General features: G+C 33.9%; 2 protein-coding genes across 2 annotated transcripts; one reads left to right on the plus strand and one right to left on the minus strand.

Annotated features, from left to right (window-relative positions):
* Window positions 1-16,566: 16,566 nt before the first annotated feature.
* Window positions 16,567-24,400, minus strand: LOC128996130 (uncharacterized protein K02A2.6-like). Its single transcript, XM_054421257.1, has 3 exons — window positions 24,319-24,400; window positions 20,334-21,017; window positions 16,567-16,634 (listed from the first exon to the last, which is right to left on the minus strand). Exons 1-3 carry the CDS (start codon window positions 24,398-24,400, stop codon window positions 16,567-16,569), a joined length of 834 nt encoding a protein of 277 aa, XP_054277232.1.
* A 9,135-nt stretch (window positions 24,401-33,535) lies between these two features.
* On the plus strand, window positions 33,536-34,750 carry LOC128996139 (ATP-dependent DNA helicase pif1-like). Its single transcript, XM_054421269.1, has one exon. The coding sequence runs from the start codon at window positions 33,536-33,538 to the stop codon at window positions 34,748-34,750; it is 1,215 nt and encodes a 404-aa protein (XP_054277244.1).
* The last annotated feature ends 37,339 nt before the right edge of the window (window positions 34,751-72,089 follow it).

Consider the following 72,089-nt stretch of genomic DNA (forward strand, 5'->3'; position numbering starts at 1 on the left):
CTCGCTTCGCAATGAATCAAACGATACTTTCTATTATGATAACCCAACCTAACATAACCGCCGCAGCGCGCTGACAAAATGTGGCCTCCGTTTAATACTGAAGTACCAACAAAAGTGCAAACAGTAATAGCAATAGCGTGCTTTGAGTAATATACTGCATCCACATATAGAAGATTATAACAAATTCGACTCTTCAGGCATCTACAAAATAAATTGTAACGATTGTGATAATGTTTATATTGGACAAACTGTAAACTTTATTAAACGATTCAAAAACCCCACATCTGCACGGAGAAACAACAAACCGGAAAGATCAAGTCGCACAGCACTTGTTACAAAATGGTTACTCATTAGGAAAAATTGAAGACAATGTATGTATTTTAAAGAATTTTAAGAAAGGAAATGTGATGATTGCTTGGGAAAAATTGTATATTCATAAGGAAAAATGTAAAAATAGAACATCAATGAACAAGTAAATTTAGACTCCAGTTGTACTTATAGAAACTTATTGGCCGGTACTTCCGGTAACCAATAGTATATAAGGGAACGCCATTTTGATTCTTGTCATTCGCCTATTGGGTTTGATGAGGATTGGAGTGTCCAATCGAAATCGATCACCACTTACCAACTTTTACATGTATTTACCGTCTTGTAAGTCAACAGTATAAGTGTAAATATATTCTTGCAAGTGTTATTAGACGTATATATTTTCTGTATTTTCAGATTTTTTTTTAATCCCACATTTAGAAAAGTGTGATATATTCTGTTAAAATCTACTGATTTCCTCTTAATCAATGTTTATAACACAGCATTATTTACGCATCGTACAAATACCGTATTTATGATTACTCATAAGTCCATACGTTAATTATATATCAGTAATTTCGAATACGTAATAATATTTCAATCACTTATTCGAACAAGTATATTAATTTATTACAATGTAATACTATAGAATACTGTACTAACGTAAACACATGAAATAAACAATGAATATTATTATGTTTCATCAAAACAACATTTATATCTACATATAATTAAAAAGTATACAAAACATTCTTACTTAAAAGAGCGTAGGGGTTATCCCAATAGCATTTCTGTTAAGTATTAACGTTGGTTGGTTGAGTGATCGTTTATGTTATCTAAACATGTGAGTTATCTATCTATCCATACACGTAATACTCGTACAATAAGGCTTTTCATTGTAACATCTCTTTTTTAGCCGTCCTGATTAACTGAATTACATGTTGAGACGTCATTTACCAGTTTATGATCTAGTGGAGGAATGAATATCAATTAAAAAGGTAATTACCTTTAATTTGTGCAATTTAAAAAACCTATCTGGGACTGCAGTAAATTATTAGTAAGATAACTTAAACTGAAAACTTTAACTCTATGTGCCACCTTAGCCAAATTACCCTGTGCGAGAAGTGCGAAAATCACTAACCAATACCACAATGCTTATGATGTACTTATATAATACTTTGCTTAATTTTTTCACGTTCAGATAAAATTAGATTTATGATACAAAAACAAATATTTTGTATACTTAGATTGGCTATGTAACAATCTATGCTTGTTTTGTTTCTCATATTTGATCTATTTAAGATATAATTGATTTTTACAATCTAACATTGTCACCTTAAGTTATACGATGAGTCAATTACTTTTAAAGGAAACTAGCCCTACTAGAGTGGACAGTCTTTGAACTAACTTTGTTAAGAGACTATTGCCGTCATTGGTATGGTCCTTATCTATCTCTCGGGCCAACATAGCCCTATATACTGCTATACTATACGTTACATCACTAGACTATATGGTTTTATGTGCAATAACGTTTACTATTAGCACTTGTGATCAAACGACAGGTATTTGTTTACAGCTATAATTGAACAATAATTCATATACAACAGTGTAACTAAAGTTGAACAATACGTTTCATTTGTAGTATTACGTTCAATTAGTCACATTGTATGAAGTAGAAGTTATGAAGTTATTCTTAATCTACATGCCAATCTTAAAATGAAATGTAATAGTAACTAGTTACATCTACTTTTAGTCACACCTGCAGAAGTCATATTATATAATTTTTTAACTTGTAAAACATGTGTCTTAAGTAAAACAAGTAGAGATAAATTGGTACATTCAATACTAATGTGAGCTTTTTATGTAATTTAATAATGGAACGATAGATTAATCTTTTGTGGTGAGTAAGGGTGAATTGGTGCTTTGAAACCTAATGTAAGTGTTTGTTATTTAAATAAAAAAAACATAGATTATTATTATTCTTATGAATTATCCCCTTCTACTTTTTCCCCCTTTAACCATAATATATGAAGAAAGAATGGTTTTCGTCAAAACTCTAGACTTTGGGTTTTGGGTGGATCTATCTAGTGTTACTCAGACCATTAATTATTTCGTCTATTTTTCCATAGCAGGAAACATTTACCTGCTATTCCAGTAGTAATCCACTTGCTAGGGGGGTTCCTGTGTGCATTTTATGTATAGAAAAACACCCTAAGGGATCATGTAGGTACTATGTGGGTTATCATTTTTCACGTGGGTGCCAGCTTGGCAGAGTGGGCATAACCTCAGAATCCGCCATTTTAAAAATGGCGGCGGCATTTATTACATGAAACTCATTAGGAGCTTATATCTCGAAAACGGTAATATATAGCGAGTTACTTTTATAACAATAAATGTTGCTTACACAATAAGGAAAAACTTTTGTATTTACAAAAATGCCCTAAATATAACTATTTAGGAGTAGTTGAGCAATTTATGTTAATTCAACCTATAAATATTTACTTTGTTTGACAAAAAATTCTAATATCTTTAAAAAACTGTTCCTTTTTAATTTTGCACATAGCACTTATTTCTCTTTATATTTAAGGTCAAAATACCCCCACCGAAGCAAACCTGCAGACTAAGCAAACATTTACCTGGCTGCATTTCTACTAAAATATTAAAATTGTCATATTCATAGTATTTAACCTATACATTTTATCTCTGTTGCCAAAAAAATCAAATAATTATAAAAAAAGCTGTTATTTTGTAATTTGGCACATAGCAAAAATTATTTCTTCGCATTTAGGGTAAAAAACCTGCAAAAAGCATTCGAGAAGCTTCTGGCAGATATATAAGCTATTAAAATAATATAACATATTTTTAAATTAATTTTTGTTATTAAATGACGCATACAAATATAAAAATAAATATAAACCTTTCTATATACTGAATTTTTATTATTACAAATAATAATAAATCTACGGATGTAATAGAAATTATTATTATAATTCATAACATTTATTATTAAAACGGCGATGGAGCGGGAACGGGACCGGCGGCTAAGTTGGTGCATCGGCCAAGCATTGACGTCGCGTTAACACAACCAGTACCTTGACATTGTCCTTGGTGGTAGGCTGCTTTGGACTGATTGTATTGATATTGAACTAGTTTCGTGGATCATAAAATTTGAGCGCAGTTATTGGATCTAAATTATAAGCCTTTTGGGTTAAGAGGAATTATATCTGTTCCCTTTTATAGTCATCAGAAAAATTAAACTGTTCACAATATACTTGTGAGCATTGCGGCTTAGAGTAACCACCATCACTGTGTCCAAAACTCAAAGGATCGAGTTGAAAAACGTGTTCTTCCATGCAATGGATTTGGATGTATGTAGGCTACAATAAAAAGCACGTAAGATATGCTGTATAGTAGCTCTACCAGACAGAAAATCTTTACGAGCTAAGGATATTCTTTGTACAGTGACAGTGTAAGTATATCCAGTGTCTTAGATCAATCATAGTTTCACACTGAGTATCCTTTTTTTTAATGTGAACTAGATACTTCACTGTGTTTTTCAAACTTTATTCTATCTCTTCCTCCTCATCATTAGCAAAGTACTGTACTTGGATTACATTTTAGGGTAGCACGCTTTGTTCCAAATTTGCTGGCCAAGTCACAGCCCGTTAAAATATGGAGTGCTGAGAGAACTGAGCAAAGGTTACTTCCAAGCCTGTTTGCTATAATGTATATCATGAAGTTCTGGCTGTACCAAGTCGCATCCACAAATCCTGCAAACCTTCCGAAGTGAATCCATTCATAAAGTGTAAAGCCAACACTACGACATCTGTATCCGAAGACAGAACTACGACTTAATTTGATAACTCGAGCAAAAATGATCCAATTTCGATTAAATTTATCACAAACGTGTAAACCTACGTTTTCAGACGAATTCGGACTATTATACCAGCACGATCGGACTATGGGAACGGGGGTTTATGGGGAGTTTAATGGGGTAAAAATGGATTTTTCCGATTTTCGACCCTAAAAACACGACATTTTATAATGAACGAAAACATTTTGTAGAGCTCAAAAAATAAATAACTTTGTATATTGAAGCGTTGTATGCCCAAAAGTTACGGAAATAATTGTAAAAAAATTTTAAGTTTAAAATTCCCATGTTATTCTTATGGAGAATAAATAAACTGTTTTAGTTTGCTTGTTTATGGATATATTATAGTCAAATTTCAAAAATTTTGTTTCATTCATACTAAGGTATCAACATTTCAATAAAAATATATAAAAAAACACCTAAATACCTTCCCTGAAGCAGCAAACGTAAGTACTCATTACAAATCAATGTCATTTAAATAGGAAATCAATCGATCAATTTTAATATTTTAGTAGAAATGCAGCCAGGTAAATGTTTGCTGATTCTGCAGGTTTGCTGCGACGGGGGTATTTAGACCTTAGATGTAAAGAGCAATTAGTGCTATGTGCCAAATTTAAAAAACAGTTTTTTTATTTTTTTAAAGATATTAGAATTTTTTTTCAAACAGAGTAAAAATGTATAGATCAAATTAACATAAATTGCTCAATTACTCCTAAATAGTTATATTTAGGGCATTTTTGTAAATACAAAAGTTTTTCCTTATTGTGTAAGCTACATTTATTGTTATAAAAGTAACTCGCTATATATTACCGTTTTCGAGATATAAGCTCCTAATGAGTTTCATGTAATAAATGCCGCCGCCATTTTTAAAATGGCGGATTCTGAGGTTATGCCCACTCTGCCAAGCTGGCACCCACGTGAAAAATGATAACCCACATAGTACCTACATGATCCCTTAGGGTGTTTTTCTATACATAAAATGCACACAGGAACCCCCCTAGCAAGTGGATTATAGATCTGTATGTATGTAAACTTTCCAACTTTTTCATGACGTTTCACAAAATTGTCAAATTCTAAATAAGAATTATTAGCTCTGATGTTTTCTGTTGGTTCTGTAAATTTAATGAATTTGATACATTTTTTTGCATTGAAATAGTGTGTCCATAATGTGGTTCAGTAGGAAATATAGTCCGGTAATTGAAGAGCAATATATAGCGGAGGTTCAACAAAATTGATTCAAAAGGTTTTTCAACGGATTTCATTAGTTTTATACCTCCACACAACACAAAAAAAAAAGTCTACCAAAATCTGACTTGGGGAAGTACCTGAATTATGGTATCTATAATATTAAAACGAAACAGTGTTTTTTATTTCACGATTCTGAATCAACCACTCGACGGATTTTCATGATTTTTGTGTTGAAAGAAAGATAATTTTGAGAACTAGGGAATGGCGAAGCCATAAATTTAGTTTAGGGTCCCAGTTTTTTAGAAATTAAGTTTTAATTTTTAAAAAGTCTAGCAGCCGACGCTAAGATTCTAAACTAGCTTTTGGCATAAAATAATTTGCTTAACATAACAGCTGTAAACATTCAGGTTTTGTGTAACAAATTCAGCATTTGAATAAAAATGAAAAGACATACTTAGGGTTGACGTATTTATACTATGTGTAATGCTAATCATTGATACGTTCCATTCTTCTGTAAGAGGATGACAGATTAATTAAATTATACATAGTAAAATACTAGGATGTTCAAATGATTTTTTAAAGCAATCTTTGTAATCTTCGATTTGTTTTAGAGCAATATAATTTGTTTTAACTAACAGCTGATTAAATATAAACTATGGAACTATGAGGTTATTTTATTTACTCTTATTTTGTCATTGATTATAGGAAATAAGTAAGATTAGTAGAGATAATTAGACCACAGTTTAAAATAGTTTAGACCAAAATTAATTAAACCACAGTACAAATCGAGGCTCTGTACACGAGTCTTAATAAAAAAGGATAAATGCAAATTATTTTACTACTCCACTTTTCAATGAAAGAATAGAAAAATAACAATGTTTACATGTTTTAATTCTTCATGGTAGCTTTTTGTTTACAATTAATGTTTGTCTGCTTTAACTTTGTTTGGATTATTCCCGGAAATATTAATGTCATTAAAAGAAGATCAAGAATAATCAGGAATCGTGATTTTAAATTACCACCACAACCTCAGCCGGGTTTTATACAAAGATAAACAGATGGATGACATAGATTGAACACAACGTCAACATTGACCTAGGATACTGCAATTAGACAAATCATCCTTTTATGAAATTATGTTCAGTTGTGGTAACGTTTGGGGGTGCCTATATCAGCGCCCCCAAACGTGAAAATATCACTTTTATTTCAACTATGAATATATTGTAGTGTAAATTAACTAATATGGGAAATTACGATGTACATTTATTCAATGAGGGTGGGTAATTATCAAGGATAGAACTGATAACGGTATGGATAATAAACATTGACAATTACGTCATTAGCTTTACTAGCGTGTTTATTTTGTATATTCCTGCTACATGTGACCAGTTCTTTTTTTTCAAATATTTTGTGTTATTTGAACCAAACAGCTGTTTCAAAACAAACTGTTATTGTTTTTACTTTTCTTTGTTTACACTTATTTATTTAGCAATTAATGCAGTGAAATTGATATAAAGGATAGGTGTGACGATTAGTTTTGATGTTAGGACACCAAAGTTAAATTATGTGTACTGTGAATTTTATTGGATATTATCGTTTTATTTTAGGTCGTTTCTATTCAGACCTACTGGAAATTGTGTATAGTAGTTGTATTGTGGTGATAATAGTTATGGACGAGGCAGGTATGCTATGGAAGGTGGTATCGTTGACTAGGTCTATACACTTCTCAATTGACTATTACCATAGACTAAGCAACGTTTTATCTATGCTATTACTCTCTCTACTGTAGGCTACTTATAATCAGTGTGCGAATCGGCTGCAAATCTCACTTCAACGCTTTTCACATCGTAAAAATTGCGGAATTTTGCTGTTTTATTGTAAAATTATCGGATTTAAAATGCATATCGTATAGGCCTATGGTGGAATAAAAACATATTTGGTCACACAACATTTGTTTACAAGGGATGATTTTTCACATTAAAACTGCAAGAAACTTTGTCTCTATATGTGTAAACTAGCTGATCTGAATTGTACACGGTTTTAACTGACTACTGAATTCCCGTACGTAGGACGGGCTAACACCTCGTTTAAATTAAAATAATAACTAGTGTACCTGTTGCTCGAATTCGAGCAATTGCGAAGCATTACAGGCGGCTCAAAGATTATGGAAATACTCACGATCTACTCAACAGTTAGATATAATCAAAATCTTTTGTAAATATCTTTTTTTTTTCAAAAGGCTGATCTTGTTTTTTAGTGTTTCTACAAAATTTTCCCTCTCATAGCAGCATTAGGTTGTCTATAATAACGATTATAAATGAAAAAAAAAAAAACATTACTGTATTTCTTTTCTTCTACTTAGTTGTGTTCTATGACTTTTTCTATGTTTCCATTGTTTGCAAATCGGTTATTTCAATGATTGCTCAAGAATTGTAGCATATTGTTAATTCAGTTTTATTTTTAACCTATATCAAATTGTCCAGGATTTCTCGCTTGTTTCCATTGTAATAATTTCACCAACCCAAGTTTCGTCTACAGATGCAATACGCCAAAGAATATCACCTACGTACAATCTCCAAGAAGTGGTACAAAAAGGCAGAAACCAAGCCATACAATAGATATAAGTTAACTCCATAAGAAATAATTTTAAGAGTTACTATGATATTAGGATTTTCCACTGATTTGGTAATAGAACATTATATTGCAAAACATGACATGATGCAGAATAAAATCGAGTTTGAAATCAGAAAAACCCATTGCAAATTCTGTACTTCATATTGAAAAATTCAATAAATCACAATTTAAATATTAACAGCTGTTTCATTAAAAAGTAGTGTAGAATTATGCATATGGTAAACAAATTTGAAGAGGCAACTTTAAAGGCTTCTGGGGCAGAGCCCCAAGGGAATTTACCTCGTTCCTCTTTTGATGGCTCATCTATAGACCAAGACCTTTCTTTAGAGACCCCTACCAAGTTTCTACGCCCAGCCGTTCTCTCAAATTAGCTGGGACAAAAACCCAGTTTTTTCCTCCCTAAGAATAACATGGGATGGGAATTCAGGCCACTGGGGCAGAGCCCCAAGGGAATTTACCACGTTTCTCTTTTGATGGCTCATCTACAGACAAAGACCTTTCTTTAGACACCTCTACCGAGTTTCTACACCCAGCCGTTCTCTCAAAATAGCTATGACAAAGAAAAACAGTTTCAAATTAATATATAGATTGCTCCGTGAAAAAAAAAACAGATAAAAATATAATTACTATTTTATATATATTATATTGTATATATAGTGTAGTATATCGTTTTTAATGTTTTGAAGAGGGGGAAACTAAATATGCAACTTAAAATGTGATTTGACGTCATTTGACACCACAATATGGCTGCCAAAATATTTTCCAAGGAGGAAAAACTAAAATAAAACTCACATTTAGATATAGGGTGCAGTATATCGAATTCAATGTTCACAAGGGTGGCAAAACCAAATATACAACTTAAAATATGATTGTATCCAATTTAAAAGCCTAAGATGGAAGTCACAAAAATACGCTCCATGGAGGAGTTGAAAAACTTACCTTAAGAAATAAATAACTTCTTGATCAGCATTGTATGTGTTATTAAATTTACGGAAAGTAAATAAAAGAAACGTCTTTAGAAATAGCCCATCTTTATAACTAGGTATCAGTTTTCAATCTTAACTTTTATAAAATACCACTAAGCTATTATGCAACTTAAAATGAGATTTTACATTATGAGACGGTAAGACGGGGTACCGGGGCACATGGATTATTTTTACATAGGATACTGTATTAAAATAATGGTATAATAGTGTAGAAATAATTTGATTTCAATGAACGCACTTAATATAGATACAGCCGAAAATTCATACTGCTAATAAAATACTGTTAAAATTGACTGAAGTGTTAAAAAATCATTTGTCACCTTTTTAGAAATTGTTACTCTGAAATAAATTACTCTGTTACTTCAATATTTTCACTCAAATCAAGGGTTTGCTCATTTGTGCACGTGACCCCTTTACACTCAAGGAAAAGAATTCAATGAATTCCTTGAGATCATGGTATTTGATCATAACAAATAGTTTTCCTATTCCATAGGGTCTCCATTTGGTATTACATCCGCAAAGAGCGTGTATAAAGAGTAGGAGCGTCTAAGGTTAGGACCAAGTATCCTTTTCCCTTTTCAAACGTGTGTTCATTGAATTCAATTTATTAATATTTTAAAATACCATTATTATTCCCTATGTAAAAATAATCCATGTGCCCCAATATCACATCTTACGCCACCGTCTAATGATGTAAAATCTTATTTTAAGTTGCATATTTAGTTTACTGGCATTTGTAAAAGTTAAAATCGCCTTACTACAAAATATTTCTAAAGGTAAGTTTTTTTTTTATTTTCCTCAATGGAGCGTATTTTGGTGATTTTCATCTTATGACCTTACATTTTATACAATCATATTTAAAGTTGCATTTTTGGTTTGGCCACCCTTGTAATCATTGAATTCGATATACTACACCCTATATCTAAAAGTAAGTTTTATTTTAGTCTTTTTTTTTCTCCATGAATCTATTTTGGCGGCCATATTGTGGCGTCAAATTACGTCAAATCACATTTTAAGTTGCATTTTTAGTTTCCCCACCCTTCAAAACATTAAAAACGATATACTACACCCTATATATAGCAATTATATTTTTATCTGTTTTTTTTCACGGAGCCATCATTATTTTAATTTAAATGTCATAATTCAGGTACTTCCCCAAGTCAGATTTTGGTAGACTTTTTTTTGTGTTGTGTGGAGGTATAAAACTAATGAAATCCATTGAAAAACCTTTTGAATCAATTTTGTTGAACCTCCACTACTCAATGACTGGACTAATAATTGTATAAAATCACCAAACACCAATTCACGTATTCCACCAAACACTGATATCTTAAAATATTGTAGTCTTTAGTAAACGGACTTTCGATTTCAAACGTTAATATCCTTTCAACAGTTAGTTTTGTAGTATTGTTTAGGCGGGTTTCCCCATTACTGATCACTTATATACCTGATACTGAACACTCATTCATTCTGATGGCTTACCTTTTACACTGTGTCATGTCCAAACAAAAAAAAGATGAAAGTAAACTAATTCGATAAAAAAACTTTGCAACTTGTATCCTTGCGTTCATAATATTACTGTTTAACCTAGTTGATGTTTGATGAATCAGTATAAAAATACCAAGTAAATCAACAAATGAGAATTATACTTATTACATGTTAATGTTAAAATACGTCAAATTAAAAACAAATAAATTAACAGCTGATTTCAATATGACTAGTGTACATGTTGCTTGAATTCGAGCAGTCGCTAAGTATTACAGGCGTTATTAAAAATGAAAAACAGTCATAATGTCTGATGACTTTAAAAGATTTGGCTGAAAGACAAAATACTTAAGATGTATATAACAGATCGATATAATCTACATTTTTTGTAAATATCTCATAACTTTTTCAAAAGCTGACCTTGTTTTTAGTGTTTCCTACAAATAGTCTTACTCTCAGCCACATTAAAATTAGGTTGCTCGGGGAGCGAGCTGGGTAGTAGTTAGAGCACGGGACTTCAGTCCCTGAGGTCCCGGGTTCGATCCCCGCCAAGTCACAAATGGATAAAAAAAAACATTAGGTTGTCCATTCCATTACAACCTATAACTTCCTCGCTTTTTTCCATTGCAATATTTACGCCAACCCAAATTCAAATAGTAAATATTTCATTTCAACCAAGTTAGTAAATGTTTGTAGCAAACTGTTAAATTAGCAAGCTTATTGACTGTTTACAATTAACTTATGTTCTTCTTCTCACTTTTAATTTCTGACAACATTTGGAGTTTCATAACAATGTTTGTTTCCCATGTTAATCTTATGGAGTAATACGAAGCTTTAAAGGGCCCCAGGGCCACACTCTCTAATTATTTCCCTAAAAATTAAGTTTTACTCACAACTCCACGTTACGCTCTTCCCAATGACACCAAAAACTTGTCAATCGGTTCAGTAGTTTCGGAGGAGTAATTGTCGCAAAAAACCTGCTTGCGTATTAAATAAGAATAGATAGATTATTCGACAAGGTTAACATGGCAACTTTCAGGGCCACCTAAAGCCCTTATCATACATTCAGCTCATTTTTTGGTTAACACAACTTCAAAATTAATTCTTAAAAATGACACAAAAAACTTTAAAATCAATTTAAAACTTTAAGAGGAGTTCTGTTCCCAAAATCTCCTTTCAAATCAATAATATACAGAGTGTTTTTTTTTAAACATGCTTCTTTATTTATGTAAAAACTTCAATAGATAGAAATATGCAGTTTACGGGAACCAGCTATTGACCTAGGGGCCACAATTGTTGTGAATTAAATGTAAAGTACCCATTCACCCCCTTTCTCCCTTACCTTTACCTAAAAATATTTGATCACTGATCATTTCAGTTTCATTCTTGCATGTAGATGGTATACTATACATAACTATGTCAACAGTTTTATTAAATACTATAATTAGTATTATAATACTATAATTTTTTTAACTATCCCACCACCATGTAAAATAATAATGATTAAAAATGCTAAATTGCATATATTTTTTAAGGATTTACAACATGGGTATAGCACAGACTAGAGATAAAAAGTGTTGTTCCCTATAGTGACCAATATTGAAATAAGTTATTTACTACTAACAACTTGAGACAGATTTTTACCTATTTTCAACCCCATACAACACGTTTACTGTATATTATTTATCTTAAATCATGAATAGTTTATAGATAATACAGTTTCAAAGGCTTGTACCAAACTCGGTCTAAATTGGAGGCTCAGAAGAAAATTTACAGGGAAAATAGTAAGGTTTATTATTTTTTCAAATTTTTGGACGCCATATTGGAAAAATCCAATTTCCGAGACTCCGATTTTATTAGACTTTTAGTATGTAATTTAACATACTTTTTGGAAATGAAAACCATCAAAAAACCTTTTAGAGCATTTTTTTTAAGGTTAAGGGGTGTTTTTTCATATCTTGACTAGACTAAATTCCATCATAGAAGACTGTCATTTTTCTTTTGTTCTAACTATTTCCTTTTTTTATTACTCTTGTAAACATTATTTTTCATGCTTAATGATACAATGTAAATGGCGTGTGCTGTTTTGTAGCATTGAAAAGTAAAATAAAACTAAAAAATATAATAAATAATCAGCTGTTTTAAGTATTTGTGTAAATTTCAGAGTATTCATCTGTTCAAATGTAAACAAACATTTTCTCACCAAGAATAACATTGAAACTTGGAAGGTCACTGGGGCAGAGGCCTTATTCTTTATTCTTTGTCTTGAGAGCCGAAGCCCCCTGACTGCGTACCCGGTACCTATCCTTGAGGACATACCCGGGCCCCATGATGTAGGCCGAAGCTTACGCATCAACCTTTAGCACGTCATGGGCGGATGACTTAAGGTCATCAGGCTCGCCGGCTGCCGAAGCAGACCCTTCGGAAAGAGGGTTGCCCCTCAATCCTAACCAGGGATTCCGGCTGCTTGTTTAAGCGTCACTCCACCTGGGTTCCACCAGGTACAAGCCCTAGAGGACCATAATGGAGCGCCCCGACGCATTTAGTGCAAGCAACACTCGGGACCTATCTAATCCCTGACAGGCAGAACCCGCCATCATAGCCAGAAGGAAGGGGACCGTCAGCACGCTGACGGGGGGAACCCCAACCTCCCATTTACACCACTACCCGATCGAGGCCTTACCCATTGCTGGGAAACCAGAGATAACCAGAGCGATAGATCCCCAGATACCCCTGGCGGGCTCGGACCCAGCACCCGATCTACTTCGTTTGCCCGTCAGACCCAACATCACTGCCAGGCCATCAGGGTTTCCCAAAAGGAGGCAGGTATAGAAGTGGGACCCACCCGGACGAACCTATCCACCAGAGGTGGCGACACCCTTGACTTCCGGGAAAAACCCCCCACACTCAAGATAACCATACCGTCCGTGCTCAGAGACAGGGATTGGTTTGCATAAGTGCCTACAAACCGTTACCCTCACACTGCGGAAAGTTACGTTGCCCTTGAGTGTCCCCGTGAGCTACGGGTACTTGCCCGTTTTCACCTCCAGGAAAGGCTACTTCCAAAGTCGAGGATTTGCCACACTGAATGCTGGTCGCACACAACAAGCAGGCCGAAGCCCAAAGAACCACAGACACAGGTAGGTTAGAGAATATGATGCACTTCCATCTCTCCTAGAGCTAAACACCCCTCCATCCTGGATAAAGGAATGTCACTGGGACCCAATGCCCAGTCGTCCATGTCTGTGGCCTACTTGAAAATGCCGATACCAACACCGAGCAGTTACCTCCCCTTTGGGGGCTAGGTTTTTCACCTCCCAGGACGAGGCTACTTCCAAAGTCGAGGATATGCCTCACAAAATGTCAGTCGAACACAACAGGTAGGACAGTGTCACAACCACAGTTACAGGTAGATGAGGAGAGGCGGAATTAACGGCGTCACTGAGAGCTAAACACCCCCCCACCCTGAATGGAGGGAATGTCACTGGAGGCTCCCCCTAAGGGGCTGGCGCTTACCAGTCGTCCATAACTGTGGTCTACCTGAAGTGCCGGGTCTGACACCGGGCAGTTACCTCCCCTCTGGGAGAGCTAGGGTCCGCGTGGTCGCCAGGCCACGTACCCACGTAAGCATGGGCCCCCTGCGGGTACATGGGCGGGGGGGGGGGAAGAGGCCTGATTGAATTTCAAATATGTTTTGTTTGATGGCAAATCTAAGTACACCTATCCAACGGCACCTTAAACATGATGATCGGATGCGTGGCAACTTCAAAGAATAATCACAAAATTCATGTTTTCATATTATTAATATATAGAAAATAGTGGCCAAACCAAACAAAGTCAATACGATATAACTTTTTTCAAGTTATTACCTCAACTTAATCATATGTTAAAAGTTCCTATGACATAATCTTGCTGGTTTATTCAAGTTTCTCTAGCTGTACACATTAATAACAGTTATGTTAGCATTGCCCATAGAAGGGACTGTTCATGTCAATTCCCATGATAGAAAAAGAACATATAACAATGGAAAAGTCAATTTGAAACATATTTGACAAAAAGCGTTCGTCCAAACGTAAAAGTGATTGTAATGTTTGCGTAAGAGATTTCTCCGCAGATAATTTGATATTGTATATAACACATGCTGGCTTCACTTTGTATCAAATAAAAAGGGAAATTATTTTGATTGCTACAATTTCCAGAATTGGTTTGAAAGACTTAGAATGTTCATTGGATTTTTAAATCGTTATTTAAAAATAAACAAACGCCATACTAATAATATTAATTGTTAACAATTGTTAGGAGTTAAATAAAAGCTTCCTTACGATATTCCTTTCCATAGTTCTCAGAAATTTGAAGTTTATATTGAGTTATGCAGTAAATAGATTTCTAAATCTCCTTCATACTAATGTATTAAGTGAACGACTTACAAAGCGTCTCTTGCTAACTACTTCTCTGATATTTACGACAGTTTAACGTACTTCAGTAGTTTCTTTATAGTACTACTTTCACTTTGACAACGCTCTTCCTTTAATGTATCCGGGAACACATAAATCCCATTGCTTTGTAACAACTTAAAATTGAAAACCATTGTATTAGTTTTTAATTCAATTTAGTTTTTGAACCTAGGCTAGGTTTAAATGACATAGCCTAGCATGCACGGTAGTAAAGGGAGCACCCATATATAACAGTAAAACCTAGAAGTAGTTTCCGTTTCTTAATACTAACCAAAAATATGCATGTCAAAGATGCTGATGAAAAGTAATTTCGTGATTGGTTTCGTTAACTGGGTAATGTGAACCCTAACCAGTCGCAAAATAGTTTGTAATCAGGTAATAGAATATGTAAAGTCAATCGCACCTTTAGGAGGATTACCACCACATAAACTTGCACTAGGCTAATAGTAGTTTTTTAATGTTGATCAGAAACAAACCTAGGGTTAATTTTTGGTCAATAGGATGCCTTTACTTTACAAAAGGAGCATAAACTTAGAAATAATAACTGGGTCTGGGTGCTAATTTAGCGGTTTTGACCAAGAACTAAGCTTATCTTAACACACCTTTATTTGCCTTTTCATATTTGACGAAGATAATTTCCAATAAGCCTTTCATGCTAATAAGCCTTTTTTATCATAACTAAGCAAAAGACCAAAGCTACCTTAGTAAACCAATATTTATTCACAAACATGTTTGCTGCCTTTAACAGAGTTAAACCTCTGGAGTAATTCAAATCATTTATTAAAAATAACAGCAAAGCAAACACAGACAAACAGCAAACTGTTTTTTACACAAAATATTTGTTGTTCTGGGATATCTATCCTGACACATTGATAATTTGATTCTGAGTTCGTTTAAATATTTCAATAATTTGTTTTATATTTGAGCTTTTAGGGACTTATGTCCCTACAAGCCACTAGTTATATATTAAAATTGGTTTAAATACCCAATTTAATACGTAATCCAATAGTCGCAATTAATGTCACGAAACTAGTTTTGACTTCATGAAGAAGTCATCTTCTTTTCGCCTGAAGATGACTTCTTTAATTGAAATTAAATTATAAAGAATATTATTTGACTGATCTTTTGATATTGACATTTTCCACATTTTATGATTTTATAGCATAATATTCATAGCTTTTGAAGGTATCAGAATTTCCTGTGCTCTTGATGTACTTATTTATATTTGGGAGTGGGGTCTTGCTTTGGAGGACCTAGCCGGTGAAGTTTCTGTGATGTAGCTTCTAAAGTTGACTCAAGGTTTGGTACTAGTAGTGGTTTTGGATTTCTGGAATCTATAAAGTTCCCACGACTGCTATTGAATTAAATTTGATACTAGGCAGAGCCCCACATGGTAAGAAGGTTTGCTACTACAGAAGGTCACATAGTATTTTGGAGGCATTGTGCTCACCACCGCTAGAGAGCCAAGTGGCATTCACCTATTCGGCACGCTTGACACCCCTGAGGTTTGGCTGAAACAGAAGCGGAAGGAATAGAGATAGGTAGAAGAGCTCTTCAGTATGGAAGCGAAGAAGAAAGAAGGTCCAGCAAAAGAAGGAATATGATGGTAAGGAAAGAAGATAAGGATGAATCCGTGGAATGGTTAGGGCGCCTCGGAGTCGCCAACCCACAAGAGGTCTCCCGTGTGGTTGACACAAGTGCGTCTGAGGCCTGAGGGTTAAAGTTATATTACTTTTAGTTACATTAAAACTACACTGACAAAAGAGTGTTTGGAGAGTCATCGTCGTCAAGCCAGCAACCCTCCAAAGGACAATTTAAACAACTCAGCAAGAGTTCAGTACCAATTAAAACATCTTTGTTTTACTAGGATGTAATGTCTCATCGACTCTAAGTAACTCTAAAAGCCAGAATTAAGGTACTCCCATTTATATTTTTTAGTTTATTTATTCTTTCTCCGTTGAAACTTTGTAAATTAAACACCCATACAAATCTAAAGAAATGTTTTGAATGAAACATGAATGAATATTTGAACACAAATGAACATTTGTGATGATTTTAAAAGTACTTGATGAATCTGATTGGCTATTGTTTCAATTTAGAGTGTATGTTAATATAATATTACATTAGATCATCTAATATTAGTTTCTTATGGCAACACAACTTGTAAGTTGTTGTAATAATATGTATATTATCACACCATGCTCATACGATGAAATTTTAATTGTTTAGCGCTATTTAAGGATAACTCAACGATTTTGATAACAATCCTCAGTTCATGGGACTGTAAGACGAATTCCTTAGAATGGGTAAATCGAATGAATCTGTGGTAGCTATTGCGATGAGGGTGACCAAGAGTACTATTGTAATAAATATATAATTAGAAACTAGATCTTTACCTGAAAACAATGGTGCAAAAATTTTTCTTCTGTCACAAAAACTAAATTGAATTAAAAACTAATACAATGGTTTTCAATTTTTTTTGTTACAAAGCAATGGGATTTATGTGTTCCTGGATACATTAAAGGAAGGGCGTTGTCAAAGTGAAAGTAGTACTATAAAGAAACTACTGAAGTACGTTAAACTGTCGTAAATATCAGAGAAGTAGTTAGCAAGAGACGCTTTGTAAGTCGTTCACTTAATAAATTAGTATGAAGGAGATTTAGAAATCTATTTACTGCATAATTCAATATAAACTTCAAATTTTTTGAGAACTATGGAAAGGAATATCATAAGGAAGCTTTTATTTAACTCCTAACAATTGTTAACAATTAATATTACTACTTGGCGTTTGTTTATTTTTAAATAACGATTTAAAAATCCAATGAACATTCTAAGTCTTTCAAACCAATTCTGGAAATTGTAGCAATCAAAATAATTTCCCTTTTCATTTGATACAAAGTGAAGCCAACATGTGTTACATACAATATCAAATTATCTGCGGAGAAATCTCTTACGCAAACATTACAATCACTTTTACGTCTGGACGAACGCTTTTTGTCAAATATGTTTCAAATTGACTTTTCCATTGTTATATGTTCTTTTTCTATCATGGGAATTGACATGAACAGTCCCTTCTATGGGCAAACTAACATAACTGTTATTAATGTGTACAGCTAGAGAAACTTGAATAAACCAGCAAGATTATGTCATAGGAACTTTTAACATATGATTAAGTTAAGGTAATAACTTGAAAAAAGTTATATCGTATTGACTTTGTTTGGTTTGGCCACTATTTTCTATATATTAATAATATGAAAACATGAATTTTGTGATTATTCTTTGAAGTTGCCACGCATCCGATCATCATGTTTAAGGTGCCGTTGGATAGGTGTACTTAGATTTGCCATCAAACAAAACATATTTGAAATTCAATCAGGCCTCTGCCCCAGTGACCTTCCAAGTTTCAAGGTTACTAGTGTACACGTTGCTCGAAATCGAGCAATTGCAAAGAAGTAAAGTAGTGGAGTAGTGTTTTAAAAGCAAATAAAAGTAATCATAATTTCCGATGAGTTTAAAAGACTCAACTCATTGATTACGTACCTAACAGTTCCATATAATCAAAATTTCTTGTAAATATTTTATCATTTTTCAAAAGGTGATCTGGTTTTTTTAAATGTTTCCCACTTATAGCCGTAATAGGTTGTCCGTGTTGATCTTCTTCAATGATAATGTAGTCTGCATGGTACCACCCATTGTCGCCAGTACGTTTACAAATTTCAGTCAATTTTTTATAGCGATAACATTTTGTTTAGATGACTAAGAACCACCTGATTTTCTGCATAACCTCTCTGATGCAATTTTATAGTTACTGTTATATCGTAAATTATATTTACCTGAAAAAATGGAGAATTGAAATGCCTGATGTCGTTCAGAGGGTTTTTTGTTTACCTTAAATGGGAATAATAATGTGAATGATACGAATCCTTCAATGAAAGTTTTATTAAGATTTCTTGGATGTAGTCACATTCTTAAAAGTCACTTGACTTGGATGAAAACATATATTTAATGATTTATGTCCTTGCCGTACCAGTTTAATTCAGACTTAGAGGGGTTTCCTTTGCCAATCATCATAAAGTTAAGTCCCATGTTTCGTACAAAATAGTAGCACTTCGGCTAACATCCTTGTTCATTGTTTGTGGGAATCTTCATATTGTAGCTGTAAGTGTTCTTCATTATATAGGTTAGTAACCATAGTAAATCTTGTTTAAATCTCTATTTATTCTACTTGGTGGCGTTCCTATGGCTTTGCTATGTTTCTATGGTTAACAAATCGGTTCTTTCAATGATTTCTCAAGAAATACAGTACTATGTCAATTAATTTTTCTTATTTGGTAAAATATATAAAATTGTCCACGTTTTCTTGATTTTTACATTGTAATGTACGAATGTAAATTTAAATAGTAAATATTTAATTTCAGCAAAATCAGTAAATGTACTCAATGCGTTTCATTGAATTGAAAAATAAATAACGACAATTAAATTATACAGCTGATCAAAATGTAAACAATTATGTTCTTCATAAGGATAACATGGGAACTTTAACAGCCACTGGGGAAGAGCCCAAGGGACGTTTTCAAAAATGTAAGGCCAGTTTGCAAATCTACACGACACGCTCTTTCCAATGAGACGTCAATGGATAAAATCGGATAAGAAATGGTGGAGGAGTTCAACCGACAAAGTTTCATGTAGCGTATTAATTATATAGATTCTTGGTGAGAAAATGTTTGTTTACATTTGAACAGATGAATACTCTGAAATTTACACAAATACTTAAAACAGCTGATTATTTATTATATTTTTTAGTTTTATTTTACTTTTCAATGCTACAAAACCAACTGGACAAATGGATCCATCTGGAAACTGATGACTTAGGACCGCGCCTAAACCTTTGTCACTAGCATCAGAGTCAACAATGATGGGTAAATTCGGATCAAAATGTACTACGGTATCCGAGGATGTAAAAATTCCTTTAAGCTGCTCGTAGATGTCATTGTCAGCAGTAGTCCAATTCCATGTCTCACCCTTTTTCAACAGGCGATGGAGGGGTGAAGCTATGCATTGCAATTTCTGGATAAACCTTTGGTAATAATTAATTGCTCCCAAAAAAGCTCTTAAATCCCGAACATCTGATGGAGCTGGCATACGTTTTATTGCTTTCAGATTTCTGAAAGCAGTTTTCTGAATCAGTTGGATGAATGCCAGTCGAGTCGATCACATGCCCCAAGTACGTAACAGAATTTTTCAAAAACTTGCATTTAGACTCTTGGATGTGAATTCCAAGTGTCTGGAAACGTTGCATGACTCGATCAAGATTTTGTAAATGCTCTACCCGGTTACGACCTGTAATTATGCAATCGTCTAAATATACAGCAACGCCATCTAAACCAGTCAAAACCTGTTCAATCTTACTTTGAAACAATCCTGGAGCGGATTTAACCCCAAAGGTTAAACGAGTGTATCTAAAGTAGCCGAATGGAGTAGCTATAACCAACAAATCTCTAGAAGACTCAGCCACCTCTAACTGTAGATATGCGCCCTTCAGGTCCAGTACAGTAAACTCATTTCCATCTTGTAATTGCATCATGATATCTTCAAAACGTGGAAGGGGATGTTGCACAGAACTAATGAATGGGTTTATAGTACATTTGAAGTCCCAACAGATTCTGACTTTCCCATTCGGTTTTATCGCTACAACAATGGGAGAGGCCCAAGAAATATTCTTCAATGTCGGATCAATTTTTTCAAGTACACCATCTTGCATAAGCCTATCTATTTCTTCTTTTACAGCAGGACGTAAAACATAAGGTATGGGTCGAGGTTTAAAGGCCTTTGGGATAGCCTCAGGAGCCAAAGTAATTACAACTTTTTCCCCTGCAAAGATTCCTAGTTTATCTGAGAAAATCTCTGGATATTTACCTAGCAGCTTTTTAACAGCCGTTGTGTCTTTTTGTCCCTTTGACTCAGTTGTTACTGTGCACACCCGAGCACCTGGTGGTAGAGCTAAATCGAAAGACAGAACCCAGCTTAGACCAAAAAGTGGAACATCATCGTAATCAACTACTATGATCGGCAGTGATAGTCTTCGAACAAACGCTTTAACATTAACAATGGCCTTACCCAACGTTTCTATATGTACTCTGGTGTAGGCTACCAAATTTGAAGTGCTCTCAAGGGTTCCAATATGTTGCCAAACTTCTTTGCAAATAACCGATTCGGCTGCACCAGGATCATATAACATATCCACTGCAATGCCATTGATCATTACATTTAACATTACCTTGTATCCACTGTTTATAGCTCTTACAGATACTGGCTCACTGTAGTTACCCCTTCACTCACTGTATTATTTAATACATAATAAATTATCCTCGGCATTTTATGGACTTAAAAGAATAAAAAGAATATCTGGGAAAAATACCGCACTTGTGGTTTACCACGCTCTAATTTCTTCCCACATAAGTTTTGGTATTATAGCCTGGGGAGCGGCACCGCAAATCTACCTAGACCAAATACTAACTGTCCAGAAGAAGTCTATAAGAGCAATTAATGATCTGCAGGATGAAGAACACTGCAAACCATACTTTATCAACAATAAAATTTTAACAGTCATATCCATCTATATCTACGAAACCATCATCCATTCCCTAACATCAAACAGCAAAGAGAAGACATACATGACCACAACACAAGAAGAAAACAACAATTTGACTTACCATACAACAGACTTAAAAAATCTCAAAACCATCCAAACTACATAGGACTAAAATTGTTCAACCACCTCCCAGATCAATTAAAAAATATTCAAAATACAAACGGCTTTAAAAATAAACTTAAAGACTTCTTCTCAACAAGACCCTACTACAAGATAAAAGAGTTCTTTGAAGCTATTAATGCCTAAAGATGAAGAATAAACCCGGACGAGCCCCCTTTCTTAAGGACAGCGGAGGCGAACACCCACAAGTAACAAGTAAGTAAGTAACAAGTAAGTTACTCCCTGATGAAATAGATCTTGCATCTCCAGTATTTCCTGATCTCACATTGTTCGTGCGGCGACGGTATTCAAATTTTTGCTTTACCAAACTTAAAGCAGACTTTAGAAATGTGGTTATTTCCTTTACATAAATGACATGTTTTTCCATCAGCCGGGCATCTTTTTTCAGGTTTGTGTTGATTTCCACCACATCGGAAACAATGTAGTCCTCTGACTAACCTCATTACAGACTGGTTTTGTCATCTATAACCATCAAAAGTTTGTTGTCTTCCATCTGAAGGCTGTCTCTGTTTTACATGTAATATGTGCTCATGAGCACGGGTCGTTGCTATACTTTTCTGAGTTTTGTCAGCTCTTTCAAGAACAAGTGCTGAGGTTTCGACTTCTTTTAACGTGCATTTAACGTCAGTGTGCTGTCTAAGGAGTTCTTTCTGCCAGTCCTTGTCATTGATTCCTAATAGAAGTTGGTCACGCAGACGTTCGTCTAGTGATATCCCAAATTGACATCGACCTGCAAGTGCTCTTAGTGCCGTCACATATTGGCTTACTGTCTCACCTTCCTGCCTGTAACGCCTTCCAAATGCAACTCGCTCACCAAGTGTACAATATGCTTCGCTGTAGTAAGAAAACAGGACCTGTGTAATCTCCTCATATGATTGGGCGTTAACTAGTTCAGGTCTAAAATGGTCTGCTAGCATTTTAAAAGGTTTTGCTCCAATTTTTGATAGCAATAGGTTTTTGCACAACTCTTTGGACGTGATGTTGTGTAATGACAGCTCAATCTCAAATCTTTGGAAGTAGTACTCCCATTCTTCCTCGTCATGATTAAAGTTATTGAAATTAAAACTTTGTACAGAATTGCAGCTACTTTCTGTATTGTCTACAGATTCAAAATTGTCACTTTGCTATTCCGTGGCATGTCCGCAGCGCCACAATGTAAAATCACTAATAAAATATAAAAGCTCAGGAACATTAAAAAACCATTGTATTTAGCTCAGCATCATAAAAACAATACAAACAAAAATAGTAAACACACTTATTTTAAAGTCAGCTGATAAATAAAATTTACAAAGAGTAATCCCGACAGAGACCAGCCGACAAGAGGCATTATATTGGAATAAAAAAAAAATCTTAGTTAATTCAGTTTTCGTGACAGCAGAAAAAATTTTGCAATTTGTTTTAAAGTAAAAATCTAGTTTCTAATGATATACAGGGTTAGGCAAAAGTCTGGAACCCCCCCCCCCCCCCCCCCCAGTTAACTTTTGAACGTGTTGCAGTGGGAAACCCAAACTCATATTAAAGGGGTTATATATTTTTTGGCCTATTAGATACAACATGTAACATACCATATATTCTCTGTAAAATGGTGTAACCGTTGAGAGGAAATAAATAAATAAATAAATAAATCAAGAAAAATGAATGGCGCAAGCCAGAGGTCAATATCGCATCCCTTATCAAAATGGCAGCCATTTTAATTTAAGATGAACAAGCAAGATAAAGTCTGGACACCCCCAGTTAACTTTAAAAATTTAATATTTTGATACTGGCCAAAAGGTGAATTCTCTTTTTTTTATAAGGGCATGATAAGTTTAGTTTTCCTGCTATAACCCGTTAAAAAGTTAATAAGGGATATTTCAAAATCATTGCCATTTTGATTAGGGCTGCGATATTGACCTCTAGTTTGCGCCATTTACTTTGTCTTGAGAAACCCAATGAGGGGTCACATGATAGGTGTTTACATTTAAAAATTTAGGGCTGCCCCCAAAATACCCCATTTTTGGGGCCGGGTAAAAGTTCCAACTTTAATGAAAAAGTGATTTTTTTTGTTAGAAACATGTGTCGAATTAGTTTTTCACACTGCCACACGTTATAAAGGTAACTGGGGGTGTCCAGACTTTATCTTGCTTGCTCATCTTAAATTAAAATGGCTGCCATTTTGATAAGGGATGCGATATTGACCCCTGGCCTGCGCCATTAAATTTTTCTTGATAAACTCCTTAAAATGAGGGGTCATATGATAGGTGTTTACTTTTGAAAATTTGGAACTGCCCCCAAAATACCCCATTTTGGAGGCTGGGGCAAAGTTGTAAGTTTGATGAAAAAGCGCAATTTCTAATGTTGTAAATATGTGCCGAGTTTGGTTTTCCTACTGCTACGCGTTACGAAATTAACTGGGGGGTTCCAGACTTTAGCCTAACCCTGTATAAATTACTATAGTGGGCCTACTCTTGGTCACCCTTGTCTTTCCGAATCTATCATTACTGTTCAACGAAACTTTCGTAGAGGGTTTAATGTCAAGCGTAACTGTTCGATTCCTGATCGCAACACGATAATTCGTTGGGTGAACTAATTTCGTACAACAGGATCAGTTATGAAAAATAAATCGACTGGCTGTCCTCGTACCGCGCGTACTCCGCAAAATGTTGACACTGTCAGAGCCTCGGTTCTTCAAAGCCCTCACTGTTCGACTAGGCGGCTCCAACATTAGGTATGTCACGTCGATCGCTCCAGCGTATCTTTACATGCGAGTTGAAATTCAATCCTTATGAGATTATGATAGTTCAGAAGCTCCACGAAGGGATTTTGATCGAAGAAGAATTTTTTGTGAGAATATGCATAATATTGATGTAGATGAAAACGCTATTAAGCATACTATAAAAAAAAAACTAAACACATATTAACAACAGATTCTAACTTTATTTTATTTCATGAACTGAACAGAATTGTGTATACATAACCTAAACCATAACATTGGCAGATGACTGATTTAAATCATTTAAATAATCAGCTGATATAAGCAAGTAAAGACGATTTGAAAACAAGTAATTTTACCAACAAGGATGAGGCTCGCTTCCATTTGAATGGCTCTGTAAACAAGCAGAACTGCCTCTATTGGGCAGCCAACAACCCACAAGAAATGAATCAAAAACCAATGCACATTCCTGAAGTTACTGTGTGGTGCGGGGTCTCAAAAGTTGGTATCGTCGGACCTTATTTTTTTGAAGAGGGTGATGCAACTGTCACAGTTAATTTAACGCTACGCACATTTATTTTTTCAGCCACAACTTGAAGCTTTGGGGATCGATATGGCAAACATATGGTTTCAACAGGATGGAGCCACAGCCCACGCGAGTAATGCCTATATGGAAGTCAAAGAGAAATATTTCCCAATCACGTGATTTCACGTTTTGACGATCTGCAATTCTTGTGGGGTCACCTCATATTCAAAGTGTACAGTCGAAAACCTCGTTCCATCGAAGAGTTAAAGGCTGATATGCGTGAAGAAATTGCTGCTGTACCATAGGACACATTTACAACGGTTATAGAGAACTTTGAAGAGAGCGTTTTAATGTGTATTAATGCAGAAAGACTCTCCGATGTCATTAAAAAAATTAACTGAGGGGATTTGGAATTCACAGTTACCAATTCTTAAATTGAGTTAGTTGCTGATTGTTTTGGTATAAAAAACAATTCTGTATGGTTATAATTAACAAACTTAATAAAAATAACATTTTAAACTTTATGCGTTTGCTTTTTGCATTGAATAAGGTTACAATGGCATCCAGTAATGACATTAAATACAAAAAAGAAATTCAATCGTAAATTCAAATTCAATAATATTGTTTGAATTGTAGCTTTCAATAATGCAAAATTATAATGCATTTGTATTGATTCAGGTAAATAAATATATCATAATAAATGTCGGGAGGCAGTACAATCTGGGATCAGTCAATAATAACTAATCATATTGGTCTCATGCGGCTCACTAACAGTTCATTGATTAAAGCAGGCCATTATCCTCTCTCTATTATTATATTATCTTGTCGGATGATATTAATTTCATAACATAATGTTAGTTTACTCTAATTTAAATTTGTTAGCACTTGTACTTAAATCACACTTAAAAAAACAATCGATTGGAGTTTTTGAAAGCACGACCATTTTAGTTATCCCGAAAATAAAAACACATGCTTCTATAATCAGCCATACGCCAAAAAATATTTAAAAGAGGGGCGATCCGATTTTAAACGTAACATGTTATTGTTATCTCTATCCTGAGCATGTTAGTCTGACTAGCGAGAGAAGGACACTGTTTGTAGAGTAGATATTGCTATAGCCTTGTCTTGTATAGTCATCGGTCAAAGTCAACATTCGGGCAAGGATTAATTAACCATGACCTATTGTGCTTTTGTCATTTAGGTTAAAATGTGCCCTCAAATATCCTGTAAACCGTTTACCTATGTACTTTTTTAGGATGCTAAAGTAATGTAGATCTATGTGATATTTTTAAGCTTTTATTCCTAGCAGAGAGGTACACTTATGTCAATTTTACTTCAAGCACTTATATTATATCATGGAAAGACAACTATCAACGGGAAACACCATCTTAATACCAGTGACCAATAAAAATATGAATTCCATTTTTTTACATTCCATTTTCCTATATGTCTATGGCAGCCGAATTCGAGGTCTTCAACACAAGCACTAATTTTGTATGGAACTTTATATTGATTTACAATATTTAAGTTTTACTCTGAGGCTTACTTTCTTAAACATATTATCCTTGGGAACACCCCAAATTTAATAGGAATATGTATGATATGAATAAGAGTATAACATCGTATGAGTCTTGCGTTCAATATGTTGACTTTAAAATATCATATAACAACACATTTATTTGAGGCCTTCAATGAAAGGATATATTTAAGTAGGTACGAGACTCGTATCTTAATTCTTACCAACAAATCTGTATTTCAAAACCTGAAACATGCAACTCGCATGAATTCATTCACTTACTATGAACAAAAACTAACCGTGTAATTTATGTATAATCACAACTATAAAATAAATTTCAAATTTAAAAAGAAAGGGTTTCTTATAAAGAAAAAAAAAACATTAGGTAAATTTAAATATTAAAAACATTTCATTTACATTAAATTGTAAAAGATAGTACAGCATACTTTCGCGGCTTATTGACTGTAAATGATTAGAACTATCGATTACTAGTATTTATAGTCAATGGTAGAAAAATGATAATGTTTTCCCCAAACGTCAACGTATATATACTAGCTGTCTCTTAGCCACGTTTGGCTATAGCGAAAATCTATCATAATTTATGCCATAACATTACTGACAGCAAAATATAATTCATGCTCGGGTCACAAAAAAGTTTTACCTCTATAGTCGAAGGTCACTTGAATATAATTTGTAAGTGATTCAAAGTCGGTAAAACTAGTAAAAACTTTCATTGTAAGAGTATAAGTTTGTTTTAAAATATTTACAAAAATACTTTTAGTTAATAATGCATTAGTTATTATGTTTTACTAAGAGCTAATAGTAATGTTTTTAATACTTTTTTACTTTTATATTTTGAAATTATTTTTTGACTTATTCTCAAAATTATGCTTCGTTCAACAGAAGAACCGTGAAAGTCTATCCGAAGTATTAAATAACTCAGGATCCTAGATAAAAAAAGACTCAACATATACATTGAATTTACAGTGTAAGACCATTGAAACTATTATTATTGGTTTATACCTACATCAAGTTGAAAAATAGAGGTGCAAAGGAAATTATCGTCGAAAAGGGTACAAACACCGATGCTCCAGCACAATTACAAACAGGAGCAAGCTTTGAACAAAGAGCTTAAGCAGACAAGTGGGTCTAAGTATTTAACTGATGCAGCACAATCAAAACTCGGCTGAGAAATAAATTGGGAAAGTTTTCGTTGGCTCGGAATTAGTTCAAGTAATATCTCTCTATCTTTATGTATTAATAAATCTGCAATCCGTTTATCACGAGTATCTGTAGTCCTAATGTTTAGAAATTTTCATTATTTTATACGATAATTTATTGTTATATTTCACGAGTCAGGTTAATTCAGATTCAACATAATTAAAAAAAATTCACTTCTAATAAATAGCAATTTCATCTAAACAAAGTGATTTGTAACTAATCTGTTGCTAATTTAATATGTATATGATACTGATCTTATAAGAAAAACTGCAAGTAATTGTTATTTGGTCAGTACCGTTAGCAATGCCCATGATTTAATTAATATACTTAGAAATAAAGCCTGTGTTAGGGCCTCCTGCAGTAAGTTTACTTTACGATCCACTTGACTTGAGGATATCATTTTTTTACGGTATGGGTAGACATTCATCGTCTTAATAAAACGTGTTGTCATTAGCAATTTACTGAAGGTAAGTTTTAAAATACTCTTAGAAAGATGCTTTATTCCATGCAATCAATAAAAAAAAAACACATGTATAAAAAGTCCTATTTTTTGTTTGCTGCTTATTACTATTGATCTAACAACTGCCTTTAAGTGTCACTAAACTACTAATATCTTTAAGCCTGTGATTCCATGGAAATAGTACTTAAAATAAATATATTATATGCATTTTTAGTTGAATGCAATTTTTATTCAGTTAAAGTTTAATACACTTTATTAGTTGAATGCAATTTTTATTCGAATTAGGCAGAGAACTACTCGTCTACGGTGAGAACCAACAGAAATCACTTGTAGATGAGTGGGAACCAAAATTGTCAAATGATCAGAGGGCAGTCTTAAATCACGTTCGTTCGTTATTACAAGGAGATCGCCGGACAAACAGACTAATCTTCCTAGACGGACCAGGTGGCTACGGGAAAACGTTGTTAATTAGCGTGCTTCTCGCCTACGTTCGAAGCCAAAGTCACGTTGCTATTGCTGTTGCTAGCTCTGGTATCGCCTCTTAGTCCGGTAATTGAAGAGCAATATATAGCGGAGGTTCAACAAAATTGATTCAAAAGGTTTTTCAACGGATTTCATTAGTTTTATACCTCCACACAACACAAAAAAAAAGTCTACCAAAATCTGACTTGGGGAAGTACCTGAATTATGGTATCTATAATATTAAAACGAAACAGTGTTTTTTATTTCACGATTCTGAATCAACCACTCGACGGATTTTCATGATTTTTGTGTTGAAAGAAAGATAATTTTGAGAACTAGGGAATGGCGAAGCCATAAATTTAGTTTAGGGTCCCAGTTTTTTAGAAATTAAGTTTTAATTTTTAAAAAGTCTAGCAGCCGACGCTAAGATTCTAAACTAGCTTTTGGCATAAAATAATTTGCTTAACATAACAGCTGTAAACATTCAGGTTTTGTGTAACAAATTCAGCATTTGAATAAAAATGAAAAGACATACTTAGGGTTGACGTATTTATACTATGTGTAATGCTAATCATTGATACGTTCCATTCTTCTGTAAGAGGATGACAGATTAATTAAATTATACATAGTAAAATACTAGGATGTTCAAATGATTTTTTAAAGCAATCTTTGTAATCTTCGATTTGTTTTAGAGCAATATAATTTGTTTTAACTAACAGCTGATTAAATATAAACTATGGAACTATGAGGTTATTTTATTTACTCTTATTTTGTCATTGATTATAGGAAATAAGTAAGATTAGTAGAGATAATTAGACCACAGTTTAAAATAGTTTAGACCAAAATTAATTAAACCACAGTACAAATCGAGGCTCTGTACACGAGTCTTAATAAAAAAGGATAAATGCAAATTATTTTACTACTCCACTTTTCAATGAAAGAATAGAAAAATAACAATGTTTACATGTTTTAATTCTTCATGGTAGCTTTTTGTTTACAATTAATGTTTGTCTGCTTTAACTTTGTTTGGATTATTCCCGGAAATATTAATGTCATTAAAAGAAGATCAAGAATAATCAGGAATCGTGATTTTAAATTACCACCACAACCTCAGCCGGGTTTTATACAAAGATAAACAGATGGATGACATAGATTGAACACAACGTCAACATTGACCTAGGATACTGCAATTAGACAAATCATCCTTTTATGAAATTATGTTCAGTAGTGGTAACGTTTGGGGGTGCCTATATCAGCGCCCCCAAACGTGAAAATATCACTTTTATTTCAACTATGAATATATTGTAGTGTAAATTAACTAATATGGGAAATTACGATGTACATTTATTCAATGAGGGTGGGTAATTATCAAGGATAGAACTGATAACGGTATGGATAATAAACATTGACAATTACGTCATTAGCTTTACTAGCGTGTTTATTTTGTATATTCCTGCTACATGTGACCAGTTCTTTTTTTTCAAATATTTTGTGTTATTTGAACCAAACAGCTGTTTCAAAACAAACTGTTATTGTTTTTACTTTTCTTTGTTTACACTTATTTATTTAGCAATTAATGCAGTGAAATTGATATAAAGGATAGGTGTGACGATTAGTTTTGATGTTAGGACACCAAAGTTAAATTATGTGTACTGTGAATTTTATTGGATATTATCGTTTTATTTTAGGTCGTTTCTATTCAGACCTACTGGAAATTGTGTATAGTAGTTGTATTGTGGTGATAATAGTTATGGACGAGGCAGGTATGCTATGGAAGGTGGTATCGTTGACTAGGTCTATACACTTCTCAATTGACTATTACCATAGACTAAGCAACGTTTTATCTATGCTATTACTCTCTCTACTGTAGGCTACTTATAATCAGTGTGCGAATCGGCTGCAAATCTCACTTCAACGCTTTTCACATCGTAAAAATTGCGGAATTTTGCTGTTTTATTGTAAAATTATCGGATTTAAAATGCATATCGTATAGGCCTATGGTGGAATAAAAACATATTTGGTCACACAACATTTGTTTACAAGGGATGATTTTTCACATTAAAACTGCAAGAAACTTTGTCTCTATATGTGTAAACTAGCTGATCTGAATTGTACACGGTTTTAACTGACTACTGAATTCCCGTACGTAGGACGGGCTAACACCTCGTTTAAATTAAAATAATAACTAGTGTACCTGTTGCTCGAATTCGAGCAATTGCGAAGCATTACAGGCGGCTCAAAGATTATGGAAATACTCACGATCTACTCAACAGTTAGATATAATCAAAATCTTTTGTAAATATCTTTTTTTTTTCAAAAGGCTGATCTTGTTTTTTAGTGTTTCTACAAAATTTTCCCTCTCATAGCAGCATTAGGTTGTCTATAATAACGATTATAAATGAAAAAAAAAAAACATTACTGTATTTCTTTTCTTCTACTTAGTTGTGTTCTATGACTTTTTCTATGTTTCCATTGTTTGCAAATCGGTTATTTCAATGATTGCTCAAGAATTGTAGCATATTGTTAATTCAGTTTTATTTTTAACCTATATCAAATTGTCCAGGATTTCTCGCTTTTTTCCATTGTAATAATTTCACCAACCCAAGTTTCGTCTACAGATGCAATACGCCAAAGAATATCACCTACGTACAATCTCCAAGAAGTGGTACAAAAAGGCAGAAACCAAGCCATACAATAGATATAAGTTAACTCCATAAGAAATAATTTTAAGAGTTACTATGATATTAGGATTTTCCACTGATTTGGTAATAGAACATTATATTGCAAAACATGACATGATGCAGAATAAAATCGAGTTTGAAATCAGAAAAACCCATTGCAAATTCTGTACTTCATATTGAAAAATTCAATAAATCACAATTTAAATATTAACAGCTGTTTCATTAAAAAGTAGTGTAGAATTATGCATATGGTAAACAAATTTGAAGAGGCAACTTTAAAGGCTTCTGGGGCAGAGCCCCAAGGGAATTTACCTCGTTCCTCTTTTGATGGCTCATCTATAGACCAAGACCTTTCTTTAGAGACCCCTACCAAGTTTCTACGCCCAGCCGTTCTCTCAAATTAGCTGGGACAAAAACCCAGTTTTTTCCTCCCTAAGAATAACATGGGATGGGAATTCAGGCCACTGGGGCAGAGCCCCAAGGGAATTTACCACGTTTCTCTTTTGATGGCTCATCTACAGACAAAGACCTTTCTTTAGACACCTCTACCGAGTTTCTACACCCAGCCGTTCTCTCAAAATAGCTATGACAAAGAAAAACAGTTTCAAATTAATATATAGATTGCTCCGTGAAAAAAAAAAACAGATAAAAATATAATTACTATTTTATATATATTATATTGTATATATAGTGTAGTATATCGTTTTTAATGTTTTGAAGAGGGGGAAACTAAATATGCAACTTAAAATGTGATTTGACGTCATTTGACACCACAATATGGCTGCCAAAATATTTTCCAAGGAGGAAAAACTAAAATAAAACTCACATTTAGATATAGGGTGCAGTATATCGAATTCAATGTTCACAAGGGTGGCAAAACCAAATATACAACTTAAAATATGATTGTATCCAATTTAAAAGCCTAAGATGGAAGTCACAAAAATACGCTCCATGGAGGAGTTGAAAAACTTACCTTAAGAAATAAATAACTTCTTGATCAGCATTGTATGTGTTATTAAATTTACGGAAAGTAAATAAAAGAAACGTCTTTAGAAATAGCCCATCTTTATAACTAGGTATCAGTTTTCAATCTTAACTTTTATAAAATACCACTAAGCTATTATGCAACTTAAAATGAGATTTTACATTATGAGACGGTAAGACGGGGTACCGGGGCACATGGATTATTTTTACATAGGATACTGTATTAAAATAATGGTATAATAGTGTAGAAATAATTTGATTTCAATGAACGCACTTAATATAGATACAGCCGAAAATTCATACTGCTAATAAAATACTGTTAAAATTGACTGAAGTGTTAAAAAATCATTTGTCACCTTTTTAGAAATTGTTACTCTGAAATAAATTACTCTGTTACTTCAATATTTTCACTCAAATCAAGGGTTTGCTCATTTGTGCACGTGACCCCTTTACACTCAAGGAAAAGAATTCAATGAATTCCTTGAGATCATGGTATTTGATCATAACAAATAGTTTTCCTATTCCATAGGGTCTCCATTTGGTATTACATCCGCAAAGAGCGTGTATAAAGAGTAGGAGCGTCTAAGGTTAGGACCAAGTATCCTTTTCCCTTTTCAAACGTGTGTTCATTGAATTCAATTTATTAATATTTTAAAATACCATTATTATTCCCTATGTAAAAATAATCCATGTGCCCCAATATCACATCTTACGCCACCGTCTAATGATGTAAAATCTTATTTTAAGTTGCATATTTAGTTTACTGGCATTTGTAAAAGTTAAAATCGCCTTACTACAAAATATTTCTAAAGGTAAGTTTTTTTTTTATTTTCCTCAATGGAGCGTATTTTGGTGATTTTCATCTTATGACCTTACATTTTATACAATCATATTTAAAGTTGCATTTTTGGTTTGGCCACCCTTGTAATCATTGAATTCGATATACTACACCCTATATCTAAAAGTAAGTTTTATTTTAGTCTTTTTTTTCTCCATGAATCTATTTTGGCGGCCATATTGTGGCGTCAAATTACGTCAAATCACATTTTAAGTTGCATTTTTAGTTTCCCCACCCTTCAAAACATTAAAAACGATATACTACACCCTATATATAGCAATTATATTTTTATCTGTTTTTTTTCACGGAGCCATCATTATTTTAATTTAAATGTCATAATTCAGGTACTTCCCCAAGTCAGATTTTGGTAGACTTTTTTTTGTGTTGTGTGGAGGTATAAAACTAATGAAATCCATTGAAAAACCTTTTGAATCAATTTTGTTGAACCTCCACTACTCAATGACTGGACTATCTGGCAACATGCCAGGTGGTACGACAGCTCATAGCATGTTCAGACTGCCACTTGACCTCGGCGACGGTACAGGCTATTGGAACTTGACCAACGGGTCTCAGCGGGCAGAACTAATCAGAGCCGCACAGCTCATAGTTTTTGATGAGGCACCGATGGCTCATCGCTACATTTTTGAGATTCTCGACAGATCTCTGCGGGATCTCATGAATTCACGTGAACCATTCGGTAACAAGATCTTTATCTGCTCGGGAGATTTCCGTCAGATCGCGCCCGTTGTTGCCAGAGCTCGAACGCCCGCTGATATCGCTTGTGTATCGCTCCGTGCGTCTCATCTTTGGTCAAGTTTCAAGGTGTTCTCTCTTTCTACACCTCACAGGACTAGTAATTCCAATGCATACTCCAAATTCTTGCTTGAAGTAGGCAATGGAACTATCAATACTGTTGTGTTTGGCGAGGGAAAGGACAGTTGCAGCTTGATACCACTGTCTGGCATTAGATATGTGACTTCCCTGTCTGATCTCATCGCTTATGTTTTCCCCGATTGTGACCTGAATGACCCTGAACTTACGGCTAGACGAGCTATTCTTTCAACAATGAACGTTAACGTACGAAATATTAATGACATTGTTCTTAATACTTCAAGCGGGGTCGTACATGTGTTGAGAAGCGCCGATACTGTGGACAAGGAAAATGATGACGGCATGGACGTCGATGTACACTTGCTGAACCAGGCCACCGGCAAGGGTGTGCCAGACCATGTCCTGCGAATCAAGATCGGCTCCGTTTGCCTCATTATGAGGAATTTGAATATCGACAACGGACTTGTGAACGGTACAAAAGTAATTGTTACGGCGATTAGTCCTCGCTTGATTACTGCTAGACTTCCCGGCAAAACTGATCCAATTTGTATCCCTAGGATTCAATTTGTGTTTCCGTTTGTCGAAGGGTCGCCACTTCGCATCCGCCGTGTTCAATTCCCTCTAATGTTGGCTTATTGTATGACTGGTCACAAAAGCCAAGGCCAGACGATCGATCGCGTTGGAGTCGATCTTCGGAGCGACTGTTTCACACACGGTCAATTATACGTCCTCCTTAGCAGGGTCAGACATCCTGACGACATCGTTGTTCTTGTCCCACCTGATAGAGTCCGCGAAGGAACAGCCTATGCGAAGAATATCGTATTTGACGAACTCCTTCTTTAGAACCGATTTTGACGTTGCAGTAGGCTAGGGGATCTGCTTTACCAAAACTCCCCGTCGTGATTTGACATCTATGGCAGTACGATAGGGGGTCTGCCTAAAAAAAGTCCCCGATATTTTGTGTGTTCTGTGTGTTCTGTGTGTTTTTGTGTGTTGGTGTGTGTTTGTGTGTGTTTGTGTGTGTTTTTGTGTGTTTTTGTGTGTTTTTGTGTGTTTTGTGTGTTTTTGTGTGTTTCGTGTTACTGTTTGTGGTTCCGGCGTTTCCTGGCCTCCCCGTGGCGGAACTGGATATGCCATAAAGTTTATGGCTAACCGACAGGGAAACAAACATTACTTGATCTATTTTCATAAATATATACATGAATATCTACCATAATCTATTTAATTAATATAATACTTTACTATTATCAATTTATTCACTTATCAATCTACTTATCTTATACAAAATTTTACTGACTTGTACATGTGTTAATAATTGTAATTATGGTTCCGACGTTTCCTGGCCTCCTCGTGGCGGAACTGGATATGCCTTGCAGTTTATGGCTAACCGACAGGGAAACAAACATTACTTGATCTATTTTCATTAATAAATTTATAAATATTTATAACCATCTTTACTTGAAATACTATAACTGTTAATTTAAATCATTGTAAATTAATATGGTTCCTACGTTTCCTGGCCTCCCCGTGGCGGAACTGGATATGCCATACAGTTTGTGGCTAACTGACAGGGAAACAAAAAAACTTCATCTATTTTCATAAACATATACATGAATATTTACTATGAACTATTTACTTAATATAATACTTTACTATTCTCAACTTATCAATCTACTCTAATATATTTGTGAAATGGTTATTACTTCAATATCGATTTTCACTATAACAACCCCACAAAGAATTTAGAAATGCTTAGAGTGCTTTCTAGACCACTTCTAGGTGTGCTACGGACTTGAAATTTCCCCGGTTTCTTGGTGATGGCCCCTTACCCCTTCCTAAATTACGACTAACAGCTAGGGGGCCTGGGGGCGGAGCCCCCAGCGAGCCAAAGGCGAGTCTAATTAACTATACAGCCCGATGTGTAACTCGCTCACTCAATGGGGATACAAATTCTAGACCACTTCTAGAATAGCTAGAGATCTGAAATTTGGCACACTTGTAGGTCTTGGGCCCAAACCCACAGGAAAATCCTAAAAAGTCGCATTTTTTTACATTAACCCCCCCATAATCTCAAATTTCCCCCCCTTGTTATTCTTATGGGAAATAACATTGAAAATTCCCGACTTTGGTAAGCTCATCTGAAAAACTAAGAAACGTGCTAGAGACTTCAAATTTGCGTAGTATTGTAGTAAGAGACCTTAAATTACCGGTGGAATATGCAAAAGTCCCATTTTCAAATTTTAACCCACCCAAAAATCCAAAATAGCGGACCTCTGAAAACGAAAAAAACACATTTTTTTCAACCGGATGTAGCTCGAAAACGGTAAGAGATAGAAAAGATTGGAAAGTATATTCAGGAACAGGAATTAAATTTTATACAACACCCTCTTAGGCATTTTCCAAAAATCGGACTCCTTCAGCTTCAAAAAACGGCCTACTTTCAAAATTTTGTAAATTTCAAAACTATACAGCCCGATGTGTAACTCACTCACTCAATGGGGATACAAATTCTAGACCACTTCTAGAATAGCTAGAGATCTGAAATTTGGCACACTTGTAGGTCTTGGGCCCAAACCCACAGGAAAATCCTAAAAAGTCGAATTTTTTTACATTAACCCCCCCATAATCTCAAATTTCCCCCCCTTGTTATTCTTATGGGAAATAACATTAAAAATTCCCGACTTTGGTAAGCTCATCTGAAAAACTAAGAAACGTGCTAGAGACTTCAAATTTGCGTAGTATTGTAGTAAGAGACCTTAAATTACCGGTGGAATATGCAAAAGTCCCATTTTCAAATTTTAACCCACCCAAAAATCCAAAATGGCGGACCTCTGAAAACGAAAAAAACACATTTTTTTCAACCGGATGTAGCTCGAAAACGGTAAGAGATAGAAAAGATTGGAAAGTATTTTCAGGAACAGGAATTAAATTTTATACAACACCCTCTTTGGCATTTTCCAAAAATCGGACTCCTTCAGCTTCAAAAAACGGCCTACTTTCAAAATTTTGTAAATTTCATTCAAATTTTTTACGGTTTTCGCTATTTTTTCATATTTAAATAATTTATTTTTGCAGATATTATTAATGCTCTGTATTCTTCTTACTTTACTTTATATTTTACTTATTTAATTTTTTTTTGTATCTTTACTCCTTAACCCCCAAAACTTAATTTTAATCTCAAAATTTAAAGGTTTTTTACAACTTTTACAAGCCCCATGTTATTCTTATGGAGAATAACATTGAAAAATGCCGACTTTAGTATGCTCATCTGAACCACTTATAAACGTGCTAGAGACTTGAAACTTGGTAGTATTGTAGTATGGGATCTTACATTACCGGTGAAGTTCCCAAAAGTCCCATTTTCTATTTTTAACCCCCCTAAAAATCCAAAATGGCGGACCTCTGAAAACAAAAAAACACGTTTTTTTCAACCGGATGTAGCTTGAAAACGGTAAGAGATAGAAAAGATTTGAAAGGATATTAGCGAAAGGAAATTAAATTTTCTACAAAACCCTTACAGCGTTTTCAAAAAATCGCACTTCTTCGGCTTCAAAAAACGCCATACTTTTAAAATTTGATAAATTTCATTCAAATTTTTACCGGTTTTCGCTATTTTTTCATACTTAATTAATTATTTTTCGCGGATATTATTATTGCTTTGTATTTTCCTTGGTTTACTTTAAATTCTACTCCTTTAATGTTTTTTCGTATCGTTACTCCTTGACCCCCAAAACTTAGGTTTAATGTCAAAATTTGAAGGTTTTTCACCACTTTTACGAGCCCCATGTTATTCTTATGGAGAATAAGATTGAAATATAATGACTTTGGTATGGTCATATGAATCGTTTAGAAACGTGCTAGAGACTTGGAATTTGGTACTATTGTAGTAAGGGATCATAAGATTATGGTGAATTTGCAAAAGTCCCATTTTCAAATTTTAACCACCCTAAAAATCCAAACTGGCGGACCTCTAAAAACGACAAAACACATTTTTTTCAATCGCCAATAGCTCAAAAACGGTAAGATATAGAAAACATTTGAAAGGATTTTCATGGTTTACTTAAGGTTTTATCCCCCTATCGTATTTACAACCCCCCCCAAAAAAAAATCCTCCCCCAATGTTATTCTTACAGGTGCATAATTATAAATCACGTTTACCCATTTCTAGATTAACTGGATATCTGAAATTTGGCATCATTGTTGATCTTGCACCCTTTTCGAAAAGTGACATTTTACAAATATAACCCCCCCCCCTGAAATATAGAATCCCCCCTAATGTTATTCCGACAGGTGCATCGGTCTAAATAAATTTTACCCACTTCTAGATTAGCTAAAGATCTGAAATTTGGCTCAATTGCAGGTCTTGCGCCATGGCCCATTTCTATTTACCCCCAACCAAAAAAGGGGGCCTGGGGGCGGAGCCCCCAGCGAGCCAAAGGCGAGTACACTTTATACAGTTGACTATCAGTAGTAGTAATGCAATTGGCTTCAAGGGCCCCAAAACTAAAATAAACGGCCCCACATGATAGACTTACAAGGAATACGATAATAGGCCTAGTTACTTTGCCGAAGTAAACCTATATACGTAATACTATATACGAAAATAAATAAACACTAGTCAACCCGTGTGAAGCATTCGCACTAAATCCTTCTCAAACCCCACTTAATGAAGTACACAATATACAGTTAATACTGTGTAATAAGTGCATCGTTGATATAAGTATGGGTCCTTATTTCATAAATAGATTTGGGTTTACATTTTCGATAATTAATCTTTTAAACTTAACGTTAAGCTATTTACGTTTATACATGTTTTCAGGACGTTTTTGAACACTATGTTTGAAGTATTAATATGGCCATATTTGATTTTTGTGTTTATGGCTTTGTTTTTACACAGACAGGGACGGGTGGTGTCGTCCTGTAATCCAGCTACTGGGAGGTCACGAATTGTGGCTATTTATAGGGATGCACTGTGGATGCGATGCTCCCTGGTGTGGATTAACGTCCGCACTAGTGAGTACTACGACTATCCGCAGTATTATCCTGATAATTAGACCAATTCGTAAATTACAAGGAAAAATGTGGTTCGGATTCCACTATAAACTGTAGGTCCCTTAGTTGCCATTAGCTGTATGGGCTATTAATTAACAGCTGTGTTTAAGGAACATGTCGGCCTTAGTCACTAACAAGACTACAAGATCGCGCCACTCATCCTACACTCATCCTTCACTCATATTTGGGTTAAAATACGCACATAGTGGCGTCCCCATCTTAAATAATTGAATTGAAAAAAAATGAATACCTTTCACTGAAAAAGCGCAAGGGTGCCACAACAACAACAAAGCCACAAACAGCTAAATGTGTAAAAACAAATAGTCTGGCACGTTGTTGTCCTTAATCCTTCCTTCGTTATTGTTTGACTGGAGTCAGCCATCTTCGGTTTGATAGTAGGCCTAAATCAGCTACAACCAATCTTGGACCCTGCTTAGGTTTCTCATCAACATGATAATAGAGTTCTTTTTTGGCATGGATTTATGAGAGAACGTACCTAAACAGATACCCCAATGGATACAACAGAGAGAATTCTTAAATATACATGTAATAGAATGGTTGGTAGGTATTTCAAACGAATGTTATGTAAAAAAATAAAGAACTAAAAAAGCTTAGGAATCCAAGCGATACTTATTTCTAAGTTGTTATTGTTTAGACTTCTCTAAAGTGAAATCTTACTTCTTATTCTTATAATCTTATTTCATCTCCAGGGTTATTTATCATAGAAAGCACAGACTAAGTTTGTTGGTCTTCATTAATTATGTAAAAACATAACACTTGGATCTGAGAAGTAGATATTCGTTTATTTTGAATTTAATTCTCATTTTCAGCTGTTCGAATAACGTTAATAAACATTTCAAGTTTAAATTACTTGCAGATTGATATAATAGATCATTTTTACGAAAAACTACTGAAAAATGAGTGATTTGTATACTTTCCTAGCGTAGTGGTTAAAACAATCTTTAAAATGACATAATATAAGTAGATACCATCATTGAATCGGAATCAGTAAACATTTACATGTAGCCTTCTTCTGATTTCCTTTCTAAAGGCTGGAAAAATCCCTTTAAGCCTGATGGTAATATTAAACGACAAAACCCCAGAATCTGCTTTTTTGTTTTCAATATGCTAGCCAAAGGCAGAAATGCTATAAAACTTTTCTAGAACGGTGATATTTGGTATAAATTATGATAATGCACTCGTTTGTTTAAAAACCTGCTAGCTAAAGGCAGAGAGGAAACATGCATGTAATAGTGAACTACTTTTAAATTTTAAAACTACTACTTTAAAACTGCTAATTTGCTAAATGTATTAGTACCTTACTTTGTGAAATCCATATTTATATTCCAGCGGGATTTATTCCTTTAACCTGTTTAAAGGATTGTACCTATGCAATTAAACTCTTTTAGATTAGATCTAACCTAATCAGTTCTATTTTTGAATCATAGTTAGCCACATAAACAAAACAATATTTTATTTTTATTTCCTGTAAACCCGGTTCTTAGGTCTTTAGACCACTTTTATTATATTAAATTATGATGTACGGTATAGGCTGGGTCCATAGTTAAACTAAGTTAAGGAGATTTGGGTCATTCTATGTTAATGAGACTTTTTGACAAATAAAGTTAAATTGAAGAAAATTGAATATCTTTGCTTATTTATCAACTTATAGTTAGCATACAAATTTCAGTCTTTAGGTAGTAAAATAAAATCAAACTTTACTAAGAAATAAACATTACTACAATTTTAAGACAATGAAATCATAGAACTTAGAGAAAATTTAATACAAAACCATTAATATGAGATAGAGAAAATCTTTTGAGGTTGGCTTTGCGGCCTCATTTTCCACTAATTAAGACCTTTAGCTCTATGTCCATATCAACCTATGCTTGGATTTAGGATTTTCCACTTACTCCTCGTGGACCGTCCCCCTTTTGAAATAAAATTTAAATTCCTTAAAAACATTGGACTTGTTAGTTACATAAGGTATACCAATTTATATTTTTTTACAAAGTGGTTAAGAGTATATTAAACTGTTCTGGGACTTTTCTAACAAACTGTTTATTACAAAAATTAAGAGGAGCTTTTCACAATTACTTATTACAGTTACAGAAAACTTAGAACTTACAGAAATTACAGTAGATGCATACTGTAAAATATCGATTCTGCAAACCTGCAGACTACGAATTTTTCATTTGCCTTGCTAGATTTCCAAAAAAATATTGCCTTAAGATTTTCAGATCTATTTCCTATTCAAATAAGATTAATTTTCATGACTTGGGTTTGCTGCTACAGGAAAGGTAATTTGGCGTGTATTACTACAGAAATGTTTATATGAATGACTTAAATAAACAAGATTGTTAAATGTTATAAAAATATATCCATTAAAAAGCAAACTACAACAGTTTATTTATTCTCCTATACTACATAACATAGGAATAATATAGGAACTTTTAATTGACATTTATTCTTTTTTCTATCTTTTCATAATTTACTTATTCAATCCGTTAGACATACAACAATTTCATATTGAAGTTTTTTCTAGTTCCGTAAAATAATAATTTAGGAAAAAATTGCGAAATTCTATGTTTTAGATGGGAAAACCAATATTTAATCCATAAGCCACCTTTCCCGTACTCCTATATTGCTGCGCTTTGGTGAACTCTTTCAAATAAACTTAGGTTTACACGTTTGTACCAAATGTCATAAAAAAACTAAACTGTTTTGTTCGAGCTATCATTCTAACGGGCACATAATATATAAATATAATAAATATAATAAATATATATGAATTCTAACGGAGAGGGTTTAAGCTTCTGGGGACCTCAAAACGAAAAATTAAATCGGTCCTGGGTCTTTCCATGAGACCTACAATAATAGCATATTCCCTATGGAAAATTTGCTAAAAAATATAGATTTCTTTGTAGATTAATTTATGTATAGTTTTGGTTTTGCTTGTTGTAATGTAACTGGTAAAAGTGTTACAAAGTGGGTGGGTTTAACAACACAAACTGTGGAGAGGGCCGGACAGGCTCGTGCTTTGCCAGTTACAAGCCAGGGCCGTCCCAGGGGACCATCCTCTGGTCTTGCTTTTAGTAAAGTATGCAACTCTCACTGAGAATGTATCTCTGATTATACGTGTTGCAGCTTGCCGACCTCTTGGTAAACATTACCAAGAATTAATTTCAAAACCTTAAAATTGGTTGCATGTCATAAATATTAGCTATTTATTTTTTATAATTAGACCATTCCATAGCTAACATTTATGAACTTTGCAGATTCTTCAGATATATTATTTTATCATTTGTTTACACTTAATCTTATAATATAGGTAATTTAAATCTTTCTTAGTGTATGTATGGATGGATGTGTGTATTTGTATTATGTATTTATAGCATTTATTTCACTATTCAACACTTGTCCTTTGTGTATAACGATTATTTATATTGATTTGTTTGAGACAATAGTTTAAAGATCTAAGTTCTCAATTGAATAATAAACTGTTATTTATTCATTTTATAACCCTGGAATACAAATATTCTAACAGTCAAGAGCTTAGAAACTAAGAAATAAAGTAATATCAAGCCAAATGTTCCTAAATAATCATGCACAATCAGTTTTTGAAATTTTGAAGATATAATATACTGTAAATAGAGGTATTGATTGTGATCATATTACATTCTTATAATTTGCATATAATTTGATCCTGGCTATAATGTTTTAGCTTAACAAAAACATCTCAACAGTACACAAGTAATGACATACTTACTCAAAATATATACTTACTCAAACATTTTATCAGCTCTTCAGGAAATATTCTCATACAATGGTACAATTAAATCAGATAATCACATGTATTATGTGTCTCATTCAGTGACAACATAGAGTATAGCCATCTACCACTGATGGTAAGAGCTAATATTTGTGTCAATACGAATATTATCAACAAACATATACGAGTAAATGTACTCGGTGTAGACAATATTAATCCGATTCATATTACTGTACTTACGACAAGTAGGTCTACATTCCTGTCATTACACAAACATATTGATTATTTTAATATCTTAGTCTTTCATTATGCGCTAATTTAATTACTTAGGTTATATAGTGATTTACATACCTTATTCATTAGGACTCTCTTTTAAATAAAAACTAACAAAAAACAAATATTAATAAATATTATTATTATTGTATTGATTTACAAATAATTGTTTAACATACTAAACTTTTTTATAATTTTCTGAAAGATTATATAGTGGTAACATTACTGAAAAACAAATAAATAATGGTATATTATATTGTAATCTTTGTTTGCTAGATCGCCAGTATGTGGCCATCACAACTTTGGTAATTACTCAGGTCTAAGTTGACATTGTCCGGTCACTTCCTACTTCGGTCTCTTACTCCTCGGTGCTATACAAATAAATTGAATAAACGGGTGGATATAAAGCGTGTGCCTGCTTGAGTTATTTACTATCAAACAAATAACTTAGGTATTGTTATCTACTTAAAAAAAAAAAAAAAAAAAAACTGAGAACTTAAATTATAAACTAATATAACCATGATAGGAAAACCCCTAACGTGGTTTGCCAATGTTTAGGAATGGATAATTTTATTTATTAGCAGCTCTGCAAGAAGTAGTTTTACTTGGAAGTCAACTTATTGCTATAGTTGACTATTATAAGTTTACTTAAGTTAATTAGTATAATTTGTTACTTATGGCTTATGTAAAATCTGACAATTGCGTTTATTGCAATTATGTCTAATATAGCAAAATACAAAACTATAGTTCGGCCGCTTAGAAAGCAACCTCCTCCAGCATTGGTTTAGCATTAGCGCGCAGGTCGTTTTCTAAGCGGCCGAACTATATATACGTAGCTTTACATGTGGCTTGAGTCATGATCTAATCTATCAAGCCTCATGACTGATTTTATAAATAAGCAATAACTTGTGACATCGCTGTACGGTCTGGTACAAGCTAAGCTTTAGCTTGATTATAGATTTGCCTATTACATCTCAAATACAAATAAGGTAGTAAATAAGTAGTATTTTGTCATACGTCCCAAGTAATTTGAGAATTAAATTTTAATAGGGCATTAATTAATAGATCTTACATAAAAAGAAATCAAGTTTCACTAATTTTAATAGTTATACTTTACGTTTAACAGAAGTGTATTAGTTGTATAACTGATTAATATTATTATGGTCCACCATAAGACAAATTGAACATTTTTGTCTCAATTATGACTAACACATGAGTGAATATGAAATAAGCTTGCTAGTCAGCTAAATGGCAAACAAACGTTGGACGAAAATTGCGCTGTTGGTGAGTTGCGGCCCAAATCTCATTTTGCCTATGAGTTGCGGCCCAGACTGAAAAAAGATTGGTTCGAGTTGCGGCCCGAGTATAAACTGGTTGATTGCGGCCAAGGATATGCTTGGTTTAATGGTACATAAAATAATCGTACATGATTTAAGACATCTGTTTATTGTGTTAGTTCGGTTTGCACTCCACGTTGTTATAGGTTTGTCACTGTCCATAAGTTTATTGTGCTGGCAAAAATTTAAAACCAACTGTTTTCAGAAAATTAAGAGAAACACATTTACTAGCTACACATTTCAGTGTTAAAGAGTATGTTTTCTACGTTTTGTCAGGCAGCAAGAAAAATGTCAATGGTACAAACGTTTCATTTACCTTGAAACTTAAATCCCTCATAAACAACGAGTGGTTTTGACTTCTCACTAATAATAAACTCCATAAGAATAGATTTAGAACATTGACCAAACACAGCAGTGGAGGAACTGATAGACATCCAAGCACAGCAGTGGAGGAACTGATAGACATATACATTCCTGTATTTTGTATACCTGTTTATACTTGGGCCGCAACTCATACGTTGGTCGGGCCGCAACTCACCTGTCTCTCTTGGATAGATTAGCGTCCCGGCCGCAACTCACCTTTAGCCGAAAATCGTATTCGCTATTTATGTTGTCATTGCAGCCCTAACCTGATTGCCTGAATCCCTCAACGGTATCAATGTTATATAACAATTATTTGTGAATTAAATAATATTTTGATGTGATTAGATAGGCTGTGTTGCACATTCAATACAAATCATGTAAAATTTAAATGTAGAGGTTGGAAATAAGAAACCAATATAATAGATATAGACTAGTATAATAGGATTTACAATGGCTATATCGAAAGACATACAACTTTCTGTGAAATAAAGTAAGTGTCAGTTTCAGGAGATGAGGAACCGATCAACTTGACCAGAAAATTGATCTCGTCCGTCAATCGTTTGAAAGTTACTCTCGCTGGAAACCTTGTAAACTCAATCAAATGACTCACCATCCCAGCCAACCTTCCAAAGTTGATACTTGAGTAACGAATATCGTTTTAGAGAATTCCTGATACAGGCAATAAAATAAATATTTTCAACCATCCAGTGTATTACTTACATATATTTTAACTACTTGGAGGATACACAAATATTATAAGACTGCAATCTACACAAAATGCAGGCCAGCATACATAATATCATCATATTCCGTATTAGCAAGGTACGTAGATGACGTTTTTGCCCCTTTCAAATTGAATAAAAATACATGCAACATTCTTAAGTTACTTGAATACCACATCCAACCCATTGAAATTTACTATAGAGACACAGAAGGACTTCTTTGAAAGTTAAATACAACTTTGAATGAAGTGAAACATGTGAAATAACTTCTTAGATTTTACATTTAGAAGAAATAATTTCGAAAGTGCATTCAATATTTACAAAAAAGACCATCAGCCCAAAAGACTTTAATATACCAATAAATTCTAACGCCCCATGGCAACATTAAATGGCAAGTTTTAACTCGTTGATCAACAGAGTTTTCCAAATTCCAATGAACAAAAATGATACAATTGAAAGATCTATAGAAAACATTGCTAAATACAAATGCTAATACCCTAAATTAATAAAACTGAAAATCAACAAATTTACAAGAAAACACAACAAACAAATACCCCCGCCGCAGCAAACCTGCAGACTAAGCGAATTTTCATATGTCTGATTGGATTTACACTAAAATGTCTACTTAAAAATTTAACATTTATTTCCTATTTAAATATAATTATTTTAACAGGTACTTAGGTTTGCTGCATCAGGGAGGGTAAAACTTTTTTTTTGTAAAATGGTAATAGTTAGTAAGAAAAAAAAACATTTTCCAAATTTGATCAAAATATGTTCATAAACAAGCAAACTACAACAGTTTACTTATTCTCCATAAGAATAACATGGGAATTTAAAATTTACATTTTTTTTTAATTTTCTCCGTAACCATTAGGCGCATAGTAACACTTCAATATACTAAATTATTTGTTTTTTTAAGCTCTACCAAATGGTTTGAAAAGATTTTGCAAAATTTTATTTTTTTTTGGTCAAAAATGGGAAAAACCTATTTTTACCACATAAAACCCCCCGTAAACCCCCGTTCGCATAGTCCGATCATGCTGGTTCGCGAACTCGTTCGAGTTTATCCCGCCTTACACCTTCAAACCAAATTTTATTAAAATCGGACAAAAATTACTCAAGTTATCATGCGGATGGACACATATACAGTGTCCCGGAACTCTCTACCAATATTTTAGGGCATTGCTCCTGGGTAAGAAACATACCTAAATATCGTATTTAAATTGTCCGGAAGTCCTTAGTTACTCACACAGCCGCCATTTTGTTTTTTTTAGTTATTAATTTTTGTCTAAAGAATGGTTGAACATATGAAATTGAAACTTTGCACAAACATTTATGACAACTAGACAAAGCTACAAAAAATTATGACGATTTTTCAAATACATAAAACAAAATGGCGGCCATTTAAAATTTTTATAAAATCAACGGTTTTTGAGCTATTTAAGAAACAAAATTTTAAATGGCCGCCATTTTGTTTTTTAATATGAAAAATCGTCATAATTTTTTTGTAGCTTTGTCTAGTTGTCATAAATGTTTGTGCAAAGTTTCAATTTCATATGTTCAACCATTCTTTAGACAAAAATTAATAACTAAAAAAAAAAAAAATGGCGGCTGTGTGAGTAACTAAGGACTTCCGGACAATTTAAATATGATATTTAGGTATGTTTCTTACCCAGGAGCAATGCCCTAAAATATTGGTAGAGAGTTCCAGGACACCCTGTATATATATATATATCTATATATAGATATATACATACAAATTTGAACGAATGGTGTTTTTGGCCTCTGGGGACATCAAAATGAAAAAGTAAATCGGTCCCGGGCCTAGGTCTTACCATGAGACCTACGGTAATAGCTACTTCTCTATAGGGAAATTCGCTAAAAGAAGAACAAAAAAAGTTGGTATGGCTCCAATACAGCACTTTAATTATTAATAAACCAGAAATGAGAAAAACTAAAAAAATAAAAATTCTAAATTAGTCATTGAACAAGAAATGACTCCTTTGGATTGATACAAAAAACGTCAAGCAATAATCGGCAACAAATAAAGAAATTTGATCAGGAACCTACCAAATGACTCTAAAGAAAGATTGTTCTACATTTTATATTGGGCAAACAGAAATAACAAGTTCTTGTCGCTTCATATTCAGGCAATAAAGTCGAAAAACAAAACAAGTCAAAAATCAATGTATGCTGAACATATTTTCCAAAATTATTATGAAAAATATTGGGAGAATGTGATTTTTAGGTATGCACGAAAAGGAAAAAGGATAAATGTTAAAAAAGAATTTCAAATATATCTCTGAAGAAACAATAATGAAAAAAAAAACATCCTAAACATAATAAAACATCAAAACTTTAACCCAATTTATGAAATAAAGAAATTAGACCAAATCAATGATTGAAATCATTTGCGTAGTAATTTACAACTTTATTTATTTTTTAATCCAAACATATGATTGTTTTTATTTTAATTGTTTACATGTCCGTGATTGAATGATATCATGACTCTGGCCATTACATATAATATATATAGTTGTGTGTGTATAATATGTATAATAAATTGTGTGTGTGTGTATAATATATATATAATGTATATAATATATTAATATATATATATAATATATAATATATATAATATATAATATATATAATACGTTGTGTGTATCTATAAATTATATAGATACACACAACATGATTGATATATTTACATTAATCAATAAACATTTGTAAAAGGGTACTACAGTATCGTTTATTATATATCAGAGTGTCCCACGTGAGGTGTCTCAAATTGATTACGGGATAACGGCTTAACGTACAAGGATGAAATAAAATTATTTCCCACTAAATCAACCCCAAGGAAAAACGTAAAAATATTTTTAACTTTTTTCAAATACAGGGTGTGTCAAAAACTGAGGGTCACTAGTTCGAATCTCGGAATTTTCAAATGTAAACATATGTCATGTTATACATCATTTATCAGGTATTAAATAGACAAACATTTTGGTGGAAACAGAAATTAATTATCTTTTTCCGTTTCAAAATGGCGGCAGTTTTTTTGAAAGAAATCTATATTTTTTTAATACTCTGTATTTCCTATACCAATGAATTTAGCACTTCTCTGGTTGCATTTTCTTACTCGTTATGAAATTAGCTTTACTGTGATATGCAACAAGTAACGGTTTTTTGAAACAATAAAAATTCCCAAAAAATTTATTTTTGAAAATTTGCAAATGCTCATTGTTCAAAATTTTCAAATAGCAACATATGTCAAGTGGCACATCATTTTATAGGTTTTTCAATTCCTAACAACTTTGTAATTTACACTTACTTCGTATCTCTTTTAGTTTTTGTGTAAATAACAAAAAACCTAATTTTCCTATATCAAATGCATGTTATTTGGGTTTGACATGGTTCAACAATAAATGAAATGAAATCTTTAGTGTCATATGTTGCTATTTGAAAATTTTGAACAATGAGCATTTGTAAATTTTCAAAAATGATTTTTTTTGGAATTTTTATTGTTTCAAAAAACCGTTACTTGTTGCATATCACAGTAAAGCTAATTTCATAACGAGTAAGAAAATGCAACCAGAGAAGTGCTAAATGCATTGGTATAGGAAATACAGAGATTCGAACTAGTGACCCTCAGTTTTTGGCACACCCTGTATTTGAAAAAAGTTAAAAATATTTTTACGTTATTCCTTGGGGTCGATTTAGTTGGAAATAATTTTATTTCATCCTTGTACGTTAAGCCGTTTTCCAGTAATCGATTTGAGACACCTCTCGAGGGACACACTGTATATATATATATATTATATATATATATATATTATATATTATATATGTATATATATATATATATATATACGTATAGGGACAATCCAATGCTGGCTTTTTTCATATGAAACCGATCCATTACTGCCACTGCCTAGGTCCAATACTGGCTTAGAGATACAATACTGGCGTACTACTTCCAGAGATGAATTGGGGCATAATGAATCAAGAGGATTAAGGTTACAGAGTTGTTGTCTGAAAATAAAATGAAAATTGTTTGCCTTATTTTCTTTTGTTTTTACAGTAAATTTATCAAAAAACATAAAGCAAGGTAATTATATCGACCTTGTGTTAACGCTCTAAAATTTGGATTTATTTTTCAAAGTTAGTTTTTTAGCACTGATTCCAAACATGATAAGTAATTTTTTGTGTAAAAGCACCATTTTCTCGGAAAATATGAAAAAGAGGAAAACTATTTTTTCCTAAAAGTCATGGTGTGAGGACTCAAATTGTGCGGAATTTCGTGACAAAATCTACGGTGTATTTTTCATTACAATTCGACGACTAATAATCTCGTAAAAGCCCGCTAAATGCATGCTAATCGGTAAACTAGGTAACCTAATAATTTAAGTTGACCTAACCTTAGAATGCGTTTGGTTTGGTTGGGTTAGGTTAGGTAAGATTATTAGGTCTTTGTAATAACCTAGCAGATTAGATTAACTTAAATTATTAGGTTACGTAACAAAGCGTTGGGTTTAGTTAGGTTAGGGTTCTAAAAAACCTAAAACTTTAAGTTAACCTAACCTTAACAAACCTAATTCAACAAATATTTTGGGTTAAGTTAGGTTGGGTTAAGTTCTTGTTAACCCAATAATATATAACCTAACCTTATCTTACCCAACCTAACCTAACAAAGTGTCAGGTTTACAAGAACATAACCTTACATCCTAACCAACCCAAAACTGTTTGGTTAGGTCAACTTCAAATAGGTTAACTAGTTTTACGATTGTAAGGCATTCGCGTCAGATTATTATTGGTCGGATCGTAATGGAAAATACACTATTGAATTCATCATGAAATTTCCCATAAATTGAGTACACACAACATAACTAAGGGCCAAAAATATTTTCCCATTTTTATATTTTTACGCCCCCAACGGGAAAACGGGGATTAAGCCAATTGCTAAGTGTTTAAGCATAGATTGAACATACTCCCTAAGGGATTATGTTTAATCTATGGTTTAAGCATCTACGCAACCTAGGTGAATCTAGACTTTATTCATATTTTGTTTTGACCCTTGCCCTGACACGTCACGTGATGTTAGGCGATTCTCCCCATTCCCCATGTACTCTTCAACCCGGCATCATATTCTCGCCATTTTTGCTCTCGTTTGATTTATGTTAAATATTTTCCCTACTCAATTATTTGGGGCATATAAATTGAACTTATATTATTCGTGACGCACCTATCAAAAAAGTGAACTGTGAAAAGTTAAATAGCCTACTGTATTTAAACTGTCCGAGGTGCAACTACCGGTCGCGTAGGACTACGCGAAAGCTGGGTCAGGTATCATAAATTTCGTCAACTGTCTACAGCTGCATCACTCCAGTACAAATGAAGGTACCAATACATATTTCTTTCGAAGTGACTATTCGCACGTCAAACCCCGTTCCCGTTTCAGTTCCAGTTCCAGTATTACAAAATAATGCAAAGGAAACAGTTACTTTTTTCAACAATTCTATTGGCTCTCGAGTCTCGAACACCATTGCCCATTACCGCAACGATACAGTGATAAGCTAACGGCCTCGGTGGTGTAATTATTTTTACCTGACCCGACAATATACAGGAGATTACGAGCAATATGCTTCATTATCCATTTCACTCATCTTCTAACAGTAACGTTCATTTACAAACAAAATCTAGGGTAGGAAAATTCTTCAAAGCATAACAATAAAATTCAAGCACACAGCTGATTTCTAGCGTTGAACGTCGTTGGCTCCATAGAGGTATATTTTTTAAGTTATCCACTCAATGTTATTTAAATGGGTTTCATTACCCCACCGAGTGAGTTTTTTTCAACTTTACATCACTCGAGAAGTAACGAAGTTGTATACATCACGCTTGGGATAGGGAAGTTTAACATGGCGGGTTAGGTAAAATCTTGTACGTTACACGTTACGCAAGAGCGTGTTTACAAAAACGCTCAACACTTGTTTGTAATGTAAATAGCTATTACATCTTTTGTTAGAGTTCGACCAGTTCCAGGCATTTATAATTTTATTTTATTAACATAACTATTTTTTCGATTAGTAAACCTTCATTAGATTTTTTCATTATCAGCAAGTCTGGTAGTTAGTTTGGTTAGATTAAGACAGTTTAATTTTATAATAATTATAAAATTAATTTTATAATTGTTATTAATTTTTTCATTAAGTATGACGTCATGGATGTACTGACCATCAATATGACGTTTAGAACAGTCTCATTTTATAATCAGTATTTAAGTTGCGGGCAGAAAACGTGAAGTTTATTTTTCATCCATTTCGGCTAATGAGGTTTGAAATTAATGGAATGTAGCATTCAAATTCAATGGTACGTCTTGATCATGTAAATGGAACGTTTCTACTTGCGTTATCCAAGTCAATGGTATATTTTGTTCACATAAATGGAATGGACTAGTTGCAGATCCAAAGTCAATAGTATTTGATTCACGTAATAGATCAATAGATGGTTCACGTAGATGGTTCACGTAGTAGATAGATTGTCTACTTTGCTGTATCTAAAGTCAGGTACAGTTTGGAAGTGAATTGTCTACTTGCAGTATGCAAAGTCATTGTACGTTTTGTCATAGATAAAACATACTTTGTTCACGGTGATGTCTACTCCAAGTATCCAGAGTCAATGGTATATTTGGTTCAGATAAATGGAATGGCTATTTGGAGCATCTAAAGTCAATGGCGCATTTTTGGTGACCATAATACTTTATAAGATTTGGTTTGTTTTAGTGAAATTAAATCTGTTAGAACCAACAGTAGGATGGATACAAAATATTCTTTTGAGAAGGATGAGGTTATTTTATCTAGTGTATGATTTTGTCATTGTAAGAAATAAGTAGGATTAAACTTAAATACAGAGTTTAAATTTGTAATATACAAATGTTTTTGTAAGGTTATTAGTTACGGAGAAAATTCCAAAAATAGTAAACTCAAAATTCTTATTATATTATTATGGTGTAAATAAGTAAACTGTTATAATTAATTAGCTTGCTTTGTGGATATATTTTGATCGAATTTGTCGGATTTATTATTTTTAATAGGTACTAAGCTATATTAAAATTTTACAAGAACACCATTTATTACCCTCCCTATAGCAGGAAACCTAATACTCATTAAACCTAATGCTATTTAGATGTAAGTGAAAAACAAATCAGGCAAATGGATATTCGCTGAGTCTGCAGGTTTGCTGTGGCGATGGTGGGGTTTTTTTTAGAGGGATCAACACTCCAAATAGCATTAAATGGAAACAAAATGTAAAGGGATCACGTTCCATTTACAACCAACACCAACCAAATAAGCAGTTGAAGTAACTTCTAACAAGAAACTTTATTTTTACCTCGCTGCTAAAAAAAATATATATTTATTAACTAACCTGAAAAGGGCATTGTTATCTCCTTTTCTAAAATTATTCAGAAGGGTTTTCGCGGTGGACGCTCGCGTTTTAGTCTTTTCCACGCAACATACAGGCCCAATGGTTACTAATTTACAGTTGTCATAGTGTACACAATAATTAATGTTACGCCAAAATCATAAAAATCATTATTTTGTGGACAAAGAGTCGTATAAAAACGTTAAATACCGCCTCCATATCAGCTTCAATCGTGTCTGAATAAGTCAAGTTTGAGTTTATTAGAATGTGCGGTGAGACAGCCGCGGCCGGCACTGCAGTGACGTCATCTTGTGCAGTCCGCTCTGTCTGGCCCACCTCTCTTACTCCATAAATCCTGAACAGCGCCTCCCCGAATCACCGTGCTAGCGTCGACAGAGAAGCAGAAGACGTCGGGGATATACTTTTGCACACATCTAGAGTGCATAGCATCACTCTTCGCTTGAGGGAACACAATTACCGCAAAGATACAGTACAAGCCATAGATAATCGTGGCGTAGTGGGTAACGTACCCACTCATGCCCAGGAGGTATTCAGTTTGAATCTCGGCGGTGACATTAAAATTTTGTTAAAGATTTTTGCTTTTAATACGATTACTCCTTAACTGTACATCTTTTATCTGTACAATTTTATTTATGAACAAAACTATTTTTTAGTAAACCTTCATTTCGATTCTTATTTATTAGTTTAAATTATCAGGAAGTTTGGTTGGTTATGACAGTCGCATTTTATAATATAAAATTATAAAATTAATAATCGTCAGTTTCTGACTAGGACCCTGAAACGCTAGTTAACCGATTGCGCATTGGACAGCGGTGAAAAAGTATCCCAACGTCTACAGTAGTCAGCGATAGTGGCGGCATACGTGGTGACTGGCGAGTTGGGGAACTATAGAGTTTAGAGTTTCCTCACGGCTCGCTCGCATGGCGCATACGGCGAAAAAAAACAGACCGAGTGTGCATGTGCTTTGCTGTCGTCTCCGTCTGCCTCTATTTTTCTATTTCCGATTCCGATTTCTGTCCATCTCTTCTCTTCGTGATCGTGACTCGTGTGGCTCGTCTCGTGTCTCGTGGCCTCGGCAGGCACAGGCAACGTACACGTCCATCTAGTCTAGGCCTAGTCTCGTTTTGTTTATTTGAAATAAATTTCATCATTTAATAAATTTTCATCATTATAAAATTCATTTAGGTAGTTTTTGGAATGATTGGAATGAACTGTTTTTTCAACCATGAAGTGTTTAAACTGCCGGAGGTTATTTCACAGTAGAACTGAATTTTTACTCCACAAAACCGTTTGTGGAAAAATTGATTCCCAAAATGGATGGATTCATCCAAACCCCTACTACATCTTAAGTTCTTCAGAAGAAGAGGTAAGTTACGTTTCATTAATAGGCTAAGTTATTTTCGTATTAGCTGCAGGCCTAATAGCCTTCATTTTTTATATATTACTAAGCTAAGTTAGACCCACATAGGCCTACTTAGGCTAGATAGGTTTTGCATTCTAATAGAGAACATAACCTCATCAATTGGTCTTCCTATAATAAGCCTAATTCTAGGACCTAGGCCTATCTTATTAAGAATAGGCTAGGCTACCTCAATTTATTTTATAACCATTCTAAACAATCAATGTACCCTAAGTTAGGCCTAAGTTACCTTGGTAGTGTTTTTGGATACGCAGAGGACACGTCCGGTAAGTAACTGGACTTGGATAAGGCGTCCGGCAGTTAACTTACTGCCATAACCTAACCTAACCAACCAAGGTTATGACAACCCGGTAAATATGCATTTTAGGGTTTGCACGCAATTTTAGAAATTTTTTTTTAGGTAAGGTAGGCCTATACAGTTACTTAAGAAATGGCATTGAAAGCCAAATATTTGACAAAAAGTTACTTATGGTATTAGAACCAGGGACCACTTGCATATCAGCCGAGCACTCTTATCCACTACAACGCAAACACCGATGGCTGTATCCAAAACAGAGGATATACACGTGCAGTAACCGTACGTGGATTAGGCATCCGGCAGTGACGCCACCAGGTTATGGGGGCCCGGAACGCCATTACCACAACGATACGATGTACAGCCAGTCTGTGTTTGTGGTGTAGTGGATAGAGTGCTCGGCTGATATGCAAGAGGTCCCTGGTTCGAATTCCATCGATAACTTTAACTTTTGGTCCAAGATTTTGGCTTTGAATGCCATTTCTCTTTAACTGTTGGCTACCTAAGTTAGCCTAATTTTTTTTTTAACTTTTGGCATTTTTAATTTTAGTTCATGAACAGAATTTGACCTTCTTTTGATTTTTTCATTGTCAGCAAGTTTTGTTGGTTAGGTTAGGTTATGACAGTAACTGCCAGGCGCCTAATCCACGTCCGGTTACCGGACACGTATCCTATGTGTTTTGGATATACTTAGTGGGGAAACTTAACTGAAAAGTTTTATGACAGGACGGAGATCCCAACCTTTAAAACATTTAATAGTCATGTTATAAGATAGGTGAATGTTAACCTTAGAAAGTTACGCAGAAGATACACAACAGACGCAGATTCACTTAGGCTTCCGGTAGTTACTGTCATAACCTAACCTAGTCTAGCTAACCTAACCAAACTTACCTATGATCAAAATATATAATGACGGTTAAGTTAAATTCTCTTCCTAAAATTAAAATCAAAATGCCTTAAATTCTAGGCCCAACAAAAGATGTATAGGCCTACCACAGTTAAGAAGAAATCGTATTCCAAGCAAAATCTTTGACCAAAAGTTAAGTGTTACCTATGGGATTTGAACTGGATACCTCTTGGACATCAGCCGAGAACTTAGTGTAGCCATGTGCCGAAGAAACAACAGTTGTCAGGGCTAAACAGTTTAGTCAGAAAGCTGTTTTCTGAAACTGCCTTTTGTCTGTAAACAGTTTTAGTGGAAACCGTTTCAAAGACGCTGGATCGCAACAGCGGTCAGGCGGTAGCAGCGGATCTTACTAATAAACAGTCTGTTTAACAACTAAACTATACAGCTTCGCTGGCTCTAAACTGTTTGTGGCAGGCGGAGGCGAAATATTCGCAAAGCCTTGTACTCTCACAACCCCCACCCCTGCAATTTATTGTAATAGCCTAGTTTGTATTTTATTTAAAGTTATTCTTTTTACATTCAAGAAGTAAGGTAGGCCTATAACTTTTACAGTAAAACAACTATAGGTGTAGGCCTACTCAATACTGTACTAATAATTTGAACATTTAAGCAACATACATCTTAACTGACACCAGATAATCAGTCGGCTGGCGGCTAACAGGGTCTCAGCTAAACTGTTGTTTGACAACTGTTAAAATTAACTGTTTAGCGCTGGCAACTGTTTACACCTAAACATTTTAACGCGAAAAACAGTTAAACAGCATTACCGGACATGTATCCTCTGCGTATAACTTATCTTTTCAATATAATAAAATTAGTTAAAAACTTGTTACAATAACCTAAAAACAAAACCTAACCTAGCTAACCTAGCTCTGCAGAGCGCTGTACAGTTCCACACTTCCACACATAAATAAAAACATTCTAAGCATAGTACGTAACGAGTTTGCTGATGAAATATTGAAAGGCATCAAATTAGATGCAGTTTCCCAAGTAGCAGTGGAGGACCCTTTACTCATGACATTTGGTAATGATTTTCACCTAAGTAGACGTGAAAATGCTAGTCGATCTTACGTAATTAGGGAAATCAGGGATCTAAGTAGACTGTTCATTGAAATGAAAAAAGAAAATAGTAATATTAGTTGCTTTGAGGATTGTTTCAATCCTAAATATTTCGAGGAAATGGTTAAATCTGCTTTGACCTTGGCAGGATATGATCCAAAATCTGGATCTTCAGGCGTTCCCTCTGTTGCTTATAGATTGAGTCAACCAGTAAAGATAACAGCTGAAATTATAAAGCAACAAAGATTAAGTAACTTGTATAAAGGTATTAGTTCAGACCGCAAACCAATAGACATGATTAATGACTTTTTAGATCTAATGAATTCACAGTGGAAAAATAAAATAGGAAGGATATGTAGAAAATCTCAAAAATTGGCAAAAGTCTACAGGGAAGAAAAAGTTGCCCTTGAAGAAGATATAGTTAAGTTTGCATCGTACATTGAAGGTAATTATAGGAAAGTAATTTCAGCCTTAAAAGTAGGTAAAGACAAAAATCATACATTTAATCTTCTTATGCACCTCTTGGTGTCTCATATTATGCTTCTTGTTCGTCGCAGGCCCGTTGACTTTAAAATTGCGAATTTACTACACTACACTAACATTGACAAACATGATGACCTGATACCAATGGCAAATCTAAAAACTTTTGATGAGAGTGACTTTGATGTTTGTAAAAAATTTCACATATTCTACGTTCCAGGGAAAAATCTTGATATTGTACCAATGGTACTAACACCACTAATGAAAAAAGTAATGGATACATTGATAAGCGAAAGACCGAACGTTGGAATAACAAACGACACCTTGTTTTGCCTAGCAAATAACAAATACATAAAACCAAATGAGAGTTTGAAGGCAATGGCTGCCAAAGTCAATTTAAAACGACCTAAACATATGACTGGGAATGGGCTAAGACATCAGGCAGCCACCTTCAGTAGGCTACATTCCAACCATCCCCAATATCAAGACTATTTAGCTAGTGTTTTGGGCCACACCTTATTTACACACAAGAAGCATTATGATTTACCTACCAGTATTGTTCAAAAGATGATGGTATGTCCTATCCTTCATAAAATTATGAAAGGGAATAATAATAATAATAACCCTTCAAGTAGCACTAGATCTCATCAATCTTCTACAGGATGTATGGAAAATCTCACCCTTGAAACCCCAGTAGCTACAAGCACTTGCGAAATCCCACAAGAAGTAGGCCTAGTTATTAACACTCACTGCCAAAGTCCTAATTTTATGTCAGAAAATGACAGTGATAGTGATGAATATTTATGTGAAAACATTAGTGTAGGGATAAAACCAAAGAGGAGGTGGAGTGAGGCTGAGCAACAAATTGTTTTTGAACATTTTGGACATCACATTTTAGGAAAGGTTATTCCTAAACGAAGTGAAGTTGTTGATTTTCATAAAAAGTTCGGTGAACTTCTGTCAGAGCGCTCGGTGGCTCAGATCCAACTTTTTATTCGAAACCATGTTCAACGGAAACAATTAAATGTAACACCAAAGGTAAAAAGGTCTTTACAATTTCAAAATTAACTCATTCATCGTAATAAAATAATGATTATCCTGTAAGTAAGTACAAAATCGTTGGAAATGGGGGTTTTAATGCCTTTTAACCAAAATAACCTTCTTTTTGTATTTTTAAAATTACAATATGTGTAAACCCACTTTATAACATCCATTGAAACCAGTAGATTTCTGTACCTCTGGTTTCCTATTTCCTTACTGTTACCATAGACAAAAAGAATTTCATAGACCGTCAGCTGTGCTGCGGTTATCATAGGTTCTGGCGCACACCGCTGGGAGCGCCATGTAGTTACGGCATACACGCTATGTAACTACACGGGGCTTCCATCGGTCTGCGTCAGAACCTATGGTAACCGCAGCACGGCTGACACTATATTTAATTCTGTTTGTTTATGCTGCTACTTACTTTGAAAATCTAGTTTTTATAAAAATATTTTGAAACTTCTTCTCTTGCGCGTTTCATGGATTTAGCTAATTCTTGTACTACTGTTGACATAAACATGCTCACCTCGGTTATAACAGTAGTCGCTTTTAATGTTTTTAATTTAATTTAATTTCATGTTTTTTTTTAAGATAATAATTTGTAATGAAAAATACAAGATCAAGGATATACTGGAAACAAGAAGTAACCCCTTAACCCATGCAACTTATTTCTAAAGTTTTTGTACTTGACATCCTGTAGGCTACCATACAATCAGAGCTTAACAATTTTACCCAGTCATGGGTACTTTGGTATTATCCGGAGGCCACCCTTATTGAGCGTACTCCGGCGGTTATGTTAGGTTGGGTTATGATAAATAAGTTTGTAACACTTTCCTCGTTTCGTTGTGAATTGAACTGAACGATACCAGATGAGTTATACATTCGCTGTCACTGTCCTGAGTGATAACTCATCTGGTATTGTTTGATTCATAACGAAACGAGGAAAGTCCAACAAACAGATTTACGATGACCCAACCTGACATAACCGCCGCAGTGCACTGTATACGTACTCGGCGGAGTACATCATGTGGCAGCTAGCGGCAGTGACGCATTCAAGTCAATCCTCGCCAACATCGCTGCCTTCTGCGAGGCAGTTCAAAGGCCATTAATTGTAATTGTGTCAAATTTGCACAGTAAGTCAATTAAAGTATGTTCTTTCCAATTATGTCGTTAATTTTGGTCTCCGGTGAAAAATCCCTCTAAAATAAGTGGCATCCGGATAATATCAAATTACCAAATCATGTGCAGTTTCTAAATTACCTCGATAGTTTGACACTTTGTGGACTTAAGGGATGTCGAAGTATCAAAATGTCAAACTATAGGGAGTAAATGAAGTTTAATATACAGGTTAGTAAAAACACAAGTTTTATATAGAAATCAGCCAAATTTATTAAATACTAAAAGGCTTAACAATTTCACTGTTCATTATTTGAGTCTGGAGTCAACAATAAATGACAATTTGATGTTCAAGTCAGCTTACATCACAATAGTAACCATTAACCCTTTCCACTCGAATTATTTTGCATAACTGTTCCCTCACACTTGCATTTAATTTAAAGAAAATGGCATGTTTTTGGTTTTTAGTGTTTTTTTTTATCTAATATTAGTTATTTAATAAGGTTGAGCTATTGATTCTTATTCAGCATAAATTATTATACAATATAAACATAAAATTACAATTTTAGCTTAAAAATTTTATTTTTGGTATGGTCATAAATAAAACAAAGCAAAATAAATTTTTACAAAATCCATATATTTAGGCAAAATAAAAATATAAAACTTTTTTTTAGAGTATTGAAAAAATATTATTTACACTCCTTATGTAAATACAAACAAAAAATATCAATTACATAAACATTTACTTGTATTATTATGAATAAAATATGTAAATTTATAAAATTTGAGTTTTTGGAATTTTTGGTTTCCACGGCGACCAAACTTATTTCAAAGCCAACTAAATCGTTCATGGTTGTTTTCTTTGATCCAAGGGCAGCTAAAATAAATTGAGAAAACCATTGATCAGTCTTTCTTATCATTTTAAACATTTCTGCACTATATAAAGTGAGTTAAGAGTCGTTTAAAACAATGTCGCGGCAGCCGCGACATTCGAGTGGAAGCGTCAAAAATGGATGTCGCGGCCACCGCGACATACGAGCGGAAAGGGTTAAATGTCACTTGACAAAATAGAGTGTCGAACCATCAAAGGTTTACTGTATTAATCTTTAATTTTTATTACTGCCTATTTTATTTATTTTGTATGGAATTTATTTGTAAATTGTATAGTCTTATTTTACAACATCATTTTAGTTATTGACTGTTTGCCCAATTAACCAATTTTACATTGTAATATATTTATAATCCAATAACAATTTGTACCATATTCTTTTATGGCTCCTATGGGAATAATGTATTTTTCGCTTGTTATGAGTACATTACTGATATTCGGTACTGAAAGAAGTTGTATGTCAGGTAACAATGAGTAAATTTTAACTTGAAACAGAGTTAAATTATAATGTTTTTCAAATGTATTTTATGTGCACAAGTGTTATTGTAGAACATTTTTTATATTTCATGTCGATTTGTATTGTGTGCTTTAACCATCAAGTAATTTACTGTACAGTTATGTTTTGAACAAAATCTGTAATAGTGTACAGACAAAATAAATTCTAAAGAAACCCTCTCAATTGGATATGAAAAAGCCAGTGAAACTTGGGTTCATACCTTGTTGACTGTTGGCACAACGTGTGTATGTACTAGAGGGACTGCAATTTAATTTGTAGTGCAATGAGTCTAACAGCGATGCTGCCACAGTGTTCAGGTGTTATTAGCCTAGAGGACTTGGTTTCCATATCCTTCCTTTCTCACACTGCAAATTGTCCAAAGGACTGCCAAAGTGGACTGTGCTCATGGGCATTGTCCGAGAGCTACCACTTGGGTGTGACCATGGGACTAACAGTGTGTTCCTGGTTCCTGTTCTCTTGTAAAAGCTAAAATGCAGCTTTTTATTTTTGATAAAATTTTAGGCCTACAGTTTCATATTTTTTTACCGGTTTTACATGTACATTTTAGTTTTAAGTTGACTAAAAAAGGTTACAAGCTTCGTAAAAGTAATATCTTGAAAGAAAATAACAATGTACTGGTACATTTTTATGCTGTTAGTTTTAGTTATTGCTTTAATACTTACTATAAACTAATATACTGAATCACTTTTTACTTTGAAAATGTATTATTTTTGTTGATAAGCTGAAGCTTTCATTGTTATGCCACACCTAAAAAAAATTCCCTTTCATTATCTTATCTTGTTATTCACTTTCTTAACTAATATCAATTGATGTTCATATATTTGTTGAAGAATTTAGTTTAACCTTTCAGGGTGATCAGCAATTAGTGTATAAGTGGTCTAACAACATTATTTTATATTTTCTTAGTGTCTTTTAGCATAGGCTATAGTTTGTATAAAGATATTTTTATATGTATGGAATCATTCACCTTATAGTTGTTCCAAAATTAATTTGTAATTAAATCATATTCGTTTTATAACACCACATTTTGTTTGTTTTAAGTCCCGTACCTTCTCTATGTGTCAAATAATTCTTGGACCTTGAACAGTCTAGAAAAAAATTACTCTTCTCTTGACTCTTTTCTTTAGAGAACCAACTAATAAGAAGTTGGAATGAACACCATGGAAAAGGTTAATGTTATTCAATGCTTCAATTAAAGTATTTCAAACAGCTGGTCTCTTTTTAAAAATTGTTTCTATGATACAGGTTTTTTTGTAATTAATGGGTGCATGAACACTTGAAATTGACTAATACTATGAAAATTTTGCATTGCACAATTAATTTGCATATGTTACATTTTAAACAACTATGTAATGTTCTTAAATTACTACTATTATATTACTAAATTACTACTGGGTTTAAAATACTATGTTGGAAGAAAAGAGGGGTGTGTGCATAGACAGCTCCTGTGACATTTAAAGGGTCGACGAATTGTAAAAAGGAAATATTGTATATTGTGGACATTCATCACTTTATAACTAGCACAAATCATTATAAATGGTGAGTATTTTTTAATGTTTTCTTTCAAAATTTAAGTAATAGATAGAAAAGCTTAACAACAAGCTCAAGACCATAAAAAAATCATTACACATGGATTCCAAGTTAACCAAAGTGAATTTAAATGCAAAATTAATATCTAATTGACTAGTTATTTCTGACATTAAAATATGGTTACTAACCTCATAATAATATAAGGTTACTGTTGTACTCTTACTGTTTGGGCGGTAAGCAGGTAATTGGGAACTTACTACTACTTTTTGTACTCCAAAGGCTGCATGGTAGGTAAGTAAGTATGTTCAAATGATGCAGAACACTCTTCTCCATTCATACTTTGCTTGAAATGCCTACTTTGTAACCACTTACAAATGTACTTAAAATGTACTTTGTTTTGTGCCATTTCATTGAAAAGTATTAAATATTTAAGTAAAGTATTTAAGTTAAAACTATACCACTTTACTGCAATATTATTTTTGTTTTCAAAACATCACACAATACAGTAGTCTAAACCTTCGCTACGATGTTGTCCCCGTCCCCTGGCACTACGGAGTGGGGGAAGCACCTGCAGTTTTTTAATACGGACAAAATGATTTTTTTTTTTTTTTAGCTGAGGGAACACCAGTTACCGCAACGACACGGTTTTGAGCCATCGGCCTCTGCGGTCTAATGGATAAGGTGCCGGGTTGAGAAACTGAAGTTACTAGGTTCAAATCCCATCGGTGGCACTAACTTTTTGTCAAAGTTTTTTGCACCATCATCAAGTTTGGTTAGGTTATGACAGTTTATTTTATAATTAATAAATTATAAAATTGAATTTGAGGCATTTATAATTGTATTTTGTGAACAGAACCATTTTTTCGATTAGTAAACCTTCATTCAATTTTTATTATATATATTTTTTATATAATCAGCAAGTTTGGTTAATCAGGTTAGTTTATGACAGTTTAATTTTATACATTTTCATTTTTTAACTCTCATTTCGCCCTTTTTGAAAAAAACTGCAGCAACGCGGGCTTGTTTGGACGCCGTCTAGTAGGTGGAGGGAGAATAATTTTCCCCCACTCCGCATCACCAGGGGACAACATCACACGATGATACAGCGAAGGCTGACCAATGGTATCCTCTTTCAAATGGGGTCTGACTTAGGGGAGGTACAAATGAGGCATTTAGTTCAAAATTCCTCCGTGAACAGCGCTGTAGTAGAGAGCACTTTGGCAATGAAGGTTTACTAATCGCAAAAATAGTTCTGCTCATAAAATAAAATTATAAATGCCTCAAATTCAATTTTACTATTTTTTAATTATAAAATTAAACTATCATAACCTAACCGAACTAACCAAACTTGCTGATAAAGAAATAATATAACAAGAGTTTAGTAGTCGGAAAAATAATTCTGTTTATTAAATAAAACTAGAAATTGCTCAGTTAAAATGTTATAATGACTTAATTATAAAATTAAACTGTAATAACCAAACCAAACCAACCAAACTTGCCGATAATAAAAAAAAATCTTGGACAAAAAGTTAATGCTACCAGCGGGACTCGAACCCGGGACCTACAGTATATCGGCCCGGCACGCTAACCATTAGACCACCGAGGCCCGATGGCTATCGAAAGTTTTGTTACGGTAATGGCGTTCCCTCAGCTAATAAGAAGCCCTCAGCTGTCATCGTAGCCTCTTCTATACCTCCCCTGAGTAAATACCTTTCAAATGCCAACAATTCACTTAAGTAGCCCAAATCATCTGATCAGCTGCTTTTAAACTGCCAATCAAACATAAATAACAGACACAATTTTTGAAAACAACTTATTCCCCCATGTTAACTTAATGGGAGAAAAGCTGACTTTAATTTAAGCATCTACCCAAACTAATAAAAATTTCAAAAACAAAAACCACTTTTCAAAACAACAGATCATGGAAATTTTTCTGACACATCAAAATCTTTTTTAAAATGTGGGAGGAGTTAATGTTCACACAAATCGGCTGTGCAGGCCAGGGGGGCGTGTCTAGGCAACCACATCCTTAGCTATAAATACAATTTGGTACGGTATTTATAAACTTAAGATACTCAAGTTATGTTTATATTATTCTGCATTCTTAAGCTAACTTAGGTGATCCAAAGCACCAAAGCTGTAGCCAGGGGGGTTAGAAAGTCAAACCCCCCCGGAATCCCAAAATTTAGTCGTACAAATTAAGGCCTTCCTCAGTTTAAATAAATTCCGTTCATTAATTTAAATTCCGTTTGACATCATAGATTATATAGTCTATTCCCCATATGCCTTTTCTGTTATCAAACGGAATTTTGAAACGGCAACTTAGCCTACAGCAAGTTTGGTTAGTTATGTTAGGTTAGTTTGGAATGGTTTCATTTCTTGATCCAATATATAGGCTATTATTTTTGCCTAAACAAGATTAGTTCTTAATCCTATTCTCTAATACGAGCTATAACTCAATAACTCGGTTATTGCATTGGTTCAATACTTATACCAGTGAGGTAGCCAGAATTTCAAAATGGGGGGGGGGTCTGGGGGGTATTTCATACGCCCAGGTAGAAGGGGGGGCCGGGAAAATGTTTGAAAATATAGGCCTTAAAACGGTCTTTTTTAGTGCTCCTGGCATATAAAAAAGTCATTATCACCCCAACATCAATATAGTGTGATGATTTTATATTTGTGTGTTTAATTTAACAAAAATATTATATTTAAGACCCCCAGGGCCCCCCTGGCTACGTCACTGCTTTGCTTATACTTACTTGTAATAGTGTTATACTTGTTATTACTTTTATAGTTATACTTGGGTATAACTTAGACATTTGCTATGTCTGTTTGTCTGTAATTTAAATGAGTTTGAAGATTTGAAAACAGATGGTATACGGATTGTAAAGGAAAACAAAAATATCAGAAATCATTGATAATAATGAATGTTCCCCTTAACAGGAAAGTACCCTGAAGAGTCCAAAAGTTTGTTAAAATCTCATGATTAAGTTCATGAGTTCATAATTACCTTAAACTTTCTTGCCTTTCTCGTCGGGAGGATTCATCATCAACCTTGTTAAACTCTTTGTTATTGGTCTAGATGGAGAAATAAGTCCTAACGGGGTAAATTAAATAAAAACTGTATAACTGCCCAACAACTTATTACTGGCTGGGTAGCTGAGTGGTTATAGTGCTCGCCTAGTAATCAAAAGGTCGCCGGTTTGATTTTGAGAAAAGTCTGAGCTTTTTGGTGGTTCGAAACTGGATCCAGCTGTTTCTGTTCATTGGGCTTTAAATAAATAATCCTGACTAACGAAACCGCTGACCTTAGTCAGTAACAAAGCTACACATGTCGTCACACACCATTCTACACTCATCCTTAACTCATATTTGGGTTAAATATACGCACCTAGGTGGCGTCCCCATCTCAATTATTGATAATTGATACATTTCCAACTATGTAAATATATTAATTTGACAGATTCAGTAAATTCTTATAAAATCTTATCAGCTCTTTCATTAAAAAGTAGTGTTAAATTATTATCCATATGGTCGTAATGTAAGCAAATCTGGGGAGGGAACTTTAAATACCAATGGGACAGAGCCTGAAGAAAATTTACCTCGTTTCTCTTTTGGTGGCTCATCTATAGACCAAGACCATTATTTAGACACCCCTACCAAGTTTCTACATGGGATGGGAATTTCAAAGGCCACTGGGGCAGAGCCCCAAGGTAATTTGTCCCGTTTCTCTTTTGATGGCTAATCTATAGACCAAGACCTTTCTTTAGACACCTCTACCGAGTTTCTACGCCTAACCATTCTCTCAAATTAGCTGTGACAAAGAAAAACAGTTTTAAATAATGGAATTCTGCAGTGTTGTATTTTTCAATAAACAAATTGCTAACTTGATTCTAATGATATATTTTATCATACACTAAAATTCATTATTATTATATTATCATTATTATTAATTATATTACATTCATTAATACATAGCAGCGAAAACAGTAATATTCTCATAACTAATTAGGACTAGCATAGCACGCATGAAGCCGGACCCAGATGGGGGTGGGGAATTGCGGCGTTGCCAGTTCGAACATCGTGTCGTGGTCGTGACCTTGTGCCATAGAGAAGGCTATGGTTTGATCCACACCGGTACTGTTGTACAGACGGCTATGGCACTAGTAATATCCTTGGACGATCCCATATTGTTGTAATTTGTAATGCTCAACGATGCAATGACTAACGCGTCACTACAGTGCTGAAAGACGGCCTTGGTGCTCTGGTCAAGATATTATAGTAAATATTACCACGACCTTTCTGTTAACTTTATAATTTTTTAAATACCTTATTCGTCTATATGGAAATGATTGTTAGGTAAAATAATTATGAATTGGTCCACCGGGAATGCACCACTAGGGCAAGGTTTTTTGTCCTAGAACGTTAGACACAAGTCTGGTATTGTTTACACATTACTTCAAACTAGACCTATAGGGGTTGTGGTATTATAACTTACATAAAATCCATTGGTGATTTTGACGGGATTTGAACCCGGGACCTCAAGGATCGAAGTCCCGCGATCTAACTAGACAAGCTCGCTCCCCAGACTAGGGCCAGGTAGGAGGTAGACACCAGAAAAGCACCACAGCCAATCTACCCCCCCCCCCCAAACCACTGTCGATGTGTCAATGCGGAATTTCTTGAAGTTTACCAGGTTAACTTTTAGTTTATTATTCATCATCGGGTTACGTTAAGTTAGGTTAGGCTACATTTCATTCTCCGCCTGATTACCTGGCTACCATTGGGTAGCGTTGGTGCAATCCCGTTGCGTGCCAGGCAGACCCTTTTTAACCCTCACATAACTGACACAATCCCGGTTTACCCTTATGAGGAGGGTTCGTTCAAAAAAGAAAAAATGGCTTAACTAAAAACATTGAAAAACTGGAAATGATGATTATGTACAAACTAAACAATAAAAATAACATTTCTTTAACAAGTTAAATGAAGAGTTTAAAATGAGCAATCTTGGTTTTAACATGTTCATTTTATTTCCCTACTCTTATCCAAAATGTATTTCAGTACTTATAAAAACTAATCTCTCAACACTCTTGTGTGTATACAAAAGTTCTATAACAATGACATACAATAAATAGGCCTATTAACGATTTTGATATGTTGACGTGTTGACTGAACCCTCATTTTAAAGGTCGTTATTAATTAGAAAAACATATTGCCACAAACCCGAACCCGACTGAAAAAGGAATGTTCATATTTGTAAATACAGCTTCTCACTGATTTTCCTCCAATTTAATAAAAATCTCTTATTTAATAAAAAAAGAGTCCATAAAATTATCATCTACTAGTGTCCCTATTGCTCGAAATCGAGCAATTGCTAAGTATTACAGGCGTTATTTTAAAACGAATAACAGTCATATTTATTATGACTATAAAAGATTCGACTCACAGATTATGGAATACTCAAGATGTACATAACAGATCGATATAATCAACATTTCTTGTAAATATCTTATCATTTTTCAAAAGCTGATTTTGTTTTTTAGTGTTTATAACACACATTATTTCTATTTCTTCCCCTTAATGGTGTTCTATGACTTTCCTATGTTTCCATAGTTTGCAGATCGTCTCTTTCAATGATTACTAAGAAATGCAGCACAGTGTTAATTCAGTTTTCTTTTTAGTATATCAATTTATCCAGGCTCTCTCGATTTTTCCCATTGTAATAATTACGCCAACCCAAATAGCCAAATTCAAATAGTAACTATTTCATTTCAACGTTTGTGGCAAACTAACTGTTAAATTAGCAAACTTATTGACTGTTTACAATTAACATATGTTCTTCTTCTCACTTTTAATTTCTGACAACAGCTGGAGTTTCATAACAATATTTGTTTCCCATGTTATCCTTATGGAGAAATATGAAACTTTAAAGGGTGCCAGGGCCTCACTCTCTAATCATTTCCCTAAAAAGAAAGTTTCCTGCACAACTTCACGTTACGTTCTTTCCAATGACACCAAAAACATGTCAATCGTTTCAGTAGTTTCGGAGGAGTAATTGTCACAAAAAACCTGCTTGCGTATTAAATAAGTACGAGAGCACGCCCCGTGGTCGAAAAATCGACCAAAAGTATGTTTTGTGCAAACTTCTCTATTCTTCAAACTTCTCCCCCTACACTGTTAAATAAAACATGTGATTGGAACGTCTTCCATTTGTTTTGATTTTCTGTTTATATTTTGTTGTTATTTCCTCATCACCATAGCAACCCATAAAACCCATGTTAATTTTTTAAAATTTTAAATTCATTTTTCGTGCTTATTTTTGTGCCTATTTTAGTTTATAAAGGGATTCTGCACACCTACAGGAAAATAGCTTTCTAACGGTATGCGTAGATTTTCCGTACGATACACATGAGCTGAGAAAAAAGGTTTTAAAGAAACATGCTTGCCTATTAATATATAGATAGATAGATGTGTGCATGAGTAAAACGACCAAATTAGTGGTGGCCTTCAGAAAGGCCGTTTTTTACGCTCGCCGTTGTCGCCAGTTCACTCAAAAGGCTTCAACACGAAACACTCATCACCAACCACACTGACTTGCTATATTTTCCCCTACCTTGGCATATATCGAGTAATCTTGAGTGTAATCATTGCTCAATATTTACAACAACTGATGTTAATCACTTTCTACTGTATTTTATAATTTGCTAGTATACTGTGGATGGCTGTTATAAACACGTCATGTTACAAGTCTTTTGTTTACTCTTCTCTTGTTATTTTGTTCAACCAACATATTAACTTTTTACTTAGCAACCCATAAGGACGATGTTAAACTTTTACATTTTTAAACGAGTTGTGTAGTAAAATTACGAATTTTCCTTAAGGTAGCAGTGGCTGTCGTCAATCATGTTTTTAAGGCTATAAGTCCCTAATTCCAAAATTTAGCCAAAATCCTTCTGCTGAATTACGAGATATATGACGAACAGACAGGCAGACAGACAGACAGACATACAGACAGAGAGACAGACAAACAGACAGAAAGACAAAAAGACTTTGATCGTTAGGGCGTTTCCGGACTTTTTCAACCCTGTATAACCACGCTACATTGTTGCCAGAATATTTCATAAGAGTCTGAAAACGATACAATGCTGGCCTTGATTGGCAGTATTGTAGGGGTCTGCCAGTATTGGCATGTTTTCATAAATATATATATATATATATACGTCCGTGAACGTGATAACTTAAGTAATTTTTGTCCGATTTTGATGAAATTTGGTTTAAAGGTGTAAGGCGGGATGAACTTGAAGGAGTTCGCAAACTAGCATGATCGGACGATGGGAACGGGGTTGTACGGGGGCTTTTATGGGGTAAAAAAAGGTTTGTCTCATTTTTGACCCTCAAAACACAAAATTTTCCAATTTCTCTACAAACCATTTTAAAGAGCTTAAAAAAATATTTTGCCATATCAAAGTGTTTTTGTACGGTAATTGGTAATGGAGAAAATTCAAAAAAATTCAAATTTAAAATTCCCATGTTATTCTTAAGGAGAATATTGTAAAATGTTGTAGTTTGGTTGTTTATGGATATATTTTGATCAAACTTGGCAAATGTATTTATTTTATACTAAGCAATTAATATTTTACTTAAAAATGCACTTTATTACTTTCCTTGTAGCAACAAACCTAGGTACTCATTAAACGTAATGTTATTTAAATAGATTTAATTGAAAATCCATTCAGACAAATGGAAATTCGCTTAGTCAGCAGGTTTGCTGCGGCGGCAGTATTTTTATTATTAATATCAAATCATCACAAATAAACTTATACTATTTTTTTTTTTTTTTTGTTGTAAACTAGACCAATCACTCTATAATTTCATACATTTATTGTCTCTATCATTTTCTAATTGTATCAGCCAGTAATACCGGGTGTCCACAAAATAACTGAGACCATAAAAGAGTCTATGTTTCATGTTTTATATATGTATTTTAAGCAAAAATTCTTAAGTTTTAATGGACAATTAGTATAAATCGATATGAGCACCATTAGTGGCCTGGCATAAATTTAAGCGAAATTTGACTTCTTCCCAGGTTTTGGTCAGTACTTCAGGGGATATTACCCCCACACATGCGACTATTCTCTGTCAGAGGTGATTCAGATCTTGAGAGTTTAAGCTTTAAATACACATAATAAAACTTACACATAGTCTTTTATTCGGTATCGATACCGGCCTTAAAAATGTGTCAGGTCTTTAGAAGACACCCCATTCTATATGATTATACCTCTTTACAGTCTTGAGTATATTTTTACCTAACCTGTAAAGATTTATGTTTATTTTAGTATCAAATCTAACAATTGGTTATCGATTCATTAATTATTATTTGTTTAAAATTTTCCTGAATACGAGTAAGGTCAACGTTTTTCGCCCTAACAAATGTTTGATTACGGAAATAGTAATTGAACCCAATTTGGGACTAACTGAGTTAGAAAATTGTGCTGTGCTGACATGAACATTCCACCTGTGCCCGCCTAATTGTTTACTATTTCACGTCTTTGATGTTTAGTGACACATTTAACAATGGCTCTCGTGTAACTTTGTTCTTTTTTTACTTGTGTATGCTTACGACCCAATTTAACTTTTAATTAAAATAAATTAGTGTGTTATTTTCATAATACTGTAGCATAAATGTATTATGGATAAAATTTAATAACACAATATGATGATACAAAAACTATCATTCTTTAAACATTTCAAAGTAAAACTAAAAAAAAACATTCTTGATGTCTTACCATAGTTTGATTGTTTTAGTAAGTATGGTAGTAGTGTAACATTTTCTACCAGCTGCAAGGGCAATTAACGGCAATCTTGATGTCTGTGAAAACTTTAAAAAACCTGAAATATAGACCAACCATTTGACTATACACTCTTTGTTCTTTTTCAAATTTAAGAGTCCTTTTACTGCGTAACAAAATTTGTAACGAGAAAGCTATCCAAAAAACTAGAGGTTTTAAGAAAAAGTGTGTTACTTTTAAAATAAATCACACTTATATTTATTCTATAATATGGAGAATGTAAACGTAATATGTATCAACTAATAAAAAATATAACAGTTTATTAATTTAAGTGCAGAACAAACTAACTATTTAACCCCTGTAGATGAAATACTGTACAGTGTTATGTGGGTTTGTGGTCAAGTAAGCCGGGGGGACTCGGAGGATACCAGCTGGTGTATTTAGGATGCATTAACCTCCATGTCTTCACCTACGTAGCTTGAGGGTGATCTACTCTTAGTGCTTGCTTCACTGTTTGTCATAAAATAAGTAGTTAAAATATAATCATAATAAATAATTGTATGAATAAAATGGTACACTGCATTTAAAATTAGATATGGATTAACAAGGTATGTAGACTAAGAGATATACCTTGCGTTGCTTTGTTACAATTGAGAAAAGCTGTTATTTTGCTAAGATTATTTATTTAAAGCTTAGTGATTGAGGACAACTGATGATTCACTGTAAAACAACTTCTAACGCTGACTATGACGACTAGACCTTTTACATGAGCTACGTGCACTATTCCAATCGTTCATGCCACATTGTTCCAACACTTCTAAATTCCGATCATACGAATGTATTTCGTCACTATGGCGTAACGGCCAAGGTTAACATTTAACAACGCCGCCGTCGGCAAATGAGCTAGGGCTGAAAGATACATTTTACCCGTGTGTTTACTATATTTCAGTCATACTGCACCATTTAAGATAACCTAATAGTTAATAGACATAGATTTAAAACATGGTTTGTCTTTTTTTCTAATTTCTAAAAGATGTTTCCTTCTTGTTTTGCTATTACGTACGATAACTGTGACTATTATTTGGATGACGTATGTATTTCAACGGAACAATATATTTTATTAATTAAATTATTTTACCTTACATTTTGTCTACATTTCGATAAAGTAGTATATCTG

Source organism: Macrosteles quadrilineatus, unplaced genomic scaffold (assembly GCF_028750875.1).
Source record: "Macrosteles quadrilineatus isolate MER2022 unplaced genomic scaffold, UCM_ALF_1.0 Scaffold_1__1_contigs__length_201487025, whole genome shotgun sequence".
NCBI classification, from domain to species: Eukaryota; Metazoa; Arthropoda; class Insecta; order Hemiptera; family Cicadellidae; genus Macrosteles; species Macrosteles quadrilineatus.

Coding starts and splice junctions, on each gene's coding strand:
- LOC128996139 (XM_054421269.1), top strand. CDS start 33,536: ATGACTGGACTATCTGGCAACATGCCAGGTGGTACGACAGCTCATAGC.
- LOC128996130 (XM_054421257.1), bottom strand. CDS start 24,400: ATGTTGGAGCCGCCTAGTCGAACAGTGAGGGCTTTGAAGAACCGAGGC. Junction 21,018..24,318: donor CATTTTGCGGAGTACGCGCG/GTACGAGGACAG, acceptor TTAATGTTAAAG/CGTTTGTTCGAAGACTATCA. Junction 16,635..20,333: donor CGCTCCAGGATTGTTTCAAA/GTAAGATTGAAC, acceptor TTTAACCCTCAG/GCCTCAGACGCACTTGTGTC.